Raw genomic sequence first — 72,089 nt, 5'->3', positions numbered from 1 at the left:
AGGTAACGGTAAATGTTGCCTCATCAGACCACAACACTGACAACCATTGCTCCTCACCCCAGGTAAGGTACTTGTTAGCAAAGGCAAGCCTACAAAGTCGCTGGTTATGTGTAAGAGGCTTTCTCACAGGCCTGTGGCTTGTGTAACCAAGTTCATGGACTCTTTGAGAAACAGTGCACACTGAAACCTCACCAAACACTTCCAGGTTGCTCTCCTTAATTCTCCTTGCAGTCACACGAGGATTAGACTCCACTGCACACTTTAAAACATTAACAGACCTCGGGGAAGTTTTCCTGGGCCTACCAGACCGTGGTTTCTTTGTAGGAATGTCACCACTGTTTTCCACTCTGTAACGGGCACACCACCTCCGCACAGTTGACCGAGCCACACCAATCAAATCACTAATTTCCTTCGTGGGATGGCCTGCCTTTTTTAGAGCAATGATCTGTGATATTATTTCACTAGACAATTCATGGGTAGCGGCCATATTAATGTAGCGAAAGCCAAAACACTGCGGTTCACTAGGTAAAAAATGGCGCAACAAGAGAGGGAGGAGCGGCTGGGTTCCCCTCTCTCTCGCAGCCCGCAGGCAACTGAGGCGCCAGCCAACCAGCGCACAGTAAGGCCTCAGGCTCCTGTGACATCATGTTAGTGCCTAAATCTTCTGGCTGTATTAGTTCTCTCAAAAAAGGGTGATTCTTTTTTCACAAAAAGTATTGCTGCCTTGACATAGGCGTGCAATACATTTGTTGGGCACTGTATATATATATATATATATATATATATATGTGCACAGTACACACCACACTTCCATTTCAAAATTTTCAAAAAATGGCGTCGAATAACATAGCCTCGGAGTCCCCAGGGGGGGACCATAAATGCCCCCACCTTCTGATGACTCAAGGTGCCTGGAACCACTGTCTGACTCTCTTCTTCATTCTGCAACATTCGTGGCCTTTCCTCTAACTTTCGCTCTGTTGAGCACCAGCTCTCCTTCTCTAAACCTCACCTTCTTTTCCTAACTGAGACTCAGCTGTCTGAGGCAACTGACAGCAAACCCTTTTCTGTATCCTCCTACTTTCTCTGTACTCATTTCAAAGCCAAAGGTGGCTGTTGTGTATATATACGCAACAACTTATCTTGCTCTCGTGTTCCTGAACTCGATTCTTCTGAATTCTCTACGCTCTGGCTTCGGCTTTCCTGTCATTCTCTGACTAAATATATCTGTGCTGTTTACTTATCTCCTAATTCTACTGACTATCAAAAATTCTTTGACTATCTTACTTCTATGATGGAACACATTCTATCCATTTCTCCTTTCTCTGAAATCTCCATTCTTGGAGATTTCAATGTTCACCACCACCTCTGGCTCTCCTCTCCTTTCACTGAGCCACCTTGTGAACATGCCTACACCTTTTCTATACTTAATGAACTAGAGCAGCTTGTACAGCACCCTACCCGTATCCCTGACCGCCTTGGAGAGAGCTCCAACATACTTGATCTCTTCCTTACAATTAATCCTTCTGCTTACACTGTTAATCTTTTCTCTCCGCTGAGCTCCTCCGATCACAACCTTATCACCTTAACCTGTCCTATCGCTCCAGTATGGCCTGTGGACCCTCCAAAAAAATGTCGTCTCTGGCACTTTGGATATGCAGATTGGGAGGCCCTCAGGCAGTACTTCTTTGATTTTCCCTGGAATGATTATTGCTTCCATGGCCGGGAGCCATCTGGGTGTGCCTTGCGCATTACGGAGGTTATTCTCTCTGGCATGGAAGCATACATTCCTTTCTCATATCCTTTGACTAATGCACGAAAGTTTTGGTTTATTCACACTTGTTCTAATGCTGTCCGCAACAAGGAGAGGGCCTATAAAAGGTACCGGAACCAACCCACCCCTAAATCACATCTTTTATACAATTCTGTCCGGAATCGTGCTAAGTCTGTTCTTCGCTCTGCTAAAAATAATTTCATCCGTACATAATGCCCTCACCTCTCTAACTCGAACTCTTCCCGCTCCTTCTGGCATCTCGCCAAAAACCTTTCTAACAACTTTACCTCATCATCCTTCCCTCCTCTTTTCTGCTCTGATGGCTCTGTAGCTATTTCTTCTACTGATAAAGCAGACCTCTTCACTCAGACTTTCTCCTCCAGTTCCACCTTAGATGATTCCGGTGCTGTTCCTCCATCACTTCCCCCCTCTGACTTCCTCATGGCTAACATTAAAATTTCTTCAGCTGATGTATTCTCTGCCATTGCTGGCCTCAGTACCAATAAAGCATATGGGCCTGATGGAGTCCCTCCTGTTGTTCTCAAGAACTGTGCTTCTGTGCTTACACCCTGCCTAGGCAAACTCTTTCGCCTTTGTCTGTCAACTTGCATCTTTCCTTCTTGCTGGAAGTTTGCCCTCATTCAGCCAGTCCCAAAGAAGGGTGACCATTCCCAACCCTCTAACTATCGTCCAATTGCTTTAACATCCTGTATATCAAAAGTTTTTGAGTCTATTCTTAATAGAAAAATTTTAAAGCATCTTTCCTATCACAACCTTCTTTCTGATCGTCAGTATGGGTTCCGTCAGGGACGCTCCACAGGAGATCTTCTCACCTACCTTTCAGACTCCTGGTCATCCTCTTTTCAGGACTTTGGTGAAAGCTTTGCCATTGCACTTGACATTTCAAAGGCTTTCGATCGAGTCTGGCATAAATCTTTAATTTCCAAACTGCCCTCTTACGGTTTCTATCCTATTTGTGCTTTCATCTCTAGCTTCCTTTCTGGTCGTTCTATAGCTGCTGTTGTAGACGGCTATCATTCTTCTCCTAAATCTATTAACAGTGGTGTTCCTCAGGGCTCTGTCCTATCACCAACTCTCTTCCTTTTATTCATCAATGACCTTCTAAGCTGTACATCTAACCCTATCCACTCATGCTGATGACTCCACCCTTCACCTTTCCATTCGATTCCCACAACACCCATCTCAGCAGTTACTTCAACAGGCAAGGGATGAGGCTATGGCACACCTAATGTCTGACTTGGCTCATACCTCTGAATGGGGTAAAAATAATCTGGTTGTTTTTAATGGATCAAAGACTCAGTTTTTGCACCTATCAACCCGACAAAATCTTCCACAGGTATACCCACTTATGTTTAATAATACTCAACTTAATCCTGCATCATCGCTGAACATGCTTGGGGTTTCATTTGCTCGGGACCTGTCTTGGAAAGATCATATTACATCTCTTGTAAAATCTGTTTCCAAGCGATTGGGTGTGCTAAGCCGACTCCGTTCCTTCTTTACCCCTGCACAGTTGTTGACTCTATACAGGGGTTTTATCCGCCCCTGTGTGGAGTACAACTCTCATGTGTGGGGAGGCTCCTCACATACAGCTCTTCTCAATAAGGTGGAGTCAAAGGCTTTTCGTCTCATTAACTCTCCCCCTCTTACTGACTCCCTTCAACCTCTGTCTCTTCGCCGCAATGTTGCATCTTTATCTCTTTTCTATTGCTACTTCAATGGTCACTTTTCCTCCGAACTGTCTGCATGCATTCCTCCACTTCTACGACGGGCACGTAGCACCCGTCTAGCAGCAAACTCTCACCCCTTTTCTGTCCAACTCTCTAATCCAAGAGTTAACCGTTACTCTCAGTCCTTCATTTATGCAACAGGTCAACTCTGGAACTGTCTCCCTCTGTCTGTATTTCCTGCTTCCTATGATCTCCAGTCTTTCAAACACAGTGTGTCAAAGCATCTTGAAATGAATGGATCTTGAATTTGGCTCTCTCTTGTATTTTGTTTTTTTCTTGGAAGGAACAGTTTTGCAGGCTCATTGCCTTTGGTTCCTTCTTCCTCAATAAAAAAAAAAAAAAAAAAAAAAAAAAACTCCAATATCCGACGTAATAGAGCCATAGGCAGGTCCGGATAGTGGTCATAGGCAGGTCCGGATAGTGGTCCTGTCCGGATATTGGGCCCCAGCTTATGGACTTGTACTTATGGACCCTAACTCAGAGAAACACCTATACAACTCCCTCTGGACATGCATAGCACCTATTTAATACCCAAATCACACCAATAAGGCACATAAAAGACTGAAATAAATGCAAAAGAAGCATAAAATGAGGTTTTTGAGGTAGGTTCATACAATATTCAACATTCTGGGTACTTACAAGTGCCTGGCTCCTGGACTGGTACTTATGGACCCTAACCTAGCCTAACTCAGAAAAACACCTTCCTACTGCACATGCATAGCTCCTAACACCCTATTCACACCAATAAAGGACATTAAAGAGTGAAATGAGGTGTTTGAGGTAAGTATAGTATGGAAAAAAGTACAGTATGAAACATTCTGCCTACTTACAGCAAGTCCACGGCCATCTCGATGAATAACCGCCTCCTCTCGGACTCTGACAGTAAAAAGGATTTCCTGAAGCACATGCAGTACACTGTTCATGAAGTCTTGCACTGAACTTAGTCAATCGCACTCAGAAGTCCGTTCTCTTCACAGTGCGCACTCTTGTCTAACTTATGCTCCATTGTAACTTACTAAGTGTTGCACTCTGCACTTTAACTCTTCCCACTCTTCTAACCATTTTCTAAAGCAAAAACAAACAAGTCTTTTTACGTTAAATTTAGTTCAAAAATTGTCTTTTCACTCACAACTGTGCGTCCCTGCGTCCAAGGCCTGGAGGGGCTGGGTTTACAATGGAAGAGTTGAGAGGTAGGATGGGACTGGAGTGTATTGGTGTTGTGATGAGGAGAGGTAGATTGAGGTGGTTTGGACATGTGGAGAGGATGGGGGATGATAGTTGGGTGAGGAAGGTGAGAAGTGTTAATACTGGGGGTGGGGTTATGAGGGGTAGACCGAGAAAGACATGGGACGAGGTCATTAAGTGTGACCTTAGGGTTAAGGGACTGAACAGGGAGGCTGCAATGGATCGTGCAGCATGGAGAGCCGCCATTAGGTGACCAAGGCCGACACATGCAAGCATGTTGGAGCCTTTAAAAACGAAAACGAAAACGAAATGCACTGTTTTTTTCACTGCACAACACTGTAAATTCCCGTGTGGTCTAGTGGAGAAGTTCTTGCTGTTTAATCACTGTCAGAGTCCGAGAGTATCACTGGCAGGTGACCTAGGGGTGCGTCGCTAGGTCGTGGTGATGGCGTACCCACTGCAGACGACTCAGAAGATAGACTCAAACTCACGTCGAGCGGTGACTCCACCGTGGCTGATGTGCTGGGCTGTGGCTCGGAGCATGAGGGCCTGTCTTGGGGAGGCAACGGAGTGGAGCCAGGGCTGGGCACAGCAGGGGTCACGAGCCTGAAAAAACTGTCAATTGTTGATTGACGCAAGGAACGACGATTCTGATGATTGATGATGAGCTGCCTGAAAGCCACGCACTTCCTCCACAAGTCCCAAGGGCCCCATCTCCCTGTCGCAGTCTGGGTATTCCAGGTAGTCAAGAACGAGCTCTAGGTGTTCCCACAGTGTGCTCAGCTCGGGGATGGCTGGAGTAGTGTCATGCTGAGAGGAGTCCGCATCATCGTCGCCGTCCTCGTCGGAATCTTCAAGCTGGGTACTGACACCTGCAACTGAAGATGCGATCTCGGTATCAGACAATGTCTGATACCCAGGATCGCCCTCGTCGTCATCCAACCATTCACGCACATCGTTCACATCAACATCGTCGCCATGCGTACATAGACGTGCATGGAAGTCATCCACGTCAAAACCTAGGAAATTGTACTCCACATCCATTCCAAGAAGCAGACGAGACCAACCATTTTCTAGAGTCTTGACAGGGATTTCCTTCCATGCACTGGCCCAGTTGTAGATTGCAGACTTGATGTTGTAGCGGTGAAGGTTTTCCAAAGTCCGCTGGCCTCGCGTGTCCCATCCCTCCCTGCGCTCGTCCTCGTCCTCGAGAACAACCATCACCTCGTCCAGGAACTTCCGGCGGTATAGGCGCTTTGTTGCCACAATCACTCCTTGGTCCATTGGTTGGATGAGAGCAGTCGTATTAGGTGGCAGAAACATGCACCTAATCCGGCCATTCTCAGCCACCAAGTCCTTGTCACACGGGTGGGCAGGTGCATTGTCGAGGAGAAGGAGGGCCTTTACCTGGTCGCGTGGGATTCCCAGTGTCTTCTTCTGGTAATGTATGACCTCCTTGACGAAGTGGCGGTGGAACCAGTCTTTGAAGATCTGGGCTGTAAATCATGCCTTCAAAGAATGGCACCAGACAACAGGAAGGACATCCATCACCCCACGAAGACACCAAGGCTGCTTTGCACGTTCAACAATAATGGGCTTAAGCCGGTGCGTGCCATTAGCATTGGCACAACACAAAGCAGATATCCGTTGCTTGGAGAGCTTGCAGCCAGGTACATGCTTCTCTGTCTCCTCGGCTAGAGTGTTCGTTGGCAAAGAGCGATAGAATAAACCAGTTTCGTCAGCATTGTAGACTTGACCGAGAGTGAGGCCCTCCCTGTCAATCAAGCCCTTCACCTTGTGCCGAAACTCGTCAACTCCATCCTCGTTAGCGTCCAAAGCTTCGCCATGAGCTTTACAGTTGGTAAGGCCATGCCGTACCTTGAACGCGAAGAGCCAACCCTCAGATGCCTTGAAGCCTGGTGAACTAAGCAGCAGCCTTCAGCTCCGTACCATGTACCATCACACCAGCAGCACGTTGTTGTCGATACCAAATCAACGTGGAGTGGTCAACTTCAGCAAACTTGGGAGTAAACATCACCTTCCTCTCCACGTTGCGTTTGCTTCTTGACGAGAAGTCAGCCGTATACTGCATGAGTTTGTCTCAGGATCTCTTGATATCGAACAAAGTAGATCGGGCCAGGTTGAACTCGCGGAGGATGCGGGAAGAAGACCACCCCACATATACTATCTCCAATATCTCCCGTTTCTTCTCCAGAGTCAACACCACTCTCTTCCTCTTCTCAGGCAGCGGGGCCATCATAACACACACTAATAAGAGGCACGAGAGCAGCAGGAGTGCCTGCAGCAGGCTGAAAGTGGGGAGGATGCAGGGGCGCTCTATCGGACGTTGGAGGAATGACATGCCACAACAAAGCTGTCCCGCGCCAAGTTCAAATTACGGACGGGAAAAATTCTTTCTTTTTTTTCGAATTTTTTGCAGTTTTCGGACCATTTTGGGAATACTGGATCCTGGGACGATTATGTCCGGTTAGTGGGGATGTTCGGATATTGGCCGTTCGGATATTAGAGGGATTACTTATATATATATATATACACAGTATATATATATATATATATATATATATATATATATATATATATATATATACAGGTAACTCGCACGGAACACGATCTCACGGAACGCGCTCGCAATTATACACGGTAAGGGCTGGGATACATATGAGACAACATAAGATTAAAAAACCATTATGAAAACTACAAATTAACGCAGGAGAGGCCTTTGAAAGATCAAATCCTCGAACGTCACCGCAGCGCGCGGTTTGTTTTGATTACGTGACGATCTAGGCGGGAAATTATTCAGTGAGTGAGACATTCCCGAGTACAGTAGCACAGTATTTGTAAGTTAAATATTTACAGTACTGTACTGTTCTGGTAAGTTTATGTGCAACTTAAAGTACTATTAAATAACGTTAAAGCAAGAAATAAAGTCTTATAACCAGTTTACCTGATAGGCGTCAGAATATTGCCTTTTTTATTTGTTCGTTTTTTCCACAGTACTGTACAGTATTTGTAAGTTAAATATTTACTGTTCTCGTATGTACTGTACTTGTAAGCACTTAAAGTTAAATCATTAAATAAAGCCTTGTAACCAGATAACCCGAATTATATGATTACCCATGATCGGCGTTGGAATATTGCCTTTTTTGTTTGTTCGTTAAACTCTTACTGTACTGCTTTTCTACAGTACTGTATTTGTAAGTTAAATATTTACTGTTCTGGTATGTACTTGTAAGCAATTAAAGCATTAAATAAAGCCTTGTAACCAGTTAACCTGATTTAAATGATTACCCATGATCGGCGTCAGAATATTGCCTTTTTTTTGTTTGTTCGTTACAGACTTATAGTAAGAGAAAAATACATTTTTGTCTTGGTATCTTTACCTATTTGCTCAGGTTTGCTGTAATGGTTTGCAGCTTGTAGAAAACTGTGAAAACTTTCGGGAAGTGAACGAAAATCTGGGACATGACCTTGATTTCACCCTCTCGTGTATCATCTGTCAGTTCACCACCGGCTATCGTGATGAGTGGATGTACGATTTTTTCGCTCGTGGCCATGCCTAACCACAAATAGTTACACCCATTATCTCGACCCAGACAGAAAATACAACCTTTTTCCTCCCTTGCAAAACACAAACAACCACCCTGTTTACAAGACAGCAATATATATTGCGAAAATAACAAGGTAAAATGATAAAGATGAACGTAAAATGATAGAGAAAGATGAACATGTTATGACGGAAGAAATACGTTTTCCCTGTCTTTAAACGTATTTATTTCTGCTTTGTATCTGTATTCGTAATAATTAGACTTATTGTTAGTTCTGAAACTGCATTACGATTCTATTTTTAGCCATTCTCGTGGTGTGGGAGCTGGAAGTTGTGACACAACTTCCTTATTGCTAATCGGACTGACCCTCCACTTTATTCTCCCGTGGCAGAGTCTAGCCTTGGAGGACGTGCAGTTTTCTCATTTAGGACTGAAAATTCAACTCTTTCGCTCCCTTTTCCAAGCATGGGCACAACGATAACGTAAAAAATAACTTGAAACTATAAACATATATCAAAAAGGTGAAAATGTATTCATGACATTTTTTTTTTCCAGCCATTCCTAACAGATTATGTACTGAAATCATTCGATATCACAGTACTGCATTTCTAAGTTAAATATGTACTGTTCTGGTATGTACTTGTATGTTAAAGCACTAGTACCAGTTAACCTAATTTATATGATTACCTATGATCGGCGTCGGAATGTTTCCTTGTGTTTACGTACAGTATTTGTGTGTTGAAGTTTTGCTCAGGAGTACTGTATTTGTGAGTTATAACATTAAATAAACCTTCTAACCACTTAAAGTGCTTTCTAGTGACAGATAACAGCAAAACAACACATTTGGGGGGTTTAGGGAGCAAAATACGGAGTAGTTTAAATATACGCGATTTCGCACCTAACACGGCACGGTAGGAACGAAACCCACGTGTTCCGTGCGAGTTACCTGTATATATTTATATACATACATACATACACTATATATATATATATATATATATATATATATATATATATATATATAAACATATATATGTTTTATATATATATATATATATATATATATATATATATATATAGTATCTCTATCTATATATATATATATGTGTGTATATATCTATATATATATGTGTGTATATATATATATATATATACAGTACCCTGGCGTCCAACACGCGTTTGTCCAGCACGATTCGCGTCCAGCACGGAGCAAAAAATGAGTACAATTTAATATACAGTAATTCAATTACTGTAACATGGGTGCATTAGCATAACACGCACAGAGCTCCGAGAAGTGAGCGAAATCCGCAGAGTTCGCCTCTAGCACGATCACCCCCGGTCCAACACGGTCATACTGGACGTTCCTGTGATGCTGACAGCCAATCAAAACTTCTGATCAAGTTGCCTCCCCCGCCCGCTATCGTGACGTGATCGTGATGTCGCCCAATCAAAAATGCTTCTGCTCTCACATGATGTTTTGTTTAAATTTCTCCCGCCACAGTGCCACTCAGTCGCATAATTCGCATTGGATGGTGCTTTTTTCATGCTGCATTTTCTGCCATTGCAACTGCATTTTATCCTGCTCACGATGCCTAGGAAGCCTTCTGAGAACCCCAAGAAGCGGCGGCACCAAGCTAGAAATCATCGAGAGGAAGAAGAAAAGGGAGAGGAAAGTGGATATTGCCAAGGCCTATGACGTGAATGAAGCCAGTGTGAGGACCATAATAAAAAACCAAGACAAGATCTTGGCAGCAGTGAAGGCTTATGGAGTGCTAGGACAGGCAGAAGCAGGACTTTCCATGGATGTGGAAGAGGATAGTGATTCTGAGTGTGATTTCGCAGGATTTATGAGGGAGGTTGAGGAGAAGCAGCAGCCATTACCCGCTAGTGACGCCAGCAGCCATCCTCCGGGGACCCAGTAGGACTACCTACAGCCTTGGATACCACCTTCCATTCCCAGCAAGCCCACCAACACTATCCTAAAAGGTTAGGTATCATTCATAGTACAGCACCATTTATTATAATTACAGTAGTACCAATATATGTAAAGGTATATAATAGGTGTTTAGGGTGACTTTTCCTAGGGTTGCTGACATAATTCAGTTTTCCCCATAAGCTCTGTTGTTTGTCCAACACGTTTTTGGTCCAACACGGGACCTGTGCATGACAATATTACTGTGTTGGACGCGAGGGTACTATATATATATATATATATATATATATATATACTGTATATATATATATATATATATATATATATATATATATACTGTATATATATATATATATATATACATATATATACAGTAATCCCTCTAATATCCGAACGCCCAATATCCGAACATCCCCACTAACCAGACATAATTGTCCTGGGATCCAATATTCCCAAAATGGGCTGAAAACCACAAAAAATTTGAAAAAAATCTGACTTTTTTCCCTCCCGTAATTTGAAATTGCCGTGTGGCGCCGAACAGCTGTTACACCATGATCCCTTCACCCCTTCCTTCCTCCCCCTCCCCCCTCCCCTGTCAGGGTTGCCATTTGGTATTTTTCATTACCAAGTGTGGGCCAATTTGGTAATGAAAAATTCGTTTGGTAATGAATCAGAATAATGCATTACCAAATGGATTTTTCACATGTATGAGGATACACAGGATGGAGATGGTGGATTGTTTGCTCTCTCTGATTAATTTGCTACCCTACAAAGCGTGAAAATAATCAACATGGTGTTAATTATAAGAAGAGTGATTACATGTATTTCCACTTGTATATATAATTAGTGAAGAATAAATGCTAGCTTTACGAATTTGGTAATGAAAAATTAAATTTGGTAATGAAAGTTGAGGAGATTGGTAATGTGGCCGTTGCGATCTGGCAACTCTGTTTGCCCGCCATCATCAACAGTCACAGCCAAACTCCGATCGAGAGAAGATGCTCATAGCAGTGCAAGCCACAGGTGCCTGTTTTTTGTGAATAAACAGTGAATAAACTGCAATACCTCGCCACTAGAACACACAGGAATTTACAGTGTTGTGCAGTGTTAAGAAATTAGACTTTAGAGTGCAGAGGATTAACTGTGGACTGCAAACTGGCGGTTCAAACCAGTCCAGGAGCCAGGGACTTGCAAGTACCCAGAATGTTTAATATTGTATAAACTCACCTCTACAACCTCATTTTATGGTTCTTTTGCATTTATTTCAGTCTTTTATGTCCCTTATTGGTGTGATTTGGGTCTTAACCCGCCCCGTCCCGTTGATGTATGGGTACGTTGCAACGATTTGCATTTGCCAGTCCCGGCGACGTACCGGTACGTCGTGCAATTGCAAGGTCCCTAAATTGCAAAATTTTCAATTTTCGCGCGTGATTTTTTGTATTTATACACAGGACACCTTCCTCTATTCCTCTACAAGATGCCAAGCAGGGACAATGCCTTACACCGCATAACCTCCCCCCTTCCCCCCTCACGCCATTGTCTCGGCAATTCACCTGTTACCAGTGACCTGGCCAATAAAGACATCCAGGGCCAGAGTGATTCCCCAATCGATGACAATGTGGAGGACAAGGTTTACATAGCATTACAGGAAGAAACAGTCAGAAATGATGATCAGGTAATGTGGGAAAAAAAGGTCATGAATGGTGATTAGTTAGTGAGTGAAACAATGCTTATAATGCCTATATTACTGCTTGAAAACCAATATACTCTCATACTACATATACATTCGTACCAAGTAAATAAATAAATGCCGTTTATGAGTGGATAAAATAGTTACCCTCCCATAGAACTCATTTTCTTTGGTGCCAGCATGTTAGAAAACCCAGTCAGGTAAGGAGGAACTCCTACCTGGATTGAGTTTTTTAAACCTCAGGTAAGCGATTTCTCTATGAATTTTCGATGTTTCTCACCAAAAGTGGAGGTTTTAGCCAAAAAAATTTTTTTCAAAAATACCTCGGGACTGGAGGATGTCGGAGGTGCGGAAAACCTCGAGACGTGACGGGTTAAATAGGTGCAATGCATGTCCAGAGGGAGTTGTATAGGTGTTTTTCTAAGTTAGGGTCCATAAGTACAAGTCCAGGAGGCTAGGGCCCAATATCCGGACAGGATCACTATCCGGACATGCCTTTGGCTCTATTACGTCGGATATTGGAGGGATTACTGTATGTATGTGTGTGTATATATACGTTTAAGTACTTGGGTAGTGTGATGAGTAAGGATGGAGGTTTGGAGGGTGAAGTGCTTGAAAGGGTACAGCAGGGAAGAAAGGTTGCTGGTTCTTTGAAAACAGAGATAAGAAACAGGGAAGTGAGCATGGAAGTGAAAAAGTTACTACATGACAGTATTGTGATACCAACTCTAACGTACGGAAGTGAAGCTTGGACGTTGTTGGAAGGACACAAGTCAAGAGTGAGAGCCGTGGAAATGAGTTATTTAAGAGGAGCCTGTGGAGTCACATGGAGAGACAGGCTGACGAATGAGGATATAAAGGAGCGTTGTGGTGTTGATGTGGATGTGATAGGAAGCGTTATGAGGAACACACTGAGGTGGTTTGGCCATGTGGAGAGGATGGAGGGTCAAAGACTGACAAAGAGAGTGTATGTGAGTGAGGTGGAGGGGGAAAGAGGGAGGGGGAGGCCGAGGATGAGATGGAGAGATGGGGTGGAGAGGTATATGAGAGAGGGGGGGTGTGAGTTGGGAGCAGGGGAGTGAAATGGCGGGGGACAGGGCGACTTGGAGGCGATTTGTTTGTGGCCACCCCAAACAGGATTGAGGCGTCTGGCAATAGATAGATAGATATATACACACACGCAGAAGTCCTCATGCTAGGACACGTTTTACTTCGACGCCTCATTTTTTGCGCAACAAAAGTTTCCGAGTTGTCTCACAATTCGCGAATTTCTCCACAATTCGATGCTCCCAGCCAGCAGCCGACGATGTATACCAATGCTCATTTGTTGGCGGCCATCTTGCGACCACCATGTCCACCATAACCGACATGACAAACACCTTCAATGTATACACCAGAACTAAGCCTGAGGCTACCAACATCCTATCGACCTTGAATAATCTGAAGTCTCACGTGGTGGCCGTCTACAACAGAAGCATAAAGGAGCAGAGACAAGCATGGATCACACAATATTTTCATGAGAGACAGAATGTGGCTGCTATTCTGCAAGACTTGGACATGCCAGCAGACGTGGATGCAGGAGGAGAAGTGGACAGAAAGGAAGTGGAGGTGCTGGAGCCTAAGTTCAACTTCGAGGGCTTCGGCATAGGTGATGGGGCTTCCCCAGAGAGGCCCATGTCGTCTAGTAACTAGCCCATCTACCCTCAACACACCTTCACCTGCCACTCAAGCCAGTCTTCACTTTATTTCTGGTAAGGATTTTTGGTGTTGCAGCTCTTTATAACAGCTTTAATGTCTTTTCAGGTACATGTTCATCGTGTTCTGCTGTTTTAACTCTAGTAAACACTCATCATTAAATTTTGGGTAGGGCCTGTTTGGCGTTATAGTACTTTATAATAGGGTAGGTACATGTCCCAACAGAATGCTCCTCTATTATTCCCATTGATTCTTAACTTCACAATTCGACATTTCGCGTTTCGCACGGTTTTGGCGGAACATCCGTGGCGTGAAAAACGAGGATTTACTGTATATATATATATATATATATATATATATATATACAATCACTACTCATTTCACTTTGATTTGGTATACAATAATTCGCTACAATGATAATAGAAAGTTCGACCCCAAAATCCGATTTACGATAAATTTCCTGCTATAATGATATTGTCATCGGAAAATTTCGGACAAAGCACCAGGCACACGCAAGGTAACTGCCCCAGTGTGCAGAGCATTGTTTTGGTCCAGTTGCGGTCCCGCCACCCCTTCAAAGCCCTGTCTTTTCCACTCGTTCTGGTGTGCCCCCAGCTATCGTCTCCTCTCAGCCAATCATCGTGCTACAGTAGGCCTATACATCGTGTGGTACCAGGCCAACGTTGCGCAAGTGTGTTTGTTGTGCTGTTGCAATGATTTACTGTACGTGAGTAATGCTGCCTGTAGTGGTGTGATAGTGTTTGTTTTGGACTTGGAGACAACTTGGACCGACACAGGAAGTAATTAAGGTGGACTGTCATTTTTGTTTCAGTGTTGGGTAGGTGACTTTGGGAAGCTGAGTTGATGTAACCCCCCTTTTATAATGTTTTTCAATCTCCCAATTTACGATAAAATCGTCATACGTTAAGGTATGACCTGACGTAACCCCAGCATAAAACGAGTAGTGACTATATATATATATATATATATATATATATGTTTATGTGAGAGGGGTGTGTGAGCTGGGAGCAGGGCAGTGAAATGACGTGGGACAGGGCGATATGGAGGCGATTTGTTTGTGGCCACCCCTTATGGGATTGAGGTGTCTGGCAATATATATATACTGTATATATATATATATATATTTTGAGAAACAGAAGCTTGAGTGTTGCAGCTGCACAAGGCTTACATGAAGGAGTATTAGTGCCAATTTTGACATATGGAAGTGAGGCTATGGTGTGGCATGAAAATGAAAAGTGAAGAATGAGAGCAGTGGAGATGGGACTGCTGAGGAATGTATGTGGAGTACAGAGATTGGGTAGGATACGAAATAATGTTATTCATGAAAGATGAGGAGTGAGGAAGTCTGTGGACAACGGAACTGAAGACAGTGTACTGAAATGGTATGGTCATGTGGAGACAATGGATAACAACAGAGTGGTGTACAAGGTATATCTGAGTGAATTTGAAGGTGGTAGGAGATGAGGTAGGCCAAGGAGAAGGTGAAAGGATATGGTGGATGAGTGTGTGCGTGAGAGGTACGAAAGTCGGTGAGGCTAGGGGACTGACAAGAGATCGAGCTGGCTGGATGAGTGTTGTGAGATAAAGTGCATGATCAGAGACTTGGCACCCCTTTTAAACATAACAGCTTCCAGATTGATTCTATTGGATACGTTTTTGTGAAGCTACAGAATGTGGTGAATGTTTCTGGCATATCAGTTAAAGCTAGGATTCCAGAGGCTTGAATGATGAGTGAATGGAAATGTGGCCCATTGGAGTGGGCAAACTTGGGCTGTCTGGACATTGCTACCCCTCACCCTGCCTTAGGGTGGGAAAAGAGACCTGGATGATGATGATGATGATGACCAGTCAAACCTTTACAGCAGATATTACTACTGCTATATCCTAAAGCCTCCAGTTGAAAAGACATACGTTGACAGAAATGTATAGCAGGCAACCACTGTGTTCATAAATGCAATGCTGCCATACAGTTTTGCTGGAGTTGGGTGGATCACAACTCCTGGCACAACTGTACCTCAGCTCTGCCTGGAAGGAATAAAACCCTGAAGTGCTGAGTGGCCTTCGATAAACATTCTGGTTTGTTTACCCATCTTTCTTGACGTATCAACAAATAATATGGGTCAATAACGTTGCACCCAATTATTCCTTTGGATATTATTTGTAAGTAGTAGGTGGGGGTGTCCATCACCCATTCACTCAATGTAGTGCACTCTCCCTCTTGTCTATTTCCACGAGACTACAATGAATGACAAGCATAATGGTTTACTGTAATCCAGGATGCCACTTACCATGCTGAGTGGTAACCATATAACTAAATGATGCCTGGTAGTCTAGTGGATTAAGGCACTCCAACTGGCTGGGGCCTGTAAGAGATTCCAACTGATAGGTGGTTGGGGATTCTTGCTTGTATATGAGTAATGCCACGTGGGGCATAATACACTCAGCATGTCATAAATCAGATAAGAAACACAAGAAGAGGCAATGCATTTTAATGTATACATAAATCCATCCATCCATCCATCATCCAATCATAAACACATTTCAGAATAAATCAGATATTCTAGTATAAACAGATGCCAGAGTAGTGATGTGCAGTGAAATACATAAAAATCATGAAAAACATCTTTATCTTACCTACATGAAACCTTTTCTTGTGGATTATCACACCAACTGAACATCACTTTAATTCAGCTTCCAAATCTGTCTTCATGTTTACTGAATTAGGTCAAAGAGTAAAACAAAATGAGTCAGCAGATAAAATGTAAGCATTAAAATACTGTATGAGCAACAGTAGAAAGGACTGAAAGCAGTCTGTATTTAAAAAAAAAAAAAAAAAAAAAAAAAAAAAAAAAATAGTAGTAGTAATCATCACCCTTATTTAACAACAACAAACAGTAGTGATAACAATCATCATCAAGATTATAAATGTCAAGATAACAAAGCTGACAGACTGCTGCCTATACTCAACATATCCTAACTTGGCCTGCATTTTCATCTTTTTCCAATCTAATTATGTAGCAAAGACAATTCTATGGCTCTACATTCTTTCCATAGCACTTCTTCATGACTATCATCATTCTGTAGTGTTACTCTACTGGTACAACTCAGCATTCAAGATGGGGGTGACGGCAACTTTTGGCCAAGTTACAGTAAAAGCAGTACAATTGCAACAACAGGCACACCTGAAAAGTGAACCTAGTGGACTGCAGGCTTAAGATGCCCTTCTCCTGTAGTCTAACATCCTCCTTTCAGGGGATAGGGAGGGAAACTAGGTATGTTTGTATAACAAGGTAGAGGAGCTGGTCAGTTATATTGGTACCGTTATGCAAAGGTGTCCCTCTCAAGCATCTGGGCAAACTGTTGACAGGGAAAGCTGAGGTTCCCATTTCAACACTCATCTCCTAAAAATTCTCCTTTGATGAAATTTTCCACAGTTTAGTAATGCTGAAAACTGTGTGGAATGCTCTCCTTTATCACTTTACTCTGTTGATGTACATTACTGATGTCATCAAATGGCTCTAGTCAGCTTTGAAGATAATTTTCAAATTACTTGGGACAGGTACAACTTTTATTAACCATTTCACTACTAGCAGTTTTTCCAACACTGACTTAAATCATCTGTTGGCAGCAAGAATAATGTAGTAAAATACATCATTGGACTGAAAGAGTTAATGTTTTTCTCCAATGTCTATCTATCTATCTACTGCCAGACGCCTCAATCCCGTCTGGGGTGACCAAAAACAAATCACCTCCAAGTCGCCCTGTCCCCCGCCATTTCACTGCCCTGCTCCCAACTCACACCCCCCTCTCTCATATACCTCTCCACCCCATCCCTCCATCTCATCTTTGGCCTCCCCCTCTCTCTTCCCCCCTCCACCTCACTCACATACACTCTCTTCGTCAGTCTTTCACCCTCCATCCTCTCCACATGGCCAAACCACCTCAGTGTGTTCCTCATAACGCTTCCTATCACATCCACATCCACACCACAACGCTCCTTTATATCCTCATTTGTCAGCCTGTCTCTCCATGTGACTCCACAGGCTCCTCTTAAATAACTCATTTCCACAGCTCTAACTCTTGACTTGTGTCCTTCCAACAACGTCCAAGCTTCACTTCCATACGTTAGAGTTGGTATCACAATACTGTCATGTAGTAACTTTTTCACTTCCATGCTCACTTCCCTGTTTCTTATCACTGCTTTCAAAGAACCAGCAACCTTTCTTCCCTGCTGTACCCTTTCAAGCACTTCACCCTCCAAACCTCCATCCTTACTCATCACACTACCCAAGTACTTAAACGTACTCACATTTTCCAATTCCTCACCATCCAACCTCGCTGTACATTCACTGACTTCACCTCTCTCAAAGACCATCACTTTACTCTTCCCTACATTCACCTTTAGATTCCGTTTCTTACACACTCTCCCAACTCATCCACCAAGCCTTGCAGCTCCCCTTCGTCTTCACTCAATAACACAGTATCGTCTGCAAACAACAGTAAAGAGAGTTTCCAAACACTATCCTCTCTCACCAGGGCCACTCCAACATCCACTACCCTACCTTGTACCTCTTTTATTACCCCATCCATGAACAGATTGAACAACCATGGAGACATGACACATCCCTGTTTCAACCCAACCTTCAAAGAGAAAAATTCACTTAGTTCACCATCCACATGCACTGCAGCCTTTGCACCATTGTACATACTCTTCACAGCATTCTACAACTTCCCATCTACTCCATATATTCTTAACACTTTCCACAATCCTTGTCTATCCACCCTGTCATATGCTTTCTCCAAATCCATGAAAGCCACATACAACTTCTTTCCCTTCTCTAGAAACTTTTCCACTAAAGATCTAAGAATGAATATCTGATCTACACAACCTCTTCCCTTCCTAAAGCCTCCCTGTTCTTCTCCAACTAATTTCTCTGTTCTTTCTCTAACTCTGTCAATAAGTATCCTACCATACACAAATGCCCCTATGATTACCACACACTTTTTCTTCCCCTTTTCCTTTGTACAAGGGAATAATTATACCTGACTTCCAATCCTACAGAACTCTACCTTCCTCCCAGGCCAATCTGCACATCTTCCACATCCCTTCTACTACTATCTCTCCCCCATGCTTCAGCATTTCACCACACACTCCATCAATTCCTGGGGCTTTCCCCAATTTAACTTTCTTCATTGCTTCCACAACTTCTATCCTACTGATTTCTTCCTGTCTTCTCACCTCCCTCCTTCTCCCAGCCATTCCCCAGCCACTTATACTTGCATTACTTCCATCCTCTATGTTCAACAATTCCTTAAAGTGTTCTCTCCATCTGATCACTTTTTCTCCCTTCTCCACCAGTAATCTACCATTTTTATCTTTCACTCCCCTGCTAACTTCACTTCCACCCTGTCTTACTCTTTTCACCTCTTTCCAGAACATTTTCTTACAGTCCCTCCACTTTACACTCAAATTCCTTCCAAATTCCTCATCCACTCTCTTCTTACTCTCTCTTACTAATCTTTTCATCTCTCTCTTTCTTTCTACATATAACTCTCTCTTCCGCCTCTCAACTTCTTCCACGCCCCTATTTCTCATCCATTCATTGTATGCTTTCTTCTTTTATGCCACAGCCTGTCTCACCTCTTCAGTCCACAATGTGTTAATGGATAATGATGGTGGTCAAGTGGTTAGGGAAGGGGTCTGCAATCTGAAAGAACACTCAGTATAACTAACCCCCACTTAAAGTCAAGCATGTGTGCAGGCAAAATGTTACATTGAGCGAATAAACTTTAGGTGATACATGCTTCTCATTCATGACTGGGAAAAAAATTAAAAGGGGGGGGGGGCTTCTGACATGAAATCAACTGAATGGGGAATCAAGAGCAACATGAAAAAGAAAAAAAATAATAATAATTTATCAACTGAATAATGCCAAGCATAAAAGTACGGTCAAATCAGCTGTATTTTTCCAATAAACAACACATCTTTAAATGGATATAATTCTTTCCACCTGAAGACTCACAGTAATGTAAAATGAATACACACTTAATAACTCCTCATAGTAAATCACCTTTACTGATATTCATTTCTGCTCTCAAGTCCACTGATTGCAGCACAAAATTTGCTTGTTACAGAAAATTTTGCTATAGAAAATTCTGTAGGTGGAGGCGCTCACCATCCACTCACTCGATGTAATGCTGCTCTCGGGTGACTGCCGTTCCTTCCTTCTTCCTGTCCTTCCTCTTCCTTCTCCCTATGGGTGACTCAACACTGCATGACAAGCCAAATGGTTTCCTGTACACTAGGGAATCATTTACTATGCTGGGTGATAACCATAAAACCAAAGCATGGTGCCTGGTGCTTTAGCGGGTAATTAAGGCGCTCCAATCGGATTAAGCCAGTGCAGGTTTACATCCAAGGGGCAGTTGGAGTTCACTGCTCGTATAATGCCATTCAGGGATGAGTGAGGCTGGTCAGTCTCATCTTAAATGTCAGGACCAACTTGCCTAGCCCCAGGCTCCTACACTACTCACGGGGCAACACATGATTAGCTGCTGATGATGATGATGATAAAATTCTGTTGCAATGTATACCGTTTCCTGAAATTTCCCTCAATTTCCAACACAAATACAAGAAAACATAAGAAGCAATTTTAGATCATGTCCTTGACTTACAAATAAGGCTGCTTTTAACCCGTGACATTTTTAAAATATATTGTGGGGTATGATTGGGTGACTTAATTCAGCTTAGGAAAAGCCTCTGTACTGGAGGGGTTAATGAAGGCTGTGTCTACTGTAACTCCTGCAGTTTGGAGGGTATCTCTTAACCTGAATACTGTACTGGCCTCTGAAACTACAGTACTAAGAATGAATGACAAAATAATTCTCAGATTTGGTGGGCTGGAGAAACTACTTTCAAGTAAAACTGTAATGGAGTCATCATCCTTCCCTGCTACAATACCAACACAAAATACAACTCACAGGCAATCCACTTTCCCCACACTGTAATGCAGCCCCCCATATTACAACACATTTACTCACTATCACAATACAAGCAAGCTTTCAATACAACCTCAACAAACAACCCCTGGAGGTATACATTCCCTTTTCATACCATGGACTAATGCAAAAATATCTTGATTTAATCATGCTTGTTATAATGCTGTCCAAAACATGGAGAAGGCCTATAAAATGTACCGGAGCCGACCCACTCGAATCTCATTTCTTTTAAGTATCTGCCTGGAACCGTGCTAAGTCTATTCTTCGCTCTGCTATGAATATTTTCTAATTTCATTTGTACTACATGATCTGAACTCTCCAACTCAAATTCTTCCCGCTCCTTCTGGTACCTTCCCAAAAACCTTTCTATCAACTTTACTTCATCATCCTTCCCTCCTGTTTTCTGCTCTGATGGCTCTGTAGCTGTTTCTTCTATGATAAAGCACAACTCTTCGCTCAGACTTTCTCCTCAAATTCCACCTTAGACGATTCTGGTGCTGTTCCTCCATCACTTCCCCCCTCTGACTTCCTCATGGCTGACATTAAAATGTCTTCAAGTGATGTGTTTTCTGCCATCACTGGCCTTAGTACTAACAAGGCATATGGGCCTGATGGGTCTCTCCTGTTGTCCTCAAGAACTGCTTCTGTGCTTACACCCTGCCCAGGTAAACTCTTTCACCTTTGTCTATCAACTCATATGAGCACCTTCCCTTCTTGTTGGAAGTTTGTTTTCAGTCAGCCTGTCCCAAAGAAGAGAGCCCATTCCTAGCCATCTAACTATTGCCCAACTGTTTTAACATCCTGTATTTTTGAAGTTTTTGAATCTATTCTTAATAAAAAGAATTTAAATGCACCTTTCCCATGATAACCTTCTTTCCTGATCATCAGTGTGGGTTCTGCCAGGGATGATCCATGGCATTCTTCTCACCTTCCTTTCAGACTCCTGATCATCCTCCTTTTGGGAGTTTGATGAAAGCTTTGCCACTGCATCTCAAAGAATTTCAGTTGTATCTAGCATAAATATTTAATTTTTATGCTGCCCTCTTTCAGTTTCTATCCTTCTATCTGTGCCTTCATCTCTAGCTTCCATTTTGGTTGTTCTATAGCTGCTGTTGTAGACAACCCCATTCTTCTCCTAGGACTATCAATAGCAATGTTCCTCTAGGTTCTGTCCTGTCTCCAACTTTCTTCCTTCTATTCATCAATGACCTTCTAAGCTATCCTCTCACATGCTGATGGCTCCACCCTTTACCTTTCCATCCACTTCCAGCAGGATCCATCTCAGCATTGACTTCAACAAACAAGGGATGATGCAGTGGCACACCTAATGTCTGACTTGGCTCATATCTCTGATTGGGGTAAAAGTAATCTTTCTTTTAATGCATCAAAAACTCCGTTCTTACATCTTTTGACCATTAAAATCTACCACAGGAATATCTCGTTTTTAACAATATCCACCTAAATCTTGCATCATCTCTGAAAATACTTGGGGTTTCATTCTCTCAGGATTTATCCTGGGAAGATCATATTACCTCTCTTGTAAAATCTGTTCCAAGAGATTATGTGTGCCAAGCCTTTTGTACCCCTGCACAACTGCTGACTTTATACAGGGGTTTTGCCCCTGTTTGGAATACAACTCTCATGTGTAGGAAGGCTACCCACACACAGATGTTCTCAACAAAGGCTTTTCATATCATTAATTCTCCTCCTCTTACTGGCTCCCTTAAATTTCTGTCTCTTCGCTGCACTGCTGCACCTTTATCTCTGTTCTATCGCTACTTCAATGATCCTCTGTCTTCTACCGCTACTTCGATGGTCATCTCTCTTCTACTGCTACTTCAATGGTCACTGCTCCTCTAAACTGTGTGCTTGCATCCCTCCACCACTACAGTGGGTGTGTAGGACTGTCTGGCAGCAAACTCTCATCTCTTTTCTGTTCAGCTCTAATGCAAGAGTTAACCCTTACTCCCCGTCCTTCACGTACGCAACATGTCAACCCTCGAATTGCCTTCCTCTGTCTGCACAGTATATCCTACAGCTGTCTATGACCTTCCAGTGTGTCCAAGCATTTCAAATTGAACGAATCTTGAATTTGGCTCTCTATTACCTATTTTTTTTTCTTAGAGGGAACAATCTTGCAGGATTCTAGTCTTGGGTTCCTTCATCTTTGCATTAAAAAAAAAGTTGAAAAGGTAGGTTTCCTGCAGTTCACTGGGTTACTGTTCATCTGAGCCTCACACTGCAACACCACCACCAAGTAAAAAAAGTTTAAAAGAGAACTGACTACTGTTATCAGGAAAGCATCTCTGCAAAACCCCTTCACATGACAGAGACGGGGCGACTTTGGGAACCCTCACCACGTCTCATCACTCCACTGGACTTCTCAAAGCAGAAGTCAAAATTTGGTGGGGGTGGGGGTATGGGCGGCTGCTCAGAGGGGATGGTGATACCCTCTGCATCCAAGAGCCGCAGTCTGACTTCCATGTTAGCTAGTGTATTCAGGTCCTTAGCTAAGGCAGGGCTGGTCATGGGACGACCTGTGATGAGGGAAAATTATAAAATGGTAATTGCTAATCCCATATACTGTAACCCCTTCAAAGCATACAAGACAGTGGCAGGCTAGTGTAGTCCTGAATATTTAATGACAGAAGGCAGACCTATGCCCCTTGTAGCATCTGCATGGTAAGCAAAATGTCTGACTACCTCTAGGATTTGACCTGTAGCTCATAAACCACATCTCTTTCCAATCTGACAGCTGTACTACCAAACTGCTATGGCTGTATCATTAATCCCGTCAGCTGGTCTCTAAAAGCTGCAGTTTGCCCTTCATGTTCACCAGGGTCTCTAGGTCTTCAGGTGTAAATGGGACTACCTATAATGGGAGGCAGGCTTGTTACGACTTTATTATGAACCCATTCACCCCATGGATGACTGTTTGCCATTTCACTGTTTCCACCCACAGACAACTGTATTAACAGTAGGAGGGACTATCTGGGCTAGACATGTTAGATGTAGCCTTCACAGACCCCATCACCACTAGAGATCAATCCCATGGAGAATAAAGCTGCTTGGAAATAATCAAAATTAAAAAGATTCAAGGGTAATCTCATTCACCTTATATTTATCAATCACAGTCTAGTCACATTGGCCAGTGTCTCCAGATCTGTTTTCTCCTTTAACTTAGGTCACTGACATCTCTTCCTTAATGATGTACAGTTGGCCAGCTCATGCTGCTCTTATTGTTAGTCAAATTTTATTGCCTGGTTTCTTGCTTAATTGTGGCAGGCACTTCTACCCTTCAGAATTAACCGATTCCTACCAAACTTAAATAAAATGACCAACCTATGACCTTGTTGTGTCCGCAAAGTTTTAATTACTAGGCAACTACTTGCTGTCAAGCAATAGCTGAAAAAACACTTTTTCATACTTTTCACATTTTGAGCTATAGAAGCATTACTAATGGGAATAGAAGCCTTTGACTTCTTTCAGTGTAATCTTGAGGTCAATCCCTATCAATAGTGTGCCATCCATTTTCCTCTCTCTCCTCTAGTTTTTGAGTGGCAACCCTGCAAAGATCAGCCTCAGCATCCCTAGCAACCAGTACTGGTATCCAAAACTGCCCCCCTAATTTCCCAGAGGCTCGATGGAACTGAATGAAACTTTGCAGCTTATGGACAATGACTACTACTACAACTTTCTATTGTACACCTATGTGCTCCATTGGCCAAGTCAGGGGTCAAAGGTCATCAAATGCAAAAACAGTGAAAACAGCTATAATCATGACTGTGCTCACACGAATTGCCAAGGCTCCGAAGATTATTAAGCCAGAGCCATGATTCTTAGAAGGAATGTTGCACTTGCGTACCTACAAAAATGACATTTTGTGTCGAAACTCACTTTCAATCGCTGGCAGTGCAACCTAGAAGTTGTACCTCAGCTGGGCCATTCTGCAAATTTCAAGTTCCCTACCTCCACAGTCAGTGAATGGCATTGAATGAAATTTTGCATGCTTATAGATGTTAATGAGTACCACAAGTCTGCTTTGTACACACATGACCTATATCAGCCAGGTCAAGGGCCAAAGATAATCAAGAGCAGAAAATATGAAAAGTGCTAAAATTACGACCCTGACTGCGCAAAATGCTATGGTTCCTAAGATGCTAGGGCCATGATTCTTGGGTGGAATGTTGCACTGGAGTACCTCCTTATAGAAATGACTTTTAGCGTCAAAGCTCACTTCCAGCTGCTGACAAAGGTGGATGCACTTCGAGCTGACCATCATCGCCTACTGGCTTGTCTTACTATAACTTAACTTTTGAGTATGAAGATGTGCTTAGTATTTTATTCTTGCTCATTTAAGGCAATTTTGTTTAGCTTAGGAGACGTCTTTTGAACTGGAGGGTTCTGACATAGCCTTATTTTGCCCATCTACTACAAGGGGACTCAGCCTTGTAATATAGTCTGAAGACAGCAAGAAAAAATTGACAATGGCAGCATCACAGTGGAGGAACTGATATTCTTTTCTGTGTTGCATAAGGCATTTGGGAACAAACAAGGACAGATAGATAGACAGGCAGATAGATTGACAGAGAGAGACAGAAAGACAGACAGACAGCCAGGTTATTTACATCCTTTTAATATCAACATACAGCAGCTTTCAATGGTAACATAGAAATGAATACAGTATTAATGGACTCAATGAAGCATGAAACTACTGTTGGTTTCTTTTCATCTAACAAAGATCCCTAAACCCTTTAAGATCAGGTGATAGCCAAATACATCCAGACTAAAGGACTGATCTGACTATACTCTTTGCATCTTAATTTGGGCCAGATTTTTATCCTTTTGTTGCTTATTTTACCTATCTCATTGGCAGAGAGAATACTATGGTTTTGCCTACTTTTAAAAGTACGTCTTTCTAAGTAGTATCATATTCAAATGTATATCCACTGTTACAACTAAGTATTTAAGATGGAGAGACAGCAATTTAAGGCTGAGTCAAAGCAAAAAGAGTATTGTAACCAAGGAGACTCATTCCTACCTTATAATCATGGGTCATCAAATTCCCTGCAACCATGACTTAGCATTCATGCTGTGAGAGTGGCCCAGTTCCCTCAGATGAGAACAAACTGACTATGGTATGGAGGAGGAGGTAGGGAATCTCCTTCACCAACATGTATACAGACCCAGGACTTTGGCTGTAGTGGGGATGAGGGTGGAATGATGTGTAATGGGAGGAGATCTGATGGTGAAGTGGTCAGAGGATTAATATGTTGTCCCTATCATGCAGTTCCTCATACCACAACACAATTAATCACCTCATACACCTATCACAACACAGACAATCCTTTACCGTGGCAACAACAAAAGATCTCTCGGAATGCTCAGCTGAAGTGCTAGTTTCCTGCAGTCCACTTGTCATAAAGACTTTGTAGTTACTTGTAGAGAAGTATATTTTAGACTTGTGGTCGAGCGGCTTTTATATCTTGTAGTAGTTTCCCCACCAGATGTCATGTAGTGACGGGAGAGGTAAAGAATAGTATGGGACTATTTTTATTTGTCTTAGAAATATTAAACAGGTTTCTCACATGGAAAGAGTATAAGTCCCGGGTAGCTACCTCCCTGTCTCGCTCTCTCTCTCTCTCTCTCTGTTCTAAGGCTAATCTCCGTCTCGACCTCTCTCTAGGGTCGCTTGTCTCCTTCTGTCTAGCCTGTTCGGTGGCTAATCTCCATCTGAGCTCTCTTTCCTAAATTCTGGTGTAGCAGGGGTGTGTCACGTGTGTTCCTCGTGGGTGGACTAGATCTTTGTTCACAAGAGGACTGCTGACAGCTAACTGCATCATCTCCTTACTGGCCGCTGTCGTCAGCTTTCCTCAGTGTTAAGAGTGTGTAAGCATGCTTAGCACTGCTCGATTCTCGCAGACACAACACCTTCTCATCATTTGACTTCCTGCTTCTATCTGTCTCTCTATCTATCTATCTATTATGGTTTGCAATTATAATATGGAGACCTACCACACACTGTACTCAAGTTGACAAGCTTGGGAGTGCAACAACAAGAACAAGAAGAAGAAGAACAACAACAACAACAGCAACAATAACAACAACAACAGCCGTTACCAGATGCTTCCCATATCGTTTCGTTTTTAAAGGCTCCAACATGCTTGCATGTGTCGGCCTTGGTCACCTAAGGGCGGCTCTCCACGCTGCACGATCCATTGCAGCCTCCCTGTTCAGTCCCTTAACCCTAAGGTCACACTTAATGACCTTGTCCCATGTCTTTCTCGGTCTACCCCTCATAACCCCACCCCCAATACAGTAATCACTCCAATATCCGGATCAATAGAGCCATCGGTAGGTTCGGATATTGGTTTTGTCCGGATATTGGGCCCCAGCTTATGGACTTGTACTTACGGACCCTAACACAGAGAAACACCTATACAACTCCCTCCGGACATGCATAGCACCTATTTAACACCCAAATCACACCAATAAGGCACATAAATGACTGAAATAAATGCAATAGACACATAAAATGTGGGTTTAGAAGTATGTTCATACATTAATAAACATTCTGGTACTTATGGACTCTAACCGAACCTAACCTAACCGAACCTAACCGAACTCTGAAAAACACATTCCTACTGCACATGCATGAGGTAAGTTTAGTATGGAAAGAAGTACAGTATGACACTTTCTGGTAAGTATAGTATGGGAAAAAATACAATATGAAACATTCTGGTAAATATAGTATGGAAAATAGTACAACATGAAACATTTTGGCTACTTACAGCAAGTCCCTGGCCACCTCGATGAATAACCGCCTCCTCTCGGACTCTGACAGTAAGAACGATTTCCTGAAGCACTTGCACTACACTCTTCCTGAAGTCTTGCACTGAACTTAGTCACTAACACACAGAAGTCCGTTCTTTTCACAGTGTTCACTTTAGTCCAAATAATGTTCCATTAAATTTAAGTGTTGCACATTAACTTTTCCCAAGCCATGGCGAAGAGCGTAGGTCTTGTCGCGGTGAGAGACAGGCGGGAAGTGGGGAGGATGCAGCGGCGCTCTATCGGACGTCGGAGGAATGACGAACCAAAACAATGCTCTCACGCGGCGCGCGCGGCAAGTTCAAATTACAGACGGCAAAAAATAAATTTTTTTTCCAATTTTTTTGGATTTTCGGACCATTTTGGGAATGTTTGATCCCAGGACGATAAGGTTCGGTTAGTGGGGATGTTCGGTTATTGGGCGTCCGGATATTAGAGGGATTACTGTATTAACACTTCTCACCTTCCTCACCCAATTATCATCCCCCATCCTCTCCACATGTCCAAACCACCTCATATGCTGAATAATATGATCTCGTTGCAACATGAATACACTAAAAAGGTAAAAACAGTAACAGCCAATTCTGTATCATCCCATCAAGGTGTAGGGCCAAAGGCTGGGCTATGCGAGAACAGCAACAGCGAATTCCATATCATCCCATCATGACATAGGGCAGTGCCTGGGCTACCCTGCCGAACACTTAGAAGATGACCAGCGAGCTTCCCTTGATGACAATGCATGATCAAAAGACCTCCAGTCAACTCTTGGGGATTAAACCTATGCTAGGCCTCACCATGAGAGGGGCGTTCTAATCACTACATCACCAAGCCCCCAAAATGAAAGTGATGGGGTAATATGGCAAAAATGAAGAATGAGTGACTGACTACGAGAGTATGTCTGTGTGGTGTGGGAGAAAGGGAGGTGGAGATGAGGATGAAGGTGAGGGATAGAGTGGAAAGGTATATGAATGAAGGTCGTGTGAGCTGAAGGGAGGTCAGTCTGATGGCAAACAATAAGGTGATATGGAAGTGGTTTGTCTGTGGTTACGCTCTGGCATTAAGTAGCTATAGACTGACAGATAGATGGATGGATGGAAAAGAGAAACAGACATAAATAGACTAAGATTAACAGATAGACATATTGTATTTACTGTAGATAGAAAGACAAACAGACAGATATAGACTGTAATAATAACTCACCAAGCAGGGCATTAATTCCATCAACCCAGTAGTTACAGGTGATCTCATCTGGGCACACAAAGTCAAAGTGGCTGCTCTCATCCAGGATTATGGAAAATGCGAGGTTGGAGGCTGACTTCTTGCTGTTGGAAGATGATTTAAATTAGGCTCAGCCATTCACTGTACAATATCAGCAACACTCTTTAGTCAAACAATAATTCCTTAAAACCAGGCAATATCTATTTAATTTTTTCTGACACTATAGCTGGTTGTTTTTGCCTGACAAACATCCATAACCCCATTGCAGCTTACTTGATGGTCAAGAAGAAAACATCATTATTACTTGCAGACCATGCATCTTTGAGACCTGCAGTGGTGAGGTGGATTCAAACCTCACACACAGATAAGGGAGCTTTATGGTATGATGTTATTACAGGTGTACTCAAAATGGAATGTAAATTTAGTTAGTAACCATGCAAACTTATTCCTACCACATAACTCAGGCCATGATCCCACAACTTAGTATTTCAGTTCTGGAAGTGGCCCATTTCCAGCAAATGAACACAAACTACCTACAGATGCTGTTTATGAACTTAGAAAAGGCCTCTTAATATGAAGGGAGTTATTAAGGCTTTATCTAACCCCTCCAGTTCAAAAATTCTACCCTAAGCTGAATACAATTATAAGAGGATGGCATGAAATTAATGAGACAGATATCCTCAGAGTCAATGGTTATGAAACAAAATATTCAAAACACTTGTCAGTTTCATTAGACTGAATCATTATGTTTCCATTTTTCAAGGATATTTCCATGCATACATAAGAAATCTTTACCTTTTTTCGACTGCTGATGGCAATTAACAACGATACTGAGTTAGAAAGTCAGTCACTATTCTTACTTTTTGCGGTACTGTGATGACTTGAATTAATATTAAAATCCATAAATGCACTGTTGTTATTGTTGTTGTTGTTTTTGTGGTCTCAGGCACATCTGGATGTAAACCTGGTGGACAGCCTGCTGAAACTGTCCTTGTGCAGTCCACCATTCTCCTTTCAGGGGATGGAGAGGGAACTAAGGATCAGACGCATAAGGCTGCTTTCGCATTATCCGGTTTCTCACTATGGCCTTTGATGACATGGCTCCGTAAACTGCAGCCAACCAATGATTCATATGTAAGTCTTTACACGACACAGTCATCGTGAAACTGCTCCATGGCACTGGATGCACATCTGGCACCCAACTGGATCTGTTAAGTCATGTGGCTAGCCGTGGGACCAGACAGATTCCGTGGATTGAACCTCTTTATGCCTGTCTTCACACTATACAGCAGTCTGCCATATCTATGCATGGTTGCTACTCAATCCTGTACTTGACTTTATTGGTACACGTGAAAAACTGGACTGAAGACTTATTTTACATCAGTTTGGCAAGTGATGAAATAGGCACAGATCATTTAATATCCTTCACTGACAAGAAAACTGCATTAGGAGACTTTTTTTTTTTTTTAAATTCAAGGAAGAAGGAACCAAAGGCCAGGAGCCCACAAAGCACTCCTTCAAAGAAAAAACAAAAACAATAAAACAGAGAGCCAAATTCAAGATCCGGTCATTTCGAGATGCCTGGACACACTGTTTGAAAGACTGGAGCTCAAAGGGAGTAGGAAATAGAGAGAGAGAGAGACAGTGCCTTGATGATTCAAAAATAGTCTTACCATTTCAGATCATCAGTTCTTAGTTCTTCAAACAGTGTTGCATATGCTCCAACTGTGCCTCTCTGATGTATCTAATGGACTCTGCACTGTCGCCTTTTTCTTTTTCCATAAATGTAGAATATAACAGACTTTCAGAAGCTGCCTTTGATCCATCGCCTTCTGTTGCTGGCTATGCACAGAACTAGAGTAGGATGAACAGTGTCTAGGCACGGTGTGACCCGCGGTGTTCAAGGAAAGGAACTGTGACACCTCCAGCAGTGCAGCTAGCCACGGTCATGGTGAGAAACCAGATAGTGTAAAAGTGTTTTAATGAGGTAATGGAGCTGTTACATCAGTGCCACTGTGTGAAGGCACCCCTCTCTAGGGTTAAATTAAGTTGGTGAACATGTAGATACAAAACATGGGGACCCTCAACCGTGCTGCTGGGTCTAACCTATCTCTGTCCAAGTCAGTCTCCTGACAGATGCAGTAAGACACAGAAATAATGAGATACAGATAAAGAGACATACAAATTGAGAAACAAACTGATAAACTAAGCAATTTTTCAACAATCTCTCACATAATTTTGCCCCTGACTTGTGGATGCTCCTTCCCTACCACCACTGCCTCAGTTTTCTCCACAACTACCACCTCTTTCACACAAATGGAAAGAAATAGTCATGTGGACAAAAATGGAAAGATAGACAATGGGTGCAGACAGAAAGACAGACAAAAGAATGAAGAGACAGCTGAATAATGGTAGGCGGACAGGCAAATGGAGAGAGAGATACAAATATATATATATATATATTGTTACATAGCCTATGATTTCATCATCCTTTGTGTAATTTTAACGCACAGTTGCTGCATGTTTGATCACGAGCGTGTTCTGCCTCAGTCCCCCCCTTCTACCGTTATAGTAGAGTAAGTCGTTCTCTCTGTTATACTTTGCGGGATTTTCATCTCTTTGTCCCCGTGGCTTCATTTGCGCGTCCTTCTTACAAGTTGTATCAGGCTCTGCTGGCCCCTATAGAATGAGCTCAATCTCTGCATCATTGCCACTTAGATCTGCTCCTCATTTTGTTCACATCTCTGTCCTCCCCTGTACAGATATTATTATTGTGAGTGCTCAAGAAATCTCCAACCATCTAGCAGCTGTGTGTAATTTGAGTATAACTGTTGTTGCATTTTTCTTGTACTGTATAGCATAAGTTTAATTTGTAGGCCTAGTGAAGTTTTTGTAATTCGTGTGGGGTTCTTTATGTCAGTCATTTTTTATAATAGTTTGTATCTGTAATTATTTATCTGGCATTCACTGAGTATTATCTGGTATCTCATTTTATCAGGGCTGACTTAGATAAATTTATTCTTGCTAATTTCGTGTTAATAGAGGCTATTGCAGTTAACCATATATTTAACCTGTTTTTGCCATTACATTATCCTTATGAGTCCTGAATGTTATGTTGTTAATTTAAGCATTAAACTTTAACTTGTAATTTTACCTAACTCTTTTGTTTTGAACCTGGAACTTTACGGGACAGTAGTGACTCTTCGTATTCTCACTTAAAGTGTACATTATCTTTCTCTGTTCCGTAACATAAATTTGGCGACCTCATATCAGGATATTATCATAAGGATATTGCTTGATATTTTGTGACTGTGATATATTCATGATGGCTACTATTTCTACACCTGATGAAGCCAAAGATTTTTTGTCAAATGTGCAAACAGTGTGTGATATAGAAAACAGAACAAAGAATGAACTTAAGCTTGTTGCTCAACAACGGGGAATTGTTGTTCGCTCTCATCATTCTAAAGATCAGATTGTTGACATGATTAATGAAAGCTTGTTCAATGTAACTCCTCCAAATGAGCAAATGCAGATTGAATTAGCTAAGTTACAGCTAGCCCTGCAGGAGGCCCGTGCTAGGGAAGCTGAGGCACAAGTTGAAATTGCTAGGATTCAGGCAGACCATGAGTATCGCATGAAACAAGGTGGAACTGGATCATCTAGCTCTGATGGTTTTGATGTGGCTAAAAATGTTAAACTTGTCCCTCCTTTTAATGAATCTGATTTAACAAAGTATTTTCAGTTGTTTGAGAGGGTAGCTACAGGTTTTAATTGGCCTAAGGAGTATTGGCCAGTACTCCTTCAAACTGTTCTCACCGGTAAAGCTCAAGTAACTTATGCATCTTTGCCTCAGGATCAATCTGATAATTATGATGTAGTTAAGAGCTTGATTCTTAAGGCCTATGAGCTTGTTCCTGAAGCTTATAGAGTAAAATTTAGGACAACTTACAAGCAAGATAAGCAATCCCATGTTGAGTATGCAAAAATCAAAGAAGATCTGTTAGAGCAGTGGTTAAATTCTAAGAATGTGGATTCTGATATTGACAAATTTAAGCAGATGATTTTGCTGGAGGATTTCAAAAGGTGTATTAGTAAAGATGTAAGCCTATATCTTGATGAGAAAAGAATAGATAATTTGTCTGATGCTGCAGTTCTAGCTGATGAATATGTTCTCACTCACAAGAGATATTCTAGAGAGAAAAGGAAAGCTGAGAGTCAGTACGTTGCCTCTACTCAGAGTACAGGTAACAGGAAAGAGAATAAGGATGATGTTTCTCAGGAAGTAAATACCAGCTTCACCTCTAGATTTCAGAAAAGTAAATGTACTTATTGTAGTAAGCTTGGTCATACTACGGAGAGATGTTTCAGGAGACAGCGTGATGTGAACAAAAAGGAGTCTTTAAATATTCAGTCAATTGGTCTAGTGTCCACTCTTGAGAGTTCCCAGAATTCTTTAACTGAGTTAACTGAACCTGCTTTGAGGGGTAACTTAAATTCTCATGATGGAGCTCCTCTTTTGAGCAGTAACGTGGGTGACACTCTCAAGAGTTCATGTGCTAATTTCCTGTCTGATGGTTTTGTCAGTCCTCTGGACAGTAATGACAGGAAATCAGTTCAAATATATCGTGATACAGGTGCTTGCCAATCCCTTATGCTGACCAGTGTTCTAGGCTCTAATGTTAATTCCTCTGATGAAACTGTAATCTTACAAGGTGTAGGGAATAATTACTTCTCTGTTCCTCTGTGCAGAGTGAATTTAGAGTCTGGTTTTGTTAATGGTTCTGTTATGGTTGGGTTGGTTGAGACACTCCCAATGTCAGGTGTAACTTTCTTACTTGGAAATGATATTGGTGGAAGTCAAGTGTGTCCAGCTCCTCAGTTGTCTAGTGAGCCAGTGGCTGCGTCCCAGGATTGTGATGTCCCTGATGTGTTCCCTGCATGTGCTGTCACTTTGGCTAAGTCTAAAGTTACTGGTGATTTAGAGGATAATGATGATGATGATGTTATCCTAGCTGACACTTTTCTTGCTAATTTGGACCACTCACCAGATGAGGCAGTACCCCGTAGTGTTGATAATTTGTCTCGTCAAGAGTTGGTTGAGTTGCAGGTTGCTGACCCTGAGTTGAAAGGTCTAGCTAACTCTGCTTGCAGTGAGGAAGAGTCAGCTGGTGCTTCTACTTGTTATTATGTAAAGTCAGGAGTACTTATGAGGAAGTGGAGACCCCCAACAGCATCAGCCGACTGTGAATGGGAGGTTGTACATCAAGTTGTCATCCCTCGTGTTTGTAGGCAGGATATCATTAGAGTGGCTCATGATTCCAGTTTGGCAGGACACCTTGGAGTGAGGAAGACTGTGGCACGCATTTTGAAACACTTCTACTGGCCAGGTATCTTCAGGGATGTTTCCTGGTATTGTAAGTCTTGTCACACCTGTCAAGTTGTGGGGAAGTGTAATCAGACCGAAAAGGTTGCACCTCTAGTTCCCATTCCCCCTTTTGAGGCGCCTTTCACCCGTGTGTTGGTGGATATTGTGGGCCCTCTTCCTAAGACTTCTTCAGGATTTTCTTATGTGTTGACCATGATTGATATGGCTACTCGTTATCCTGAAGCCATTCCACTTAGAAACATCTCAGCAAAGAACGTGGTTAAGGAAATGCTAGGGTTCTTCACAAAGTTTGGTCTGCCCAAGGAGGTACAGTCAGACCGGGAAGTAATTTCATGTCAAATGTTTTCAAGCAGTCTCTGAAAGAGTTGGGCATCACCAAGATCACGTCTTCAGCTTACCATCCCCAGACCCAAGGAGCGTTGGAGAGATATCATCAAACACTCAAATCGATGCTCAAGAAATACTGTTTGGAACATCAGAAAGACTGGGATAAAGGTCTTCCATTCGTTGTGTTTGCTGCAAGAGAATCTCCAAATGAATCACTGGGCTTCTCACCTTTTGAACTACTGTTTGGCCATGAAGTAAGAGGACCCCTTAAGCTACTCAAGGAATGCTGGCTGTCGGAGGAAGATGACGTCAACCTGCTGGAGTATGTGATGAATTTCAAAGAACGGCTGTCCACTGCTTTACAGCTGGTGAGAGAGAATTTAGGAGCTGCTCAGGAGAAGATGAAGACTTGGTATGATAAGAAGTCCAGGTTACGCCACTTTCAGCCAGGAGATCAGGTTTTGATTCTGCTACCAGTTCATGGGCAACCTCTTCAAGCCAAGTTTAGTGGTCCTTATTTCGTGGAGAAGAAACTCAGTGATGTCAGCTATGTCATCGCCACGCCAGATCGTAGAAAGAGCAAGCAACTATGTCACATCAACATGCTAAAGTTATATCACAGGCGGGACGAAAATAATCCAGTCTGCACTGTAGCTGTTCCACCCGAGTCTGCAAGTGAAGCTCTCCCATGCAGTATGAGCCTGAATGATAGTTTGGGGAAGAATCCTGATATCATGAATGATCTCCAGACTAAGCTTTCTCATCTACCTCCCAAGGAAAGGCAGGAGTTTTCGGCATTACTGCAGGAGTACCCGCAAGTGTTCCGTGCTACTCCAGGAAGAACCACTGTGTTGATGCATGATGTCGATGTTGGAGACGCAAAGCCAATTAAATTGCCTCCTTACCGTGTGAACCCAGTGAAAGTTCCTCTCATCCAGAAGGAGCTTGGCTACCTGTTGGACCACAAGATGATTGAGCCCTGTCAGAGCGAGTGGAGTTCTCCTGTCACTCTAGTCCCTAAGCCAGGTGGGTCACAGCGGCTTTGCATCGACTACAGACGTGTTAATCAGATAACCAAAACAGACACTTACCCTCTCCCTCATGTGGAAGATTGCACAGACAAGATCGGAAAGGCTAGGTACATAAGTAAGTTTGATTTGTTAAAGGGATACTGGCAAGTACCTATGACTGAACGTGCTAGGGAGATCTCATTTTTTGTAACATTAGGAAAGACCTTTGCATGGTCTGTAATGCCATATACAGATTGTTTTAGAATAATAAGAAATTTCCTTTGTAAATTTCTTTTTCTTTGTGGGGAGGTGTTACATAGCCTATGATTTCATCATCCTTTGTGTAATTTTAACGCACAGTTGCTGCATGTTTGATCACGAGCGTGTTCTGCCTCAGTCCCCCCCTTCTACCGTTATAGTAGAGTAAGTCGTTCTCTCTGTTATACTTTGCGGGATTTTCATCTCTTTGTCCCCGTGGCTTCATTTGCGTGTCCTTCTTACAAGTTGTATCAGGCTCTGCTGGCCCCTATATAATGAGCTCAATCTCTGCATCATTGCCACTTAGATCTGCTCCTCATTTTGTTCACATCTCTGTCCTCCCCTGTACAGATATTATTATTGTGAGTGCTCAAGAAATCTCCAACCATCTAGCAGCTGTGTGTAATTTGAGTATAACTGTTGTTGCATTTTTTCTTGTACTGTATAGCATAAGTTTAATTTGTAGGCCTAGTGAAGTTTTTGTAATTCGTGTGGGGTTCTTTATGTCAGTCATTTTTTATAATAGTTTGTATCTGTAATTATTTATCTGGCATTCACTGAGTATTATCTGGTATCTCATTTTATCAGGGCTGACTTAGATAAATTTATTCTTGCTAATTTCGTGTTAATAGAGGCTATTGCAGTTAACCATATATTTAACCTGTTTTTGCCATTACATTATCCTTATGAGTCCTGAATGTTATGTTGTTAATTTAAGCATTAAACTTTAACTTGTAATTTTACCTAACTCTTTTGCTTTGAACCTGGAACTTTACGGGACAGTAGTGACTCTTCGTATTCTCACTTAAAGTGTACATTATCTTTCTCTGTTTCGTAACAATATATATATATAAAGAGAGAGAGAGAGAGAGAGAGAGAGAGAGAGAAAATGATAAAGGCAAGATAACGACAGAGACACAGACAAACAGAGACCACAGAAATGGATGAACAGACAAAAAGATGGGCAAACAAATAGATCCAAAGATAAACCAGTAAGAAAAACAGTAAAATGGAAAGAGAAACACTGCTAAATGGAAAGACAGTCCGATAGACCAGTGGGCAGAGACTAGGAGACAAGCAAACAGAGTGAGAAACAGACACAAAAATGGTCATGAGAGATACACAGACAAATGGACTGAGGAAGACTGATAAACAGACAAATGGATACACAACAGCAGGCAGAGAAACAGACAGAAATACTGTACAGATAAATTACTCACCCTCATATAACTGAGACAAACAAACTGACAGAGGGATGAAACACGGACAGATAAAGAGACAGAAATATAGACGATGCACTCCCCTTACATAATCAAGACAGACAATCAGATACGAGATAAAGAGACGTATGGATAGACAGATAAACAGACAGAATGGCAGAAAAAGCTCTCCCCCTCACATAATCTTACCCCTGGCATGTGGACAGACCTTGCCTGTGACTGCTGCCGCACAGGCAGACACACAAACATAGAAAAACAAAGCAGATATAAGGTAAGCCGATGAGAATACAGTACAACCCCAAAGACAGTATATATGCCAGTTTAGGAGGCCTTCTAGCAACTCTTCCTTTACAATTATATTATGATTCTTTCAGCTTAATATTATCTTATACAGCATGTTATTTATATCTTTTCTATATCATTTATAAATGACACAGCAAAACAAAGAGTGATAGTAAATAAGCACTCTACTTAAAATTCACCTTGCAGTATTACACGTGTTCTGGGAATAGCCCAGTCTGCTGGGGTGGGTGTGAGTGTGACAGTAGAAGGAAATTACTACGTGATGCAGGATAGACATTGATAATGCTGACTATGCCATCCTCGCACTGCACAATAAATCACCCAGCAGAGTGGCAGAGGAGCATTATGGATGAACCACCCTGTATTGTGGCATGACATATTGTAAATAAAGTGTAAGGAAGAGGTGCTGGGGAATTTTTTTCAATGACAATATGCAACCATGACCCACACAAAAACCACTGGCCCACTCTCACATAATCTTCTCCTTGACGTGTGGACACTCCATTCCTGTCACCACCATCTTAATTTTCTTCACTACTATCTTCTCCTTCAGATCCTCCATTAGGAGCAATTTTGACTCCTCTTCAAAGTCACTGTAGTGGAGGAACTTGTGATTGGGTGAGAGGCGGATGTGCCGGACCTTGTTCTTGGCACCCTGTGTTGGGTTGGGTTATGTTGTTTAACTTACACATTGCTCTTATACTAGGAAGTAGAGTTGGATATTGTTATGCTCATATTTTTTATCAAACCCTTCAAGTATGATAATATTATTCTCTATACTTTGTCATGATTAAACAATTTGAATTATCTTGGGATGGATCTCTTATATCAATGGTAAATGTTAGGGTAGACACCATGAGGTTCTTAGTTACAGTGTTCATTTCTATAAGTTAGGCCTCTGAATCTGTGGTGGGTAATCCAGCCATATCCTGGGATACAAGGACACTGCATCATCCAGGCTGCCATAGCTAACTCCTGTTGGTATTACTCTTGGTACTTATTTTACCTTCCAGGCCTTTAAGATAAATGGCCCTAGAGATGAGTGGCACCAGCTGCTCTCACATGGAGTCAAATACTGGTGCTAATGGACTGGCAGCTTTGTACAATTAGTTAACAATGCTGGCCAATCAGACAATGTGAACTGAGTTAAAACAGGAATCCCAACACCTATTGTCATATGTCAACATTTCTGATGTCATTTAGTTCATTGTAAAATGCTGCACAAAAAAAAAAAAATTACATTAAAAAAAAATAAATAAATAAAAAATAAATAAATAAAATGCTGCTGCTACATGTGATGCTAATTTGTCTGTTTTCCCTCAATTTACTGTAACAGCTGTTTGGAAAATGTTATAATATTTTGGAATACAGTATATCTCTGATTTACAACAAGGATGCATTAATTGTATGAGGTCTCTTTTTTTTAAGCTTAATACATTTGTCTGGTAGTGGCAGGAGTACAAAAAAAGTGATAATGTCATGAAGAGGGTGATAAAAAAAAAAAAAATAAAAAAAAATATCATACTTCCTCCCCCCGAGAACCTAAACTACCCCGTTTCTGATTGAGTTCCATTGGTTACCAGTAAACGCTAGAATTGAATTTAAACTGTGTCTTATTACATTCAAGGTTCTTAAGTTTGGTGAACCGAAGTATCTTGCTGAATTGTTAAAACTCCCATCGGCACGCCCAGGTGTGATGTTACGCAGTGAAGATGATTCCTTGCATCTTGATGAGCCAGGAGCCATTCACCAGTCATCTTTCTCTGATCGTTCTTTTGCGTATAGAGCCCCTAGATTATATAACGGATTGCCACTGTCCATAAGACAACTCTCTAGTGTTGAATCCTTTAAAAGATAGCTGAAAGCCTTTCATTTTTCAAAATGCTATGACCTGGAGAGAGGTACTATGACGGATGATTATAGGGTTTAATTATTGCCACTTTCATGTATATATGGTGTAGCTTGTATTATATACAAATGTCACAATTCTTGTAACTGTAAAAATAATGTACGTGTGTCGAGCGCTAGTGAATTCCCAAAGGAAGAACTGGCACTTTTGAGAAACAAAAGGCCAGATTATTATTATTATTATTATTAGGAAGTTTAGGAAATATATAATCCCTTCAGTCTGATGAAGTATTTTTTCTATATTTTTGTCCAACTAGAGACCTCTAATAGTGAAGGGATCAAAGAAGGTTATATATGGCCCATCCAGTTTGAAGTTTCTTCTACTCTGAATAAAACTGTCTGGTGATGGTTTGATGAAAATGAAAAATGCCTCATTGGACTGGGGGTGCTAAGGAACACCAAAATCTGCAACAAACAAACACAGTGGTTAAAGATAGCATCACCTCCACATCGCCTTAACCCCTTCAGCATGAAGATTAATATGATAAACTACCAGAAAAATAAATACATAAAAAGTCAGATATATCACTCACCATTCCCTTAAGCACCCTAAACCATGTACCCTCACACAAGTAGCGCAATCGGTGCTCCTGTATCAAGTCCAGAATCTCTGGCTCCAGCTGTTTACGCAGTTCCCTGATGGTGAGGGGAGACACGCCAGGGTTAATGTATAGTTAACGGCTATATTCCAGGTGGCAAAGGAGGCTTTGCAGCACTTTTTCCTTACTGATTTATTTTGCTTTTTAGTCCTTAACAGTCTCGTGTAGGTTATTTACAGCATTTTAACATTGACATAGTTTGTAACAATAACTAGGATGATATGAAGGTATAATGTGCAGAATAAATTAAGGAACAGAAGCTACAAATCCAAAGCCATTTAGAATATGGCTCAGAGTGTTACATCACCATGAGTATCCATAATTAAAACACTCACTGTCACAGATTCACCATAAGCCTTTAACCTCAACTTGGTCCAGATTTTTGTCCTATTGCAGCCTATTTCATGTAGCTCAGTGGCAGAACACAATATTGCAGCTTTCCATCCTTTTCCCAGCACTTTTTCATGACTAGCATCATAATACAGTGTAAATCTATTGCTCCGACTCAGTATTCAAAGAGCTGGCAATTTTAGGCCTAGTTAGAGTAAAAAGGATATCATAATCTATTCCAGTTAATGCCATACACTTTAATTCTCCCAAGAGCGAGTCATGGGGTCCTATGAGAGTTAAAACCATCACCACACACCCTTGCATTGTCGGGAAAACTCCGCAATTTTATTACGGTTACTGCTAGACAAGTTTATTCTGCTGAGAGAGAGTAACAGGACCCTGAATATTAATACTGTACTGTCATCATTAACTTCTCATGGTCAGGACAACTCTAGCATTCTCTTCCAGCTCACATCAGATAATTTGTTCAGCTGACAGTGTGTCATAAGAACCTGACAGTGTTCATAAGGAGTAACACAAGGGAAAAATTAATGTACCCGTAAGGATGGAAGGTGCAGAGATGAAAAAAAGTGAAGATGACGATAGTCTGTATGCTAATGATACTAGCATGCACGCATGGATGGAGGGACAGATGTTCACACACACACACACACACACACACACACACACACACACACACACACACACACACACACACCATTACTTTTAATTTTCAAGAAATCCTTGAGTCAAGGTAAACTACCTGATATTTGGAAAAAGGCAAATATTGTTCCCTTATTCAAGAAAGGAAATAGACAAAATCCACTCAACTACTGACCAGTATCACTGACCAGTGTTGTAAGCAAGGTATTAGAAAAGCTTATAAAAAAAGCTTGGGTAAATCATCTAGAAGAACACAGTATGATAACAGAAAGACAGTTTGGTTTCAGAAAAGGAAAATCATGTGTTACTAATCTGTTGAGCTACTATGACAGAGTAACAAACACAATACAGTGGGGCACCAATTTTTGCGCCTAATTGGGTCCAAAAATAATGCGCGAAAGTGGAATTAGCGAAAATTGGGGCATTGTCTTTATGGCAAAAAGGCTAATTGGTTCCCGGTTATCCTAAAGTAAAATCAGATTTTCATTTTCACTTGCAATACAGTACATCAAATCACTATTGTACATTGCATTGTGAGATACAAACAATAAAAACTGTACAGTACACATTATATGAGGAGAAACATACCACAGAGACCAGGTTGAGGTGTTTAACGGATGTTGGGGGTAAGTATCCGAGGCGCGTGGCGGGCTTACTTAGCCACGCCAGACGTATTGGCGCCACCTCTTGCTGCCTCGCTACCACCATGCTGTTTCCTCATACTATGCACTGTCGATTCTGGGATGTTAAATGTACGGCAGATTTCACTGTTTTTTGCGCCCTTGTCCATGTGCTCAACTATCTTCCTTTTCATTTCATTATTATACTGCTGTTTCTTCACTCCAACACAATACTCTCTTTTAGCCTTGGCCTTTCCTCCCGACTTTGAATGTTCCGGCCACTTTTTATCACCACCACTGCCTCCCGGCCCTCCCCCCACACCACCAGGCTCTCCCCCCACACCACCAGGCCCTTTCCCCACACTACCAGGTATAGTAGAGGCCATTGAACCGTGAGAATCCAACACAATGGAGCTAGCACGCTCGTACACAATGGCGGGAATGGGTGGACAGAGTGTTGACATGACGTCATTCAACATGGCTGTGGGTTGCGGGCGGGCGGTGCAGGAATTCAAAGTTCAAAATATTGTCCCAAACCCAAAATTTGTGCGCAAAAATCGATTTTTTTCAAGCAAAAGTGGAAGTTAGGGAATCTTTGGTGCATGCCGCGAAAGTGGATTTCGCGAATCCTGCTGTAGCGAAAGTTGGTGCACTACTGTACAGGAAAGGGAAGGATGGGTGGACAGTATCTATTTAGATTTCAAGAAAGTTTTTGACACAGTACCACACCAAAGACTTTTATGGAAACTGTACCATCGAGGAGGAATTCGAGGCAAACTGTTTTGTTGGATGCAAGATTTTCTCATAAAAAGAGAAATGAGAACAGTACTAAGAGGAAACTACTCATCATGGAAAGAAGTGACTAGTGGAGTGCCACAGGATTCAGTGCTGGCACCAATCACGTTTTTAGTGTATATAAATGATATAAACAGTAACACTGGAAATGAGAGCTATCTGAATATGTTTGCAGATGATGCAAAAATACAAAGGAGAATTACTAACACAGACTCTTGTAAAGAGCTACAAGAAGAATTAAATAAACTTCATGAATGGAGTAATACATGGCAAATGGAATTCAATGTGGACAAGTGTCATGTAATCAAGTTTGGTAAAAGTGGAAAAAGACCTGATTGGGATTATGAGTTAGGAAATAAAACCCTATACACATCAGAAAGAGAGAAGGACCTAGGTGTGATTATCAATAACAGACTATCTCCGGCTGACCACATCAGCGAGAAGGTACGGAACATGTATACACTGCTTGCAAATATGAGAATAGCATTCACATACATAAATGAAGACATGCTAAGAAGGATAATAACATCATTCATTAGGCCAACCCTGGAATATGCATCAGTAGTCTGGAGTCCTCATCTCAAAAAACACATAGACAAGATTGAAAAAGTTCAAAGGGCCGCTACAAGATGGATACCTAGCTTAAGGGACCTAAGCTACGAAGAAAGACTAAATAAACTGAATCTACCAACACTACAGGAGAGAAGGAAAAGAGGTGACATGATAATGCTATATAAGTGCATATCAGGGAAGGAGAAAATAGACATTAATGATTACTTAACATATGGAGAAGCATCAGCAAGAGGACACTGCAAAAAACTGCATAAGAAGAGAGGTGATAAAGACGTAAGGAAATTCAGTTTCCCAAACAGAGCAATTGATCAATGGAATGCACTACCGAATGAAATAGTGTGTGCCAAAACAATTCACAAATTTAAGGATATGTACGATAAATATGGTTTAAGACACGGGACAGTACGAGCTTGACTCATTCCTGTAAAGATACAATTAGGTAAGAATTAGGTAGGTAAGAACAGGGTTGAGAAAATTTTTTGAAAATGCAGATTGGAGAAAAATTCAGAGAAACAAGAGAGATACAGAGGAAGTGGGATATTTTTCTATGCCTCTATAATTCGGGAATGGGAAAATTTGTGCCAAGAGTAAGAGGGAGAGAAAACAGGAAAAAGGAGAAAGTGTATGAGAGCAAAAAAGGAGAGACACAGCATGGAACAACTGGAGAAAGAGAGGTAATAACAAAACAAAGGAAGAATATAAAAGAACTAGAAACGAATACACAAGAATACGTAGAAAGGAAGAATGGAATTTTGAAAAAGGTATAATAGACAAATGTAAGGATGAACCCAAACTGTTTTATAGATTTGTTAATGGCAAACTGAAACAAAAGGAAGGAATCACCAGACTGTAAGTAGAAGGAGAGGTCTATAAAGATGCGGCAATGCATGCAGAAATAATGAACAAATGTTTCCAATCAGTTTTCACTATGGAAAGGAGTTTGTGGAAGGGGAGGGAGTGACTAGAAATGTAGTGATGAACGATATAAAAGTGAAAGTACAGGAAGGGTATAAATTACTGGAAACTTCAGATGTAAGGAAAGCCCCAGGACCAGATGGAATCTCTAATTGGCTACTGAAGGAATGCAGAGAACAACTGGTGGATAAGATTCACAGATTAATTCTGTGTCCTCTGGAGGAGGGGAAAGTGCCTCAAGAATGGAAGAAGGCAAATGTGGTACCAATTTATAAGGAAGGAAACAAGAAAGAACCCCTGAATTATAGACCAGTGTCCCTAACAAAGATGGAGATATTAAAAATAGATGGAAAGAGCATTTTGAGACAGTTCTTAATAGACCAATACCACCAGAAGAGGATATACCGTCTGCTCAGGAAGATTTAAATATAGAAACAGGAGAGTTGAGGCTTGCAGAAGTGGAGAAAGCAGTAAAACAGTTAAAGAATAATAAGGCACCAGGGGAGGATGGTTTATTTCCGGAAATGTTTAAAGTGGAGGGGGATAGATTAATAATGATCTTGACCAAGCTCTTCAATAAGATATGGGTGACGGGGTTACTACCATCAGTTTGGAAGAATGGTGTAATTGTTAAAGTTCCGAAGAAGGGAGACCTGAGTGAATGTGGTAATTGGAGGGGAATCTCTTTGTCACCAACAGCTTTGAAAGTTTTCAGTAGAGTGTTGTTAAATAGGTTGGAGCCGGTGGTTGAGGGTATTCTGAGGGATGAACAGGCTGGTTTTAGAAAGGGACGTGGTTGCAATGATCAGATCTTTATAATTAGGCATTTGATGCAGCAAGTTAATGAAATGAGAGTACCGTTAAGTCTTTGTTTTGTTGATTTTGAAAAGGCTTTTGATAGTGTTTCGAGAGAGACTATGGGGAAGATCATGAGACATTATGGAATACCAGAGGAGTTTGTGAGGGTCATTATGAACATGCATGAGGACACATTTTGTAAAGTGATGGTTGATGGTTGTCTGAGTGATTCGTTTGAAGTCAAGTCCGGAGTAATTCAAGGTGGTGTTCTATCGCCTTTACTATTTATATTGGTCATTGATTACATTATGAAACGCGTTGGAACAGAAACCGGTGCAGGTATACTTTGGGGAGAGAACAGGAAACTTTTGGATTTAGATTATGCAGATGATATAGTTTTGATTTGTGATGGGCCAGAAGAGATGCAGAGAGTGTTGGACTGTTTGGTGAGTGAAGGTCGCAAGGTGGGTTTGGTTATTAATTGTGGAAAAACTGAAATAATCAATATGAATATGGAAAATGCGCAGGAATGTGTAATTGGAGGTATGGTTGTAAAGCAAGTTGATAGGTTTAAATATTTAGGTACTTATTTAGTCAAGGATGGTTCTTTGAACTTTGAATTCGAGGAAAGGTTAAAGAAGGCTAATCAGGCAATGGGAATGCTTAAAAATATTTGGAATAATAACAATTTTTCTGTGCATACAAAAATCAAACTTTATAAGGTAATGGTTAGGAGTATCTTAATTTATGGACACGAGTCTTGGTACAGCACAGTGACTATGGAAAATAAATTCTTGGTGTTTGAAAATAAAGCACTTAGAAGAATATTAGGAGTTAAGTGGTGGGAAAGGATACCAAATAGTAGAATTAGAGAAATAACGGGAGTACAGCCGGTCGATGAATATGTTAGATTCTCACGATGGAAGTGGCTAGGACATGTGTATAGGAGACAGGGAATAGTACGAGGTACACCAGGGTGGGTGGCACTTGGTAGGAGAGGTAGAGGAAGGCCAAAAGAGACGTGGGTGAGGACAATGAGACGGGAAGCTGGAGATGAGTGTTGGGGAGATCTTGAGGAGTTAGCACAAGATAGGATGTGGTGGTGTGAGTGATTGATTGATTGTCCCTAACCAGCATGGTCGCAAAATTGTGCGGGAGAATTCTGAAAGATAGATGGGTAAAATATCTGGAAGAGATGAATGTTTTAGCTGATAGTCAGCTTGGATTCAGAAGCAGAAGGTCATGTGTTTCCAACTTGTTGAGTTTTTATTCAAGAGCGATTGACATGCTTCAGGAGAGAGATGGTTGGGTGGACTGTGTGTATTAAGATTTGGTGAAGGCCTTTGACAAGGTACCTCATAAGAGACTAATGTGGAAATTAGAGCATATAGGAGGACTGAAGGGGAACCTCCTGGAATGGATGAGAGACTTTTTGAGAGACAGACAAATGATGACAGTAATAAAGGATAGGATGTCTGGATGGAGGGAAGTGACAAGTGGAGTTCCACAGGGCTCGGTGTTGGCACCAGTAATGTTCCTGATTTACATAAATGATATGGCAGATGAAGTGAACAGTTATGCAAGTCTATTTTTTTTTTTTTTTTTTTTTAAATGCGAGGAAGAAGGAACCAAAGGCCATGAGCCCGCAGTAACAGTTCCCTCCAAGAGAAAAACAAAATACAATAGAGAGCCAAATTCAAGATCCGATCTTTTGAGATGCCTGGACACACTGCATTTGAAAGACTGGAGATCATAGGCAGCAGGAAATACAGACAGAGGGAGACAGTTCCAGAGCTCACCTGTTGCATAAATGAAAGACTGGGAGTAACGGTTAACTCTTGCATTAGAAAGTTGGACAGAAAAGGGATGAGAGTTTGCTGCCAGACGGGTGCTACGCGCCCGTCGTAGAGGTGGAGGAATGCAAGCAGACAGTTCAGAGGAGCAGTGACCATTAAAGTAGCGATGGAAAAGAGATAAAGATGCAACAGTGTGGTGAAGAGACAGAGGTTGAAGGGAGTCAGTAAGAGGAGGAGAGTTAATGAGATGAAAAGCCTTTGACTCCACCCTATTGAGAAGAGCTGCATGTGGGAAGCCTCCCCACACATGAGAGTTGTACTCCACACAGGGGTGGATAAAACCCCTGTATAGAGTCAACAATTGTGCAGGGGTAAAGAAAGAGCAGAGTCGGCTTATCACACCCAATCTCTTGGAAGCAGATTTTACAAGAGATGTAATATGATCTTTTCAAGATAAGTCTCAAGTAAATGAAACCCCAAGCATGTTCAAGGATGATGCAGGATTAAGCTGAATATTATTAAACATTAGTGGGTATACCTGTGGAAGATTTTGTAGGGTTGATAGGTGTAAGAACTGAGTCTTAGATGCATTAAAAACAACCATATAATTTTTTCCCCAGTCAGAGATACGAGCCAAGTCAGACATTAGGTGTGCCATAGCCTCATCCCTTGTTTGTTGAAGTAACTGTTGAGATGGGTGTTGCAGGAACCGAATGGAAAGGTGAAGGGTGGAGTCATCAGCGTATGAGTGGATAGGGTTACATGTACAGTTTAGAAGATCATTGATGAATAAATGGAAGAGAGTTGGTGATAGGACAGAGCCCTGAGGAACACCATTGTTGATAGATCTAGGAGAAGAACGATGGCCGTCTACAACAGCGGCTATAGAACGACCAGAAAGGAAGCTAGCGATGAAGGCACAGATAGAAGGATAGAAACCATAGGAGGGCAGTTTGGAAATTAAAGATTTATTCCAGACTCGATCGAAAGCCTTTGAGATGTCAAGGGCAATGGCAAAGCTTTCGCCAAAGTCCCGAAAGGAGGATGACCAGGAGTCTGAAAGGTAGGTGAGAAGATCGCCAGTGAAGCGTCCCTGATGGAACCCGTACTGACGATCGGAAAGAAGGTTGTGATAGGAAAGATGCCTTAAAATTTTTCTATTGAGAATTGACTCGAAAACTTTTGAAATACAGGACGTTAAAGCAATTGGACGATAGTTAAAGGGTTGGGAGTGGTCACATTTCTTTGGGACTGGCTGAATGAGAGCAAACTTCCAGCAAGAAGGAAAGGTACAAGTTGAAAGACAAAGGCGAAAGAGTTTGCCTAGGCAGGGTGTAAGCACAGAAGCACAGTTCTTGAGAACAACAGGAGGGACCCCATCAGGCCCATATGCCTTGTTAGTACTGAGGCCAGTAATGGCGGAAAATACATCAACTGAAGAAATTTTAATGTCAGCCATGAGGAAGTCAGAGGGGGGAAGTGATGGAGGAACAGCACCGGAATCATCTAAGGTGGAATTGGAGGAGAAAGTCTGTGCGAAGAGATCTGCTTTATCAGTAGAAGAAATAGCTACAGAACCATCAGAGTAGAAAAGAGGAGGGAAGGATGATGAGGTAAAGTTGTTAGAAAGATTTTTGGCAAGGTGCCAGAAGGAGCGGGAAGAATTCAAGTTGGAGAGTTGAGAGCATTTAGTATGGATGAAATTATTTTTAGTAGAGCGAAGAACAGACTTAGCATGATTCCGGGCAGAAACGTAAAGATGATGTGATTCAGGGGTGGGTTGGCTCTGGTATCTCTTGTAGGCCCTCTCCTTGTTGCGGACAGCATTAGAACAAATGTGATTAAACCAAGGCTTTCTTGCGTTAGTCAAAGGATATGAGAAAGGAATGTATGCTTCCATGCCCGAGAGAATAACCTCCGTAATGCGCAAGGCACACGCAGATGGCTCCCGGCCATGGAAGCAATAGTCATTCCAGGGAGAATCAAAGAAGTACTGCCTGAGGGCCTCCCAGTCCGCGGCTCCAAAATGCCACAGACGACGTTTCCCTGGAGGGTCCACAGGCCGTACCGGAGTGATAGGGCAGGTTAAGGTAATAAGGTTGTGATCGGAGGAGCCCAACGGAGAAAAAAGATTAACAGAGTAAGCAGTAGGATTAGTTGTGAGGAAGAGGTCAAGTATGTTGGAGCTTTCTCCAAGGCGGTCAGGGATACGGGTAGGGTGCTGTACAAGCTGCTCTAGGTCATTAAGTATAGAAAAGATGTAGGCTTGTTCATCAGGTGGATCTATGAAAGGAGAGGAGAGCCAAAGGTGGTGGTGAACATTGAAATCTCCTAGAATGGAGATTTCAGAGAAAGGAGAAATGGATGGAATGTGTTCCATCGTAGAAGTAAGATAGTCGAAGAATTTTTGATAGTCAGTAGAATTAGGGGATAAGTAAACAGCACAGATATATTTAGTCAGAGAATAACAGGAAAGCCGAAGCCAGAGTGTAGAGAATTCAGAAGAATAGAGTTCAGGAACACGAGCAAAATAAGTCGTTGCGTATATATACACAACAGCCACCTTTGGCTTTGAAATGAGTATAGAGAAAGTAGGAGGATACAGAAAAGGGTTTGCTGTCAGTTGCCTCAGACAGCTGAGTCTCCGTCAGAAAAAGAAGGTAAGGTTTAGAGAAGGAGAGGTGGTGCTCAACAGAGCGAATGTTAGAGGAAAGGCCGCGAATGTTGCAGAAATGAAGAAGAAGAGAGTCAGACAGTGGTTCCAGGCACCTCGAGTCGTCACCGGGAGAGGGGCGGATGGTGGGGGCATTTATGGTCCCCCCCCCCGGGGAACCCGAGGCTTGGTGAAGAGACGGCATTTTTGTTGAATTTTGAATAAGAAGTGTAGTGTGTACTGTGCATGTAGTTTGGTGTAGATAGTTAGAGAAATATGTACTGGAGAGCATGCTGGCCTACTCTCTGTGTAACTGAGACACTGAAAAAGTTCAGCAAAGGGGGATGGTCAGGAACTAGTCCTGAGGGTTGATGAAACGGGAGCTCCAGCACTCCCTGTCATCGGCTTTCCATCCACCTCGGGAGTACTGCCCTGCTAGACTGGTACTACAGTCTACTCCTCGGATATATATATATTGCTGATGATGCAAAGATCTTGAGGAAGGTATAAGTTGAGGAGGATAGTAAAATGCTGCAGAAGGATCTGGATAGGATACACGAATGGAGCCAAAAGTGGGAAATGAAATTCAATGCAAAGAAATGTAAAATACTGAAAATGGGTAAAAGTACCAAGAAGCCATCACTGAATTATTTGATGGGTAATGAACCAATCACAAAAGCGAGAGAAGAGAAAGATTTGGGAGTGCTGGTTCAGGACAGTTTGTCACCTGAAAAACACATTAACAAGACAGTTAGAGAGATGTATAAACTCCTGACAAATGTAAGAGTAGCTTTTCATTATATGGATGAGGAGATGATGAAAAAAGGTTAGAATATGCAGCAGTAGTGTGGTCCCCACACAAAAAGAAAGATATAAACAAGACTGAGAGAATACAAAGAACAGCAACCAAAATGGTCCCCAGTCTGGCAGATCTGTCGTACAAAGAGAGGCTGGAAAAGCTGGATTTGCCTTCCTTAGAAGGAGAAAGAGTGGTGTCATGATTGCTGTGTTCAGGACCATGATGAAAGTAGATAAAATTGACAAAGAAGATCTGTTTTTATGGGATAAGAGAGTAATAAGAGGACATGGAATGAAATTGAAGAAGCCAAGCTGCTTGAAGGATATCAAGAAATGTAGTTTTCCTTATCGATGTACAGACCTGTGGAATAGCCTGCACAAACAGATGAATCAGTCTAAAAGCTTAACCGAATTTAAAGCTAAAATTTGACTTACTGAGAAACAGATACGGGACCCCACGAGCGTAGCTCATTTCCTGTATATCACAATTAGGTAAATACACACACACACACACACACACACACACACACACACATACACACACACACACACACACACACACACACACACACACACACATACACACACACACACACACACACACACACACACACACACACACACACACACGAGATGAGCTGACGAACGGACATGTTCTAACCACCTCCTACTGATGAGCTTACCTTGAGCAGTTTCATGATTTTTGTTTGTCTTGTCTCCAATTTCTTATTCTCTAAACTGCTGTCAGTCATAAATGTGAGTGATCTTTACTGATAAAAAATTGTGTATACATAAATATTCTCCACTGAGCTCTATAGTATGGCGAGGCTTTCTCATGGGTAGCACCACGTAGTTAGTGTAATTGCCGCCAAGGGCCCAGAGCAGGGCTGATGTTGGTTTATCTACACCACTGACACCCATGTCTTTGGAAAATATAGTGCCATGGCCCAATGCTTAACTTATGTAAGCAAAAGTGAAACAGAAACAACAAGCTAAGGACTCTTCTTTCTTAGCTAAGAACAGTGATCCAATTGCATTACCATTTTGGAGGCTCGCTGCTGAGATAGCCTCTCCATATTATAGAGCTCAGTGATATTCTCACAAATTTTGGGGAACCAGCTGACCACAGCAAGATCAAATATGGCCACCAACACAAGCAAAACAACTGGTGAATTTGAATTTCCTGGCTTCGATGGTGAGACCAGTGTAACAGTCACGATCAAAACGCTGATAATGAGAATTCGCAATACAGAAAGGAAAATGGAAAATGCAGTCTCTACAGAAATGTGGGAAATGAATGAAACAAAAACTAGAGAGTGACTGAATCAAACAAAAAGGCTAATGAAGAAATTAAATAACTGAAGCAAGAAAATATTGAACTAAGAAAAAATTAGAAGAATGTAATAATAAAATGGAGAATGTAAGTAATATACTGGAAGAACAAATGACAATATGGGCAAAGTTGCAAGGAGAGTGGAAAGGTTACAAGAGGATGAGAAAAAGGCAGAGTATAAGAGAGAAGTGGAGGAACGATTGGGCAAATATGAATTGGAGCAGATGGGGGACGTGGAAGGTGTGTGCAGGATATTTACAGAAGAAATATGTGCAGCATGTAATGTGGTGTGTCGAAGGAAGAGAAGACGGAGGGGTGTGCAAGGAACAGTGTGGTGGACTGAAGAGGTGAGACAGGCTGTGGCACAAAAGAAGAAAGCATACAATGAATGGTTGAAAAATAGGGGCATGGAAGAAGTTGAGAGGCAGAAGAGAGAGTTATATGTAGAAAGAAAGAGAGATGTGAAAAGATTAGTAAGAGAGAGTAAGAAGAGAGTGGATGAGGAATTTGGAAGGAATTTGAGTGTAAAGTGGAGGGACTGTAAGAAAAAGTTCTGGAAAGAGGTGAAGAGAGTAAGACAGGGTGGAAGTGAGGTTAGCAGGGGAGTGAAAGATAAAAATGGTAGATTACTAGTGGAGATGGGAGAAAAAGTGAGCAGATGGAGAGAACACTTTAAGGAATTGTTGAACATATAGGATGGAAGTAATGCGAGTATAAGTGGCTGGGGAATGGCTGGGAGAAGGAGGGAGGTGAGGAGACAGGAAGAAATCAGTAGGATAGAAGTTGTAGAAGCAATGAAGAAAATGAAATTGGGGAAAGCCCCAGGAATTGATGGAGTGTGTGGTGAAATGCTGAAGCATGAGGGAGAGATAGTAGCAGAATGGATGTGGAAGATGTGCAGATTGGCCTGGGAGAAAGGTAGAGTCCTGGAGGATTGGAAGTCAGGTATAATAATTCCCTTGTACAAAGGAAAAGGGGAAAAAGAAGTGTGTGGTAATCATAGGGGCATTTGTCTTCTTAGTATAATAGGAAATGTGTATGGTAGGATACTTACTGACAGAGTTAGAGAAAGAACAGAGGAATTAGTTGGAGAAGAACAGGGAGGCTTTAGGAAGGGAAGAGGTTGTGTAGATCAGATATTCATTCTTAGATCTTTAGTGGAAAAGTTTCTAGAGAGGGGAAAGAAGTTGTATGCAGCTTTCAATGATTTGGAGAAAGCATATGACAGGGTGGATAGACAAGGATTGTGGAAAGTATTAAGAATATATGGAGTAGATGGGAAGTTGTTGAGTGCTGTGAAGAGTATGTATGATGGTGCTAAGGCTGCAGTGCGTGTGGATGGTGACCTAACTGAATTTTTCTCTTTGAAGGTTGGGTTGAAACATGGATGTGTCATGTCTCCATGGTTGTTCAATCTGTACATGGATGGGGTAATAAAAGAGGTACAAGGTAGGGTAGTGGATGTTGGAGCTTGCTTGGTGGATGAGTTTGAGAGAGTGTGTAAGAAACGGAATCTAAAGATGAATGTAGGGAAGAGTAAAGTGATGGTCTTTGAGAGAGGCGAAATCAGTGAATGTACAGCGAGGTTGGATGGTGAGAAATTGGAAAATGTGAGTACGTTTAAGTACTTGGGTAGTGTGATGAATAAGGATGGAGGTTTGGAGGGTGAAGTGCTTGAAAGGGTACAGCAGGGAAGAAAGGTTGCTGGTTCTTTGAAAGCAGTGATAAGGAACAGGGAAGTGAGCATTGAAGTGAAAAAGTTACTACGTGACAGTATTGTAATACCAACTCTAACGTATGGAAGTGAAGCTTGGACGTTGTTGGAAGGACACAAGTCAAGAGTGAAAGCAGTGGAAATGAGTTATTTAAGAGGAGCCTGTGGAGTCACATGGAGAGACAGGCCGACGAATGAGGATATAAAGGAGCGTTGTGGTGTTGATGTGGATGTGATAGGAAGCGTTATGAGGAACACACTGAGGTGGTTTGGCCATGTAGAGAGGATGGAGAGTGAAAGACTGACGAAGAGAGTGTATGTGTGAGGTGCAGGGGGGAAGAAGGAGGGGGAGGCCGAGGATGAGATGGAGGGATGGGGTGGAGAGGTATATGAGAGAGGGGGGTGTGAGCTGGTAGCAGGGCAGTGAAATGGCGGGGGACAGGGCGACGTGGAGGCGATTTGTTTGTGGCCACCCCAAACGGAATTGAGGCGTCTGGCAATAGATACATAGATAGATAGATAGAACAGAAAGAAGTGTTTCGTTTAACCCCTACACCGCGGGCATGTTTACCGATGTTTTGCGTGTGCTGCGGGATTATTCGAGCTCCGACAGACTCTCAAAAAAATTTGCCAAAAATCAGTTATTAGCCCTAGAATATTAAAATTACATATGCTTATGGCACATACCTTCAGCTTTCTCCTGGAATGTTTGTTGAGCCTTCGTCAGTTACCGTATGACTTGTGGAGACCTCTGAAGTTGGGTAACGATGTCTCCACTTTACTCTTCCCGACAACCCATAATATGATTACCACAGCCAGATATTAACACTATAAACACTACTCTATGATTTTCAAATAGTTTGGGATCCATACTCCAAAAAAAAAAACACTGTGAAAGCAATGAAAATTACGAGCGCGTCTGACCGTCGCACTTACGCTAGTTTGCTCTTGGTACTCTGTCATTTATTATTTATAAAACCCCTCACACTTTATATTTCTATTACTATATAACACTTATATATATCTACAGTCTTTATCCATAAGTTTCCTTCAGTAGTATTAGTTTATTGTCACTGTAGGGATTCAATTTCTTTCAGTAAAATACGTAGCATTCACTTTCTCGTCCTGTATACTAGCATTGAGAGTGAATGTCACTTTCATCTTCACTCTCATAACTCATAGTATTCAGACATGCTAGAGTGAAACTTTCACTTTCATTACTCCTAAGGTATATACTCGTATTCTTATAATACTACTCATTTACATTTCTATTTACGTTCTCTATTTTATTTACGTTATTTACATTTCTATTTTATTTACACTGTGTTATGCACTGTCACTTGAAGTAACTTATAAAACTATTTTCCACTGTTCACGTATATTTACATTCATTACTTTCACTTGCTGTTTACACATTATTTACACATTATTTACAATTCCACTTGCACTGTTTTACTCAATAGAAAGATCGTAGTCACTCTTTTATCAATTGTCAGCCCTTTACCTCTTTCCACACGAGGTTTAGTAGGGGGTAAAGGTCACGGGGCCCTTTGCATGGGGGTGAAAAAGTCCCTGAAGTCAGCAAGAAGAAACAGACGTACCTCTATTTCGGAAGATGAGAGTAAACTGATAACGGAGGGCCGGGGTAGAGGCCTACTTAGGGGATATTCAGTGCTACCAATGTTCGCTCTTGAAACAGCTATGTATAGCACTGAAATGATTGGCAGGAAATCTAGATAATACATTATAAATTAGGTAGTTCCAGGTGAATGTAAATATCACTTAGGCTTCTCCCTTCCCTCCTTACATGTATATTTATTATGAAAACAGATTATACGGCATATTTCAAGGGGAAAAAAACAGCGAAAATTAGCGAACGAGTGCATGTGAGGTGTTGTCAGGTGATAATTAGCCAATTCCAGGTGTATGGCACTCTCACTTACCTTATTTCTTTCTTGTATATATTTTTTGGTATAAGAATAGGACATAGGGCTTATTTCAATGGATGAAATCAGTGAAAAATTCCAAGGAAGATTTACTTAGCGTAACACGGCCGGGCAGGCGAGAGGATAGGGTAATGGAGGGGGGTAGGGAGGGGAGTCAAGAACGGGGAGAAATGGCTAAATTGTCAACAATGGATGGGAGTACAGATGAGATTAGGAGTGCTGACTAGTGTTGGACATTGGCAGTACTGATAGATGATACAAGCCCCCACTTGGAAGCCCGGGTGAATTCAAAATAACACAGAATCACAAAAGCGACGCTCCGCAGTATGATCCCTTGCTCCCAAGCGTCACGAAAGTGACGCCCCGTGGTTAAGGGGTTAAAGGAAATTATTCAGGAACAATGGGAAGAAAAAAAGAAAACAATGGAAGAAGATGTAATGAAGATACTGGAAAAGAGAGAAAACAGTAAGAGAAACTGTATAAAGAAATTGATGTGTTGTGATATTTGGAGACAAGGAGAGAGAGAAGGTTAGGCCACTGAGAATCGAGGGAGACTTGAACCCTGTGAAGGAGATACTGGGCAAGGTCGATCCAGACAGAGGGAAGTGGGTAAAAGAAATTGAGAATGTACAAAGAATAGGGCCATACAAGAAGGAAGATGCAAGACCAGTGCAGATTTAGTTTGTAATTGAAAGTGCAACAACTGAACTTCTCTGAGTGTCGTGGAAACTAAGCAGGGAGCCAGGTTTTGAAAACATCCTTTTAAGAAAAGTACTAAATGAGGAAGAAAGACAAGTTTTGAAGTCAAGAGCAAGTGAAAGAAAAAAATTACATGAGGTCCGAAGATGAGCGTAAGAATTTTTTGTGGAAAGTGATAGCACGTGAAAATCAGGAAGTGGTACATCAAGAACTAGAAGTGATGGAAAGGAGGAGGACGTAAATGAATTCAAGCAAGGGAAGGATGAATAAAGAAAAGACTGTACTGAAAATCTAAAGATCATGTATAGTAATGTGGATGGACTAGTATCGAAGAGAGGGGAACTGTGAAATTATATAAAAGAAACGAAACCAGAAATTATTTGCTTGGTAGGGACCAAATTGCCCCAGGATGGTGATACTAAATTATCTGGATGGAAGGAATATAATGTGTGGAGGAAGGATAGAGAGTGGAAACTTGGATTTAAAAGCAAAAAAGATAAAACTGAAAAACAACATGGCAGAAATTTGGGGGATGGAAACAGATCACTATGGAGACAAAATAAACGAAATAGTATTCTATATGTCCCCTCAAACTAGGGCATGGGAAAAAGAAGATTATTAACAGCAGATAAGAGAATCCATTGTACAGATAGAGATGTCAACTGAACAAAGGAAAAAATAATAATCATGGGGGATTTTAACTGTAGAGAAGTTGACTGGGAAAATATGGATGCTGGGAACAATGAGGAATCGTGAGGCAATAAACAGATGGAAATCGTTATGGAAAATGTGTTAACTCAATTAGTTAAAGAAAATACAAGAACTAGAGGAGATGAAGAACCATCAAGGCTGGACCTGGTATTCACGAAGGACCCAAATGATGTGAAGAATATAACATGCCAATGCCTCCTAGCTAAAAGTGATAATCTGGTTATTGAGATGGAAGTGGTGAGATGAAAAATGTTATGAAAATAGATATAATTATGAAAAAGGAGATTCTGCTTGCCTAAGGAACTACAGTACTGTATTTTCAAAATACAGACTGGTGTGAAATGGATGCAGCCAAAAATGTAGATAAGAAGTATGAGTTTCTGATGGGAGAGTACAAAGCAGGAAATAGTAAATATGTCCCAAAATTCTCCACAGCAAGAAACAGTGTGTGGAATACAGTGAGAAGAAGGTATAGTGAAAGGGCTTGGGAGGAGCACAAGAAGGTTAGAAATGAATATGTAAAGATATGGAGAGAGGAAGAAAGGGTGTATGAAAAATATATTATGACTAAAAGTAAATAGGAACCTAAACTATTTTATAGGTTTGTAAATGGTAAAATGAAAGTTTATAGCATGATTGAGAAATGGAGTTGAAACTTACGAATGAGAAGATTTGTGTGAAATAATGAATAACAAGCTGCAGTCAGTTTATGTACTGGAAATGGAATTTGCTGAACATGAAATGGAAACCACGATGACAAAAATGACGGAAATTACAGCTGACATGAATGAGGTGCTCTGGATGATGAGGGACTTGGATGTGAGGAAGGCAATGGAACCGGATAACGAGACTAGATGGATCCTGAAAGAATGTGGTGATCAATTAGTGTGGCAGGTTTATGTCATCATAATGAGATCTCTGGAAAATGGGCAGGTACCTAAAGACTGGAAAAGAGCAAATATTGTGCCAATCTTCAAGGATGGAGATAGGAAAGATCCACTCAATTATAGACCTGTATCACTTACTAGTGTTGTTTGTAAAATTTGTGTGAAAATTATCAGACAAGATGGATTAGGTATTTAGAAGAAAATGAAGTGATAAAACAAAGACAATTCAGTTTTAGGGATGCAAGATCTTGTGTTACCAATCCATCCAGTTTCTACAGTAGGGTGACTGATGTCATACAAAGGAGCGAGGGTGGGCAGATTGTGTCTTCCTAGACCTTCGGAAAGCATTTGATTGAGTGCCCTATAAGAGACTGCTGTGGAAGTTGAAGACCTTTGGAGGAGTGCATGGGGAACTACTAAAGTGGTTGGAAGATTACCTGGCAGAAAGGCAGGTGACAACAGTCATAAGAGACAAGGTTTCACAATGGAAAGATGTCACTAGTAGGGTACCCCAGGGCTATGTCTTGGCTCCAATAATGTTTCTGATCTATATAAAATGTTTGCCAGAAGACGTGAATAATTACATGAGTATGTTTGCAGCTGATGCTAAAATCATGAAACATATTAAATGTATTGACAGTTGTATGGAGCTGCATGAGGATGTGAACAAACTCCACAACTGGAGCCAGACATGGAAAATGGAGTTCAGTGCCAAGTAGTGTCATGTGTTACAAATGGGAGTGAGTAATAAAGTACCATACTGGATATATACAATGGGAGGTGAGATAATTAGCAAAAGAAAAGAAGAGAAGGACTTGGGAGTGATTATACAAGATGACCTGTCACCAGTAAAGCATATAAACAGAATCACTGGAGGCACATATGAACTACTGACCAACATGATAGTGGCTTTTAATTATGGCAGATCCTTGATACTGTATATCAGACTAATTGGGGCCCAAGCCAGTCCGAAAAAAGCGAAATTCCGATTAAAGTGACATCTCGACTTCCCCTGCTAACCCAGAACTTTTCCAATATGGCTGACATTAGTCCTGATTGCACCAACGGTTTTTCACTCTAGCATCACCAGCTGTTTTCATTACCACTGCAGAACTGTACTGTAATGTATTATACTGTACATTCACTACAATAATCAAATGGTATAATATATATAATAATATTGTACTGTACACTGATAAATATGTCTTTTATTTACTTCTTGCAGTGTATATAGCTGAAGTGGTCCATTAGTGGAGTCCGTACAGTCAAGACTGCAGTGGAGAGGTAGGTGATGCACTTATTAAACTTAAGGCACTCATACTAAATCAGTAGATCACTTTTCTCATTTTTTAGCACTTAGAAAATATATACTGTATTTTATTGTTACAACTTAATTTTAAACACCTCAGATGCTGTACTGTACACTTTATACACCTTATTATTTACTATCTTACAAACTAAAGATGTTCATTTTGTCTGTATACATCATCATTATCATCATCATCACCTTCATTATCATCACCATCAGCAGGGCAGCACCAGCACCAGGACAGAAGAAGCCATTTTGCAATTTGTAAGGGGTAAAATTGCACGATGGTAAGAGCGCTTAGGAGTATACGTATCACTGGGGCAACAAGAGTCAGACTGAGCTGTGGCCCGGGTCAAGAGCACAGGCCAGTGTTGCCAACCCCCAAAGACCTCTCTGTCCCACACAGACACTAATATCATCCTACATTTCCTTTCTTACCCTGTGGCTCAGGATGAAAATATTACTATACTATACTCCATTTTTTTCACTGAGGCGAAGATGCACTTGACGGGTTGATGATGATTGGCTGAATGCAACATGTCCAAAAAATATTTACTAACCTAAATTTCCCCCTCAGATATTTGGTATCAGTTAATAATGCTGAGTATGAAGTAATGTTGCAATCAGCCAATAATCACCAATCTGTCAAGTGCATCTTCGCCTCGATAAAAAAAACTGAGTATAGTTGGTACAGTTTTTATTCATATGCTGGTATATGGCAGCAACAAAAAAATAAGGTTTCTCTTGTTGTTTAGTGCAAGACCAGGCCCTGAGCAGCTGATGCCCTGTCAGCTGCCAGATTCAAGAGACGATTTTTCTGTATCGATGGGTGACTTATTACCTATCAAGGAAGCAGTTTTTCTTTAGACACAGTAGATTACAGAGGGTAAAAGAGAATTTTTAAAAGGCAGTGGTTAGGATTATTCTAACAAATGAACCACCACGCATAATCGTTAAATTCTAGCAGTTTAAGCTAAACTGTAGCAGTATTAACATAACCTATCCTAACCTTTTCTTACCTAACCTAGCCTATTTCTAACCTAACTGAACCAATACACATAACTACTAAATTCTAGCTGCCATAGTCCTAACCATTCCCTTTTTTTAAATGAGTACTTTTTTTTTTTTTTTTTTTTTTTTTTTTTTATAGGATATTATCTTTCTGTATACTATTTCATTTATCTTTTGCTGCAAAATAAGTATCACTAATACAAAAAAATTGTTATTACCCTACATTTTGCTAAGAATTTGTCACATTACCCTACTGCACCACAGACCAGGAAATAAGGCTGAATTATCCTAATACTGAGGCAGGTAGTGATGCTGCCAGCCCGCCACTAACCAATGCATGACCACACAAACAATATTCTGATAGAGAGTTCTTTCTCGTACTTTCTCCAGTCTGGACTGAAGTCGCATTTTTTGGAATTTATTCCGAAATATCAGACGATAGTCCGGTTGGCTCCTGGACTCCGATAAAAGTGAATTCCGGTGTAGTGAAGTCCGATATATCGAGGAAATGCTGAGGAAGCTGACAGTGACCATGATAAGACCAAGACTAGAATATACAGTTGTGATATGGTCACCTCATCTTAAAAAGTATCTTGATAAACTGGAGAAGGTACAGTGGATGGCTACGAAGATATTATGTTTAACCCCCGTCACGCTCATCGCCTAATATAAGGCAATATGCAGGCCACCCCTGGCCGCAGTGATCACCTAACATGAGACGATGGGTCTCTGCGCCATACTTTCAAGCACGTGGAAGTGTCACTGGTTTCCATGGGAATGCTGAATCTCCCTCTGCATCACCAGGAGCTGATGCCATGCCCTGCCACACCGCAGTTGCCAAATACCGCATATTTAGTAATTCAGTGGTGGTGGTTTGGACATGTGGAGAGAATGGAGAATGAAACACTGACTAAGAGGGTGTATGTAGGTGAGGTGGAGGGAGGGAGAGGGAGGGGCAGACCGAGGATGAGATGGAGGGATGGAGTTGAGAGGTATATGAGGGAGGGGGGGTGAGTTGGGGGGAGGGGAGTCAAATGGTGGGTGACAGAGTGACTTGGAGGCGTTTTGTCTGCGGCCACCCTTCGCGGGATTAGGGCGTCGGGCTATAGATAGATAGATAGATAGATAGTTCTCGTTTGTAGCCCAGCATTGATGGATTCATGCCTGTCTACCGCCCACAGTGCTGGTGACTTATCGTCGCCCTCACACACACCCAAGAGGCGTAAATTACAATAAGATGAGGGTGATGAAGAGTTCAAGCTCAGAAACATTTGATCTCATGACAAAAAATCAACTTAATATTTTAAAAAAGTCCTAAAACAATGACTCAGGGAAGGAAATCAGGATAGTAAGAATTAGAGCAGCAGGGGTTAAAGGAACTGACCAGTGAGGAGAGATCGGAAAAACTGAAGTTACCAACACTGCATGAGAGAAAGGAGAGAGAAGATATGATTACGATGTTTAGAAATATAAGAGGTCTGGAAAAGGTGGATAGACAGAATCTATGTATTGGACTATGGAGGAACAAGAAGTCATGAATTTAAATTGAGGAAGAGCAGATGCCTTAATTGTCTTAAAAGGTTCAGTTTCCCAAACAGAAGTACTTGGAATGACTTAGACAAGGAAGTGGTGAAAGCAAAAAGCATCCATGTGTTTAAAACCAGACTGGATAAAAGCAGATACAGTATGGAGACATGACAATATGGGTTCAGCTCAATTACATAACTACAACTAGGTAAAATACACACACACACACACACACACACACACACACACACACACACACACACACACACACACAAGATTGGAATATGTAGGAGTAGCATGATCACTAAAAAAAAAAAAAAAAAAGAAAGAAAGAAAAAAAAAAAGAGAAGGTACAGAATATGGCCACAAATATGGTCCTTAGCTTGACAGAGTTCCAATGAAAGAGACTGGAAAATTAAAGATACCGTCATTATGGAAGAGAAGAGATGGACGAGAACTGACTGTGATGCATAAATGTGTAAGAATATAAAACAGACAGAGAGGATCTTTTCTGAAGAATGATGGAATGACACGAAGGCAAGACTATAACTAAAGGGGAGTTGTTGTTGGTGTTGATCAACCCCAATCTGTCTGGCTGAGCAGTCCCATCAACAACAGGCAAGAAACTGCACCTACAGGTCCTGTGCAGTGAACGGATCTTCCCTTGTGGAGCGCCCCACTGTGGCGCGGTGTCAAAGCGCAAGGGAAAATGTGGAGGTTTGGTTCCTGAGTGGATGCCATATTTGAGTCTCTCTACCCAGTAAATGTCTTAATGATGTGAAAAAAAATTTAGCTTCTCATATACATGTACAAATACATGGAACAGTTTGGAGGGGGTGGTATGCGCAATGAACATACATGTGTTTAAAAGTAAACTGGACAAAAGCAGTTTGACTGACAGGGCAACATAAGCTTAGCTCAAATTCTGTATACTACAACTAGATAAATACAGTATAGCTACAATAAACTTAATTCACTTTCAGTAGGTAAAAACTGCCATCTCTCATCTTGAATGCCAAACTGTAACAATAGATTAACACTAAATTATGGTTTTAGTAAAAAAAAAAAGAACTGCTATGGAAAGGATACTGAGCTGTAGCATGGTCTTGTTCTGCTAATGAACTATGGAAAATAAGTTGCAAGAAGATGAAAATCTCCACCTTGTTAGAATGAATAAACTACAAGCAAATACATATGCACTCACTTTACAGGCCGGGCTTTCAGTTCTGATGTTTCTCTCTCCTTCCGTCCCTGCCTCCAAATCTCTTTTATCTCCCTGTATGGAATTTTATTGACCACTGTCCGGAAGACCTCAAAGGTAATCGGGGTCTTCGCCAGGACTTGGTTGATCTGCTCTTGTACTACTTGAAGTACCTGGCTGAAAATGAGCATCAAGGTTATATGAAAAAAACAAAAAAAGTGTAAACATTTGTACTTAACTAGCATGGGGAAGGGTAAATTCAGGCTACCATTCTCTTTCCTGATGTTGGTAAGGGATGCCGTCATGTAAGGACACTGATACAGCTGGGTGCTAGACCTGCCTGGGCATATAAATATACCTCAGCTCCTTCCCTGTCTCTTAACAGGAGGATGGTGGAATTAAGAAGGGTAACTTGAGCTTGAAGACCACTGGGTTCATACAGATGAGCCTATGGTTGGATTACTACTACCACCACCACTACTACTACTAAAGTAAAGGGCGTCCACCAAACTCTTGTTATCAATGAAACACTTGATCTTGAAATCTCCACACCATCACAGAATTTGGCAGTTGGATGTCCTGCTTCATAAATTTGCTACAGGCAACCTGCCCTCTTCCTTAAATGCCCAGAAAGTTTTTTTTTTTTTTTCCCCACATCCCCTGGGGAGGGGGGAAAGAATACTTCCCCAGTATCCCTGCTTGTCGTAAGAGGCGACTAAAAGGGGCCTTTTTGTCTCCAGTCTTTCTCTCCTTGCAAGGGAATATTAACCTAATTTCTTTATTATTGTTATTATTAATTATTATTATTATTATTAATATTTCACTCATCTTAAATGTCAGGACCAACTGCCTAGCCCTGGGCTCCCACGCTTCTCATGGGGCAACATAAGATTGGATGATGGATGGATTATTGTTATTATTATTATTATTATTCATCTTAAATGTCAGGACCAACTGCCTAGCCCCGGGCTTCTACGCTCCTCATGGGGCAACGTAGGATTGGATGATGGATGGATGGATGGATTATTATTATTACCGTATTATTATTATTATTATTATTATTTATTGACATGAATTGCACAAATGACACGAAGTGCATAAATAACGTGCAAGAGAATCTTAACCTGATTTCTTTGTTAATAATATTATTATACCATATAACCAAGCCATGCGTGCTCCCTACGTGTCAACAAGTGGGTTGGTGGAGGGTTAGTGCCCCTCCCCGTAAAACAAATAACTCAAAGTCAAATGGCCACCCCTTGCGGGATTGTGGCGTCTGGCAATAGATAGATAGATAGATATATCTGAATAGGTAGGTGGTGGCGACCATCATCCACTCACTTGATGTAGTGCTGCCTACTTCTTCCTTAGCCTGTATCATTCTTTTTCTGTGCCTGCCCTCCTCTCTTCCTATTTCTCTCATCTTTCCTGTCATTTCTTATTGTTTTTCTTTCCTTTACAGGTGGCTTTACATTGAGTGACAAGCCAAATGGTTTCCTGTAAGCCAAGAAACCATTTACAATGCTGGGTGGTAACCATATAACCAAACCATATGTGCTCTCTACGTGTCAACAAGTGGGTTGGTGGAGGGTTAGTGCCCCTCCCTGTAAAATAAATAACTCAGAGTCAAATGGCCACCCCTTACGGGATTATGGCGTCTGGCAATAGATAGATAGATAGATAGATATTTGAATAGTGATATTTGGGAAGTGGTTACTTTAACCCCTAACAGGGGGGCGACGTTACGTAATGTCCGTGCGTGAGGAGGCGGGTGACGTTACATAACGTCCAGCCATTTTCGGTCCTAATTTATTGGCAAAATTGGATGATGAGGCATCCTTGTCACCTATTGTCCTGTCCTCTACTCTCCCAAGCCTTGAAACAAGTAAAATAGACTATATATATATATATCCATCCATCCATCATCCAATCCTAAGTTTATATATATATATATATATATATATATATATATAAATTGTAGTGTTATATTTGTTCAAGTAAAATAGTATTATGTATGTAAGTTATATTGTTATAAGTGTTCAAGTAAAATAGAAAACACATACGTAAGATTTGGAAGACAATGAATGGCGTAAAGAAGGCATAAATGATAAATATAGTGTTCAGTGGTGAAGAAAAAGCAAATGAGTCAATAGTTTGCTAGCCCTGCCCCAGGCACGCCTGGTGATAAGCTGCCTTCCCGCTCTCCTCCCTCACTCCTCCCCCCAGCCAGCAGAGACGTATTACCGCACATGTAACACCTCTTGCCTTTGTTTTTCGTCCATGTTTTCATTTATGCATGTTTAGGCTTTTTCCTTGATACTTTATTTTTCCGAAAATATGCCGCCCCACACGGTGGTATAATTGATAAGTTGCCTGCCCATAAGGGGTTAAATAATTACCTGGAATCTTTAGCTAGACTAGCTTACTTCCTTGAGAGTTTATATTGTGGCTGTATATTTTTACTTGGTGATTTTAATGCTGACCCATTTTATGGAAGTGTTTTGTGAAATCTGTTTTTTATGGATAGAAACTGTTCAAAAAAAATGCTTTGAGAATCTTAGGCATACTTCTTACAAGTTTATAGGTTATGGGAACTCAGTCTCTAAGTGGCTTGATCATGTTATAGGCAGGGAACATTGCAACATCAACAGAGATACCATTAATAGTAATCCCTGTAAGACCCAGACACCCAAGACCCGGACAATTTGGGCTTGGGTCCTCAGACACCAAAAAATGCCAAAAAATGTTTAAAAAAGAAAAAAAAAGTTTTCATCCTTACTTTAAATTTGCTGCATGGTGATGAACAGCTGTGTTTTGGCGCTTAGTTCCTCTGGCATCCGCTAGTGCGCCCCTGCAACCTCCCTATTTCCTGCCTACCTACTGTCGTGACTGCACACTTGTCACTATGGCTGCCCACGTGCTCGCTTTTGTGGTGGTACCCTACCTGCCGCAGGCCCTGCTGTTTCTCTGTTGCCTCTTACTCATGTGTGTGATGATGGCCCTGCAGCCCGAGAAGAGGAAACGAGCAGTTCTGACTCTGGAGTAGAGAAGGGAGATACTGGAGAAGGTGGACGCGGGATGGTCGACGTCCCGCATCCCCCGTGAATTCAACTTGGCCCACACTACCCTGTTCAATATCCAGAAATCCTGGGACAAACTCACCCAGTACACAGAAGACTTCGCATCGAAGACCAAATGCAACGTGCAGAGGAAGATTATGAACCCTCCCATGCGGAAGCTGACCACTCCACATTGATTTGGTATTGTCAGCAACGTGCTGCTGGTGTTCTGGTGCATGGCACGGAGCTGAAGGCTGCTGCTGAGAAGTTCGCAAGGTTACATGACTCCCCAGACTTCAAGACATCCGAAGGGTGGCTCTTCACTTTCAAACTATGACATGGACTTTACCAACCGTAAGACCCAAGGAGAAGCTTTGGATGCCAACGAGGATGGAGTAGAAGAGCTTCGGCAGTAGGTGAAGGGCTTGATCGACAGGGAGGGCCTCACTCTTGGTCAAGTCTACAATGCTGACGAAACTGGTCTATTCTATCGCTCACTGCCCACAAACACCCTAGCAGAGGATATGGAGAAGCGTGTACCTGGACACAAGCTTTCCAAGCAATGGATATCTGCTTTTTGTTGTGCCAATGCTAACGGCATGCAGCGGGCTCAAGCCTGTTATTGTTGGCTGTGCAAAGCAGCCACAGTGCCTTCATGGGTTGATGGATGTCCTTCCTGTCGTCTGGTACCATTCTGCAAAGGCTTGGTTCGCAGCCAAGATCTTCAAAGACTGGTTTCACCAGCACTTTGTCAAGGAGGTCATCCATTATCAGATGAACACACTGAGAATTCCATGCAACAGGTAAAAGCTCTCCTTCTGGACAATGCACCTGCGCATCCGTCCGACAAGGAGTAGGTGGCTGAGAATGGCCGCATTAGGTGCTTGTTCTTGCCACCTAATATGACTGCTCTCATCCAACTAATGGACCAAATGGTGATCGTGGCAATGAAAAGGCTGTGCCATTGGAAGTTCCTAGACAAGGTGATGGTTGTTCTCGAGGATGAGGACGAGGACATGCGAGGCCAGTGGACTGCGGAAGACCTTCATCACTACAACCTCAAGTCAGCCATCTACAACTGGGCCAGTGCATGGAGGGAAGTCCCTGTCAAGACTCTGGAAAGTGGTTGGTCTCGTCTGCTTCTCAGAGCCGATGTGGTGCACAACTTTCTAGGTTCTGAAGTGAATGCCTTTCAAGCGCGTCCTCGTATGGCTGGCAATGAGGTGGATGTGGATGAAGTGCGTGAGTGGTTGGATGACCACAAGTGTGATCTTGAGTATCAGATCATGTCTGATATCAAGATCGCATCTTCAGTTGCACCTACAAGTACCCAGCTTGAAGATTCCAACGAGGACAGCGAGGATGATGCAGACTCCTCTCAGTGTGTCACTACTCCAGCCATCTCCAAGCTGAATGCACTCCGGAACACGTAGAGTTTGTTCTGGACTACCTGGAAAAACCAGACTGCGACAGCGAGATGGGGTCCCTGGGACTTGTGGAGGAAGTGCACGTTTTTAGGTAGCGCATCATCAATCACCAGAATTGCCATTCCTTGCGTCAATCAACCACTGACACCTTTTTCAGGCCCGTGATCCCAGCCGTGCCCAGCCCTGACTACATACCGCTGCCTCACCAAGACCTGCCTTCTATCTCCCAGCCACAGCCCAGCACATCGGCTATGGAGGAGTCTCCATTGGATGTGAGTCTGTGGCTATCTTCAGAGTCGTCTGCAGTGGGTAGCCCATCACCACATCACAACGATGTGCCCCTAAGCCACCTGCAATACCTACTCTCTAACTCTGACAGTGAATAAACAGCAAAAACTCGCCACTAGACCACATGGGAATTTACAGTGTTGTACAGTGTTAAGAACAAAATGTGCAGTGTTAAGAAATTAGAATTCAGAATGCAAAGGATTAAAATGCAGAGTGAAACACTGGCATGTTGAAACTGGCATGGTGCAAGTATGAAAAGAATGTGCAGTGTTAAGAATTCAGAATTCAGAGTGCAAAGGATTAAGTGCAGAGTGCAACAGTGGCATGTTTCAAGTGCAGCGCAAGTAAGAACAGAATGTGCAGTGTTAAGAAACTAGAATTCAGAGTGCAACATTGGTGTGTTTCAAGTGCACGCAAGTAAGAACAGAACGTGCAGTGTTAAGAAATTATAATTCAGACTGCAAAGGATTAAGTGCAGCGCAACACTGGAATACTGTACGTGCTTCAAGTGCACCTTCATCGTTGTCACAGCCTAAGAGGAGGCGGGTTAATCTTCGTGACGGCCACAGACATGTCATAAGTACCCTGTACACTGCTAAATATTTTCCATACTCACTTCTAATCTCTCATTCTCTGGTTCCTTTTCATTTCTTTCATGGTTTCTGTCCCTTATTTGTGTGCATAGGGTCTTAAATAGGTGCTGTGCATGTCCGGTAGGGAGATATTTAGATGGTTTTCAAAGTTAGGTTGGGTTGGGGTCCATAAGTACCTGTCTAGGGGCATTTCTCCCAAGTCCCGGACAAAACCAAGTCCCTGAAGTGCCTTTGGCTCTATTACATCGGATCTTGGAGGGATTACTGTACTACAGAATATTATCAGTTCTGATCATTTGCCATTGGCTATGTGTTTGAGTATTACTGGTGGAGTATCTGTAATGCAGCAACAAATGCCTTCCAATGAAAGTGTCCATTCATCAGTCAGATGGGACAAACTCAAGGACCATGAGATGAATAAAATAAATCATACAATTGATGTGAACTTGCAGGACTCTGGTTCACTGTCTGTACATGACTGTCATAAGATATGTTGCCGACCCCCTGAGCATCTTAAAATGGTAGATGAAATGTATGAAATTATTACAAATACAGTTCAACACTGTAGCAAGAAATATATGAGGGGTTGCATCAAAAAGAATCAATTTAGGGTAATCCCAGGATGGAACTGTTGTATTAAAGAAAAGCACAGTGTTGCCAGAAAAAAATATGTGAACTGGGTAAAGCATGGCAGAGTGCGAGACACACCCCTACATGAAGAGTTGCCGTCTAGCAGAAAGGATTTTAAGATGGCTCTTAAGGAATGTAAAATTAACAAGCAAAGTGAGATCTGTCAGTCAATTATGGAGAAATTTCGTGATAAAATAAAATAAACTACTGTAATGATGTTAAGAAAAAAAGGTCAATAAATAAGTTATCTACTGTTATTGATGGTGAAAGTTGTGATGTTAATATTAATACTGTGTTTTATGTGAAATTTTTATTGAATCAACCTTACACAATAATGAACCAGAAACAAACATGCAGTGAAATTAAGAGAGTTTTGCCTCAAGGAAAGAAAATGTATTTGCATATACCCAGCTTGGATGTTCCACCAAAACCGCACGAAATGCGAAACGTCGAATTGTGAAGTTAAGAATCAATGGGAAAAATAGAGGAGCGTTCCGGTGGGACATGTACCTACCCTATCAGAAAGACTATAACACCAAACAGGCCCTACCCAAAATTAAATGAAGAGTGTTTACTAGTCCTAAAATAGCATAACACAATAAACATGTACCTGAAAAGACATTAAAGCTGTTATAAAGAGCTACAACACCAAAAATGCTTATCAGAAATAAAGTGAAGACTGGCTTGAGTGGCAGGTGAAGGTGTGTTGAGGGTAGATGGGCTAGTTACTAGACGACATGGGCCTCTCTGGGGAAGCCCCATCACCTATGCCGAAGCCCTCGAAGTTGAACTCTGGCTCCAGCATCACTTCCTCTCTGTCCACTTCTCCTCCTTCATCCACCCCTGCTGGGATGTCCAAGTCTTGCAGAATAGCAGCCACATTCTGTCTCTCATGATAATATTGTGTGATCCGGGCGTGTCTCTGCTACTTTATGTTTCTGTTGTAGATGGCCATCACTTGAGACTTCAGATCACTCAAGGTCGATAGGATGTTGGTAGCCTCAGGCACAGTCCTGGTGTATGCGTCGAAGGTGGTTGCCATGTCGGTTATGGTGGACAGGGTGGTCACGATTGCCGCCGACAAATAAGCATCAGTATGCATTGTCAGCTGCCAGCTGGAAGCATTGAATTGTGGGTAAATTCGCAAATTGTGAGATAACTTGGAAACTTTTTCTTGTGCTAATAACGAGATTCGTTTCGTTTTCATTTAGTTTTTAACTCTTTAAACGCGGATCGTCGCTTTTGCGACGATCGCCAAAAAGGACACAACGGCGGATCATCGCATTTGCGGTTTGAGTTAATTTTGAATAAACGCGGGCAAGGATGTTCCAGCTAGTGTTGTCTATCAGTACCGCCACCCTTTAGCTACAATTAGCATACTTGACCTTTGTACTACTGACCTCCGTTGTTGCCAAGTATCGCGTTTCCCCCAGCCCCACCACGGCCCGGCCAGCCTGGCTGTGGTATATGGCAGCGCGCTGACTGCTCAGAACTGCAAATCTGCGCTCTCCTCTCACAAGCAGTTTATGCTAATAGGAAATGCTTGTTTCCCCAGTTGTCACACTAGCTTTTTTTCGCGCGGTTTTCCCCTGTTTAGCGTCAGTTTACCGCAGGCTTTCAAAGTGACATTATGGCGAGTTCTAGCTCTTCCGAGTCAGTGCGAGCGACCGACAGGAACGAGAATAAAGTGACGGGAGTGAGGCAGAATAAAAGCGCGCCGCGGTGGTCTTTTGGGAAGTACTATGATTGAAAATAATGTAGTATACATGTTTTTAGCTGTGAAAATGGAAATGTTTGCTGAGTGACGGGAAGACCGCCACCGCGCTGCATGTCAGCCGTACGCTCCGTTGATTTTAGCCTTATTTTCAGTGCTTATTGTACAAATACGGATTCCAAACTACCTGTACGTTGTAGTATAAAGTTTACTGTGACAGAATGAGGCTCTGGTAGAGGGGAAACCGGGTTGTTGGAGGTGTTGAAAGTGAAGATTTTGTTACCCAACTTTGCAAGTCTCCACAAGTCCTTGGGTAGTCCATGAAGGCTCAACACCTGTCTCTGGAGAAAGCTGAATGTAAGTACTATCTGCCATACCAAGTATAATGTTCTAGGGTTAATCTCTGATTTTTGGCTAATATTTTCCTACAGGTACTCAGACCGCGATCCAACCCCGCCACACAGGGGAGGTCGGCTGTCCATGGTCGCATTTTAGGATTTAAAGGCTCCAACATGCTTGCATGCGTCGGCCTTGGTCACCTAATGGCGGCTCTCCACGCTGCACGATCCATTGCAGCCTCCCTGTTCAGTCCCTTAACCCTGAGGCCACAATTAAAGACCTCGTCCCATGTCTTTCTCGGTCTACCCCCCACAATCCCACCCCCAATATTAACACTTCTCACCTTCCTCACCCAATTATCATCCCCCATCCTCTCCACATGTCTAAACCATCTCAATCTACCTCTCCTCATCACAACACCAATACATTCCAGTCCCATCCTACCTCTCAACTCTTCCGTCATAAACCCAGCCCCCCCAGACCCTGCACACAAGGATGCACTACCCCTCCACCTAAACATTGTCATTTCTGTACATCTGAGCCGGAAAATATCCCCCTCCTTTACTGCCCAAGTCTCGCTACCATACAGCATTACACTCCTAACACATGCTGCATACAAAGACCCCTCAGGATGTAGGGAGAGCCCTCTCAATGTCAGGAGAGGCAAGAGCTCCCTGAACTTCTTCCAACCACTTCTCACCTTAGCCACAGAGCTAGCTCCAGCCCCACCTCCAGCACACAACATGTCTCCCAAATAGCAAAACTCTTCCACACACTCAAGAGATTCACCAGCAAGTTCAATCCTTTCACGCCTAACAATCTCCACCTGCCTTCCCGGACACGCTGTACACATAAAATCAGCATTATCTCGCAGTCTACCTCTGATACCACTACATCTCTTGTGCACCCATTTATCACAAGCACCGCACAAGATGGAATTACTTCCCACGCCCTTGTGGCAAACTGCACATGGCCACTCTCCCTCGTCTTTGACAGTACCGTCACCAACCCTAGATATCATCACTTTTGTTTTATCTGCATTTACCCTTAAGCCCTGGTGCCCCATACCATCTCTCCACCTCTTAAACCTTTCCTCCGCCTCCCTTTCATTCTCTGCAATCAACACCAAATCATCAGCATACAACATCTCCCATGGGAGTCTGTTTCTAAAGTCACGTGAGAGGGCTTCAGGTACCATGATAAACAACATGGAACTCAAAACTGACCCCTGATGCACACCAACATTCACGGAAAACTCATCACTCAAATCTCCATTCACTCTTACCTGGGTGCGAGCACCCACATACATAGCCATAAGCCACTCCTCCAAGCCAAGCTTTCTCATTGCCCACTTCACCACCTCTCTAGGAACTCTGTCAAAAGCCTTTTCCAAATCAACAAAAGCAAAATACAGATCCCTTCTCCTACTAATGTATTTTCCGTGAATCTATGGAACAACGAATATGGCATCAGTGGTCCCCGGCATAAACCCAAACTGCATCTCATCAATATTCACTCTTTCTCTAATCATACCTTCTAAAACTCTCTCCATTACCTTCATTATCTGATCTAAAAGCTTTATACCTCTATAATTTCCTCTTTCCAGGGCATCACCCTTCCCTTTATACACTTTTACAATTACACTCTTCAGCCAATCATCCGGGACAACACATTCATAAATAATCCTATTTATCAGGTCAGTGACTAACCTCACCCCTATATCTCCTGAGGCCTTCAACATTTTGGCGGTCAACCCAGACACACCTGCTGCCTTCCCCACCTTCATCCTGCCTACTGCCTCACTCACAGTAGCAGCATCAATCAAAGGCCAAGGGCGAAACACTGGATCTGCTGGCTCCAAACATTCCCTGTCCCAGTCAAACTCCTCATTCAACAACCGGTTATAATGCTCTCTCCATGCATCTTTAATATCCTCACTGTTTACCACTACCCTTCCTTCATCATTCTTCACACACCGCTCATCTATAATATCCCGATTATCCCTCTTCATCTGATTTGCCACCCTGAATATCATATTTTTCCTTTCCCCATGATTTAGGTTATCAAGTAAATGTCTCTGTGACTC

The 72,089-nt window shown here is 41.9% G+C and overlaps 1 protein-coding gene across 1 annotated transcript; it reads right to left on the bottom strand.

Moving 5' to 3' along the window:
* Nucleotides 1–22,930: 22,930 nt before the first annotated feature.
* On the bottom strand, nucleotides 22,931–65,184 carry LOC145402050 (engulfment and cell motility protein 1-like). Its single transcript, XM_080274147.1, has 6 exons — nucleotides 64,990–65,184; nucleotides 61,957–62,126; nucleotides 39,609–39,711; nucleotides 37,641–37,822; nucleotides 28,643–28,764; nucleotides 22,931–23,148 (listed from the first exon to the last, which is right to left on the bottom strand). Exons 1-6 carry the CDS (start codon nucleotides 65,182–65,184, stop codon nucleotides 22,931–22,933), a joined length of 990 nt encoding a protein of 329 aa, XP_080130273.1.
* Nucleotides 65,185–72,089: the final 6,905 nt, after the last annotated feature.

The sequence above is a fragment of the Coenobita brevimanus genome, chromosome 57 (assembly GCF_032717465.1).
Source record: "Coenobita brevimanus isolate Jiangsu-jjx chromosome 57, ASM3271746v2, whole genome shotgun sequence".
NCBI classification, from domain to species: Eukaryota; Metazoa; Arthropoda; class Malacostraca; order Decapoda; family Coenobitidae; genus Coenobita; species Coenobita brevimanus.
This window is presented reverse-complemented; position numbering and strand designations above follow the sequence as displayed.

What these genes read in the sequence shown, in the direction of transcription:
- LOC145402050 (XM_080274147.1), bottom strand. Translation starts at nt 65,184, where the DNA reads ATGGGAGGGTTCATAATCTTCCTCTGCACGTTGCATTTGGTCTTCGAT. An exon ending in TCTCCCTTCTCTACTCCAGA is followed by an intron (nt 62,127 to 64,989) that starts GTCAGAACTGCT and finishes ATTTTCAGCCAG; the next exon opens with GTACTTCAAGTAGTACAAGA. An exon ending in CTGAAAGCCCGGCCTGTAAA is followed by an intron (nt 39,712 to 61,956) that starts GTGAGTGCATAT and finishes CCTCACCATCAG; the next exon opens with GGAACTGCGTAAACAGCTGG.